At 40.3% G+C, this 72,089-nt stretch overlaps 1 protein-coding gene across 1 annotated transcript; it reads right to left on the bottom strand.

Moving 5' to 3' along the window:
• Positions 1-58,421: 58,421 nt before the first annotated feature.
• LOC149214308 (uncharacterized) lies at positions 58,422-66,904 on the bottom strand. Its single transcript, XM_089392270.1, has 2 exons — positions 65,698-66,904; positions 58,422-59,506 (listed from the first exon to the last, which is right to left on the bottom strand). The coding sequence occupies exons 1-2, from the start codon at positions 66,444-66,446 to the stop codon at positions 58,864-58,866; spliced, it is 1,392 nt and encodes a 463-aa protein (XP_089248396.1). The 5' UTR covers positions 66,447-66,904; the 3' UTR covers positions 58,422-58,863.
• Positions 66,905-72,089: the final 5,185 nt, after the last annotated feature.

Here is a 72,089-nt window from a genome sequence, read left to right as displayed (position 1 = left end):
AGCCACATATTCCGCTTCAGCTGTAGATAAAGCAATCGAACTTTGTTTCTTGCTGAACCAAGATACTAATCCGGAACCCATAAAGAATGCACCACCACTTGTGCTCTTCCTGTCATCCACGCTTCCAGCCCAATCTGCATCTGTATAAGCATGAAGTGTGGGATCTGTATCTCTAGGATACCATAAGCCATAGTTTTGAGTTCCTTGAAGGTACTTAAAAATTCTCTTCACTGCCTGAAGATGAGTTTCCTTTGGATTTGCCTAAAATCTTCCAACTATTCCCACTGCTCTTGAGATACTTGGTTTGAGACAAGAAAATCCCGCCTTCATTTTGTTGGATTTGCAATCCAAGAAAATATGTCAGTTCTCCAAGCAAAGACATTTCGAATTCTTTCTGCATCAACAAGGCAAATCTTTGACTCATAGCTTCTTCATTGCTTCCAAAGATAATATCATCTACATACACAACAAGTATTAGTAATTTGTCATTTTCAATTTTTATCTAAAGATTGCTATCTATTGATCCCTTTGAAAAACCTTGTTGATGAAGATATTTGTCCAAACGGTAGTACCAAGCCCTTGGAGCCTTTTTAAGATGATAGAGAGCCTTCTTTAGTCTTCATACGAGATTTGGATCATTCCCAAGGATGAACCCATCTGGTTTCTCAATGTACACTTCTTCTTCTAAGTCCCCATTCAGAAAGGTTGATTTCACGTCCATTTGAAAAACTTTGAACTTCTGAAAGCTTGAGAGAGCAAGGAACATTCGGATGGCCTCAAGTCTAGCAACGGGAGCAAAAGTTTCTTCGAAGTCTATTCCTTCTTGTTGAGCATACCCTTTACACACAAGTCTGGCCTTGTTTCTAATTACTTCTCCATTTTCATTCAACTTATTTTTGAAGATCCATTTTGTCCCTATGACATTCTTATCTTTTGGTCTAGGAAAAAATTCCCAAGTGTTGTTCTTTTCGATCTGCTCAAGTTCTTCATCCATCGCCTTGACCCAGCATTCATCTTTGCATGCCTCTCTTACATTTTGTGGTTCAGTGGAGGAGAGCAATTCCAAATAGCTTGAGGCTTCTGCAATTGTTCTTCTTGTTTGTACACCTGCTTCTTTCTACCCCAAAATCTGAGATTCTAGATGATTCTTTTGAACGTACCTGGTGGAGTCTTCTCTTCTATCCTTATTTGCTCCTCAGATGCCTCTTGAGGTTCATCTTCATCATTTGTCTGATTTGGAGAGTAGTCTTCATCCTCTTCGATATTTTTATGATTTACTTGCCTAGGGATGTATCCTTTTTCATCAACCACTACATCAATGTTGTCAAAAATTCTTCCAAGTCTTTTATTGTAACACTTATATGCTTTGTTGTGGGGAGAATAACCAAGGATAATTGTTACACAGTAATTTCTCACTATCTCCCTGTCAGTCAACCTACTGTGTCAGGAGTTCACAATAATCAAGTTCATGCCCTCTAAACTGGCCAAAACCCACTTTTTCCAAAGTTTTCCTCATCAGCGCGACTATTATTAAAATAACCGCGCTGACTGGCGCTTCATAACAGACCGCATGCGCTGCCAGCACGGAAGCACACGAGTTTTCCGCGCTGGTCAAATTACATGACCAGCGCAGCCTCTGCTTGTATTAAGTCGCGTTGACATGGGCTTGACTGTTATTACTTTGCGATGTCAGCGCTCCAGTCCAGTTTTGCACCCGTGCTGATCCAGTTTGGGCAAGTTTGTTCCAACAGCCAGCCTTCCAAATAACTACAGACTTGGTTGTTGGCCTTGTGAGTATCGCCTCCCTTCTATGGCATGTATGTTCGACCATTTGGAACCACCTCCCTTGAAGATAAGCTCATCCTTCCACCATTCAAGGAGACTCCTTCTCCTATTTAAACCTCTACCATTACCATGAGTAGCTAGTTTTGGAGTGTGTATTTTGGACTGTGTGGAGTTTATTGTGCTCAGATTGCTGCTACTATAGGTAGTTGGTGTGATAAGTGTGGAATTGCTAGATAGCTTAAGGGAGGTTGTGTTCCTTGTGTGAGAGAGAGAGCTCTTGTCTTGGGAAATCTATCTCTAAGGGTGAATGCTTAAGAGACTTGCTGTCTGGACCCTCTTGAGAAGGATATCGACGTCAGAACATTTGGTTGTACTCTTCTCTGTTACTGATTAATAATAGATGACTACTATTATGGTTCCATTCTCATTTGTCTCTGCAATGGTTAATGTGAATTACATCTTTTCTGACTGATGTATAGTTGCTTTTATTAGATTTCACGCTTGTGTTTGTCTTTCTCTTCGTGTGTGCAGGTATCTGTTCACGGAGATCGCGGAGGATCGTGACCGGCCAGAGCGAAGGAGCGAGAGCGGCATCTCTTCATCAAACTATAGCGTTGGAATCCAAGTAGGTGTCCATTGCCTACTTTTTAATTGCAATTAGGAACTTGCATAGTAGCATTGATCGATTGTTGCTAGACCCGTTCTGGGCTAGTAGGGATCGCCTCTACCCGTAGAGGGGATTTACCTCTCCAACAATTTGGCGACTCCGCTGGGGAGCTGGCCTCTGTCCCTTTTCATTCATCCTTGTTTTGAGCTTGCTTGAGTGCTCTCTCTTTGAAGATTAGGGGTTAGTCTTTTACTTCTGGATTTCCTGGTTCAGTCTGGGAAGTGCTTTAATTGTTTGAAGAACCCTTGCCTTGGTTTGGGAGCTTTTTGTTTGATTCTACTTGTTTTTTTAGCCTCAGCGCGTTTTTAATTGAAACAGTCGCGCTGACATCGCTTGCCTGTTTCTTGAGTCTCGCGATCATCGCGCTTTATCATCGAACAGTCGCGACGGTTCTGAAATCGAACCAGCGCGGATAACATGTGTCCTTCCGCGCTGACAGCGCATTTTTGCTACGCGTTACCTCTGGTCAGCGCATTGTTGCTGAGTTCTACCCGCGCTGATCCTGTAGAATTCATTTTGATTCAAATTTGCCTCCTAAGCCTGTTGGTTTGACTGTCCCTTACTCTTTCCACTTGGTTTGTGGCTTGTTTTTCATTGTTTGAACTGTGAGACACTTGCTTGCGAAGTCTTGTCGGGCGGATTTTGTTTTGTGTCCGGTGACCTAGTCTTGTCATCCCGTTTTCGCTGGATTGATTTTGTTTTATCGCTTATTCACGAAGATCTGTTGCTACTTGCCTTCGCTTTTTGCGAAAACCTTCCTCTTTTGCTTTCTTTGCTTGGTTGTTTAGGTGATTGTCCTCGAACCAGTCCTTCGATTGTTTCGATTACTCCTCGCCACCCAGACATAGATTATAATTGCTTGGGTTCAACCATCTCTTTTCACGCTTGTTGTGTTTTTCATTGAGTGATTTTGTTTCTCCTTACTCAGTGTTGTTGTCTCTCAAAATTCATTGTAAGTGCATTGTGCCATTGAAAAAGAAATCGAACTAATATCTTATGCATTCAATTGTTAATCAAAGGAAGAGCATTTTATTGATTTATATTCTCAAAAGAAAAGTCTCATTTCTTTGTCATTAGCTGCATTAGATTGTTTGGTTGTTTGAGTTCGTTTTGTTTGATTGAAGACTCTTGACCTTCTCATAGTTAGAATTCATCGAACGAAATGGTGTTCTTTGGCATATAGCTTGCATCTAGGTAATTGTGAGAGATCACACGATAAGACCTGAAATCGAAACTAAATTTAAGATCAACCATAAAATAAACTTAATAAACCTAAAAACGCATGGGAACTTAACGCAAACATCTAGAGGTCTAGGTTAGAGACGTGTTCCAGCGTCTTTAAACATAGTCACTATTGTTTCACATTACGGTTGGGTGATTCCTCCTTCTGTGACTCGATAGTGGTCTAACACGGACTGTGCTCCCACGTACTGTCGCGTATATAGGGAGACCCCACTAGGCTTTTATCCTTGATCCATAGGAAGCCAAGTCTGTCGCCTTGTGAACCGTAACGCACCGAACACAGCATTCGGGAAGATTGACTGCAGTACGGAAATTCCTTGGTTCTCATATGATTGCCAAGGTGTATAAGCAGTTTTACGGATTGCTTGGTAAACCCTTTACCTAGAGTCTCCAGAGCAGTCACTTTTGATCCTTTTCGGACTCCCTAAAAGAAAAGGTGCCTGTGAGTGTCTTGTCACTTCGTGCTCGTTAAACATTCGAAGGAGACTGGAGTCATCTTTTCATCCTTTTCTTGACTCTTGAAACATGAAAAGGTCAAGTTTGGTTCCTGTGTCTTAAAAATTTATTCGGCCACGATAACATTACCTGGTTAGATCTTGTGTGCATTAGCTTGAGTAGGGTCTTTATCGTTAGTTTCCTTTAGGTTTTCTGTGGGGTCTTGTCATCCTGGCTAACCCGTCAACTCCCGGTCCAAGTGATCAAGGTTCTCCATCTTCCGTTGCTCCTTAGGTACCTGTTGTAAGAAATACTCTTCTTGTTATCCCGAGTATCCAGCCTATCAACGTACGTGCCCCGGGCGACGAGGATTACGAAGAAGATTGGAATCCTATCTGGGAGCCTGACAAAGACGATATCCCTCTTACTCCTCCCGGTATGTCGTCTCCGATGTCCACTTCCCACATGGATGAGACATCTCCCAGCATAGGTGGGACGCCCGTGGTGTCAAATATTGAAACCCCCATTCCAGCTACTTCTCCACTCCCTCCGCGATATCAGTCAATGAGGGATAGAATAGCTGCCAGAAGACCGTCTACGACTATATGGGATCCTAGTCTTATTGCCACCACGGGACCCTTTGTTTCACAACCCCTTAATACGCCTGTTACCTCGGTTCCCACCAATCCAACCGTTTGTGTAGCGCACTCGACTCCGGTCGTTAGTGCCGTGACAGCGTCTTCATCTACGAACGATGGTGCTGGTCCTTCTCACAGTCAGGGCCAGCCGGAACTTTCGTCTGGAGTCGTTGATCCTGCACAGAGTGCTCAACCCTCTTCTGGTGCTGTTCCAGGAGGGGGGCCCTATGATAGCCAGGGGCAGCCCATTGTGGACCCGAATTACCAAGGTCCCCTCTTTTATTATGACTCTACTGGTCAGTACCTTCAGTTCGCTCAATCCGTGCCTCTTCAACATTTCGTTGAAGTCTCGGTACCGTTGTCCATCTCTTACGACGCCAGTACTCATACTTTTCGTGGGCGCCAGGTAATCCCAGGGCAGCCTCAAGGACCGCCAAATCAAGGCCAACCACCTTATGTGCAAACCCCTCAGAGGCAACCACTTTATGGCCCGCCTTACCCAGGACAATCTGGGGGCCCGCAGGGACAACCCTACCTGGGACAACCCTCGGCCGTTGGTGGTCCATCGTTTTCCTATCAGATTCAACCTTCTGGTTACCCTGGGCAACCTGGTACCCAGCAAGGTTACCCGGCTGGACAACCAGGGCAACCTTATATCCAACAATGCCAACCTGGTCTCCAGCAGGGTTACCCAACTGGACAACCAGGGCAGCCCTACATCCAACAAGGCCAACCTGGTCTCCAGTAGGGTTACCCATCTGGACAAGCTGGGCAAGCTTATGCTCCTCAAGGTCAACCAGCAATCCAGCAGGGGTATCCTCTTGGGCAGGGGGGGCAACCCTACATACAGCAGGGACAACCTACTGCCCAGTTTGGTCATCTTTTTGGGCAAGGGGGGCAACCCTACGTACAGCAGGGCCAACCCGCTGCTCAATCCATGCATCCTTCTGGGCAATGGGGGCAGCCTTCTATACAGCAAGGCCAACCCACTGCTCAGCTCGTGCACCCCTCAGGGCAGACGGGCCAACCTTCTATACAGCAAGGTCAACCCGTTGTCCGCCCTAATCATCCATCTGGACAGGCTGGCCAACCTCAGGGTCAACCAGCCGTCCAGCCGGCTCAGCCATCTGTTCCGCAAGGACAACCCTTGGTGGCTCACGGACAACCTGGCACCCAGCAAATTCATCCTTCTGGGCAGGCAGGTCCATCCCAAGCCCACCCAGGTCAACCTTCCGGACAGATGATCCAAACCCAACCGGTTCAAGGACATTATTCTGGGCCCCAAACTCAAATGGGTTATCAAATGCAAGGTGGGCCACAGCCTCAACCTTCTTACCAAACGCAACCTCCTTATCAGGCTTAGTATGGAGCTCAGCAAGTGTATGGCTACCAGCAACCCCAGGGGCAAACTCAGTTTACTCCTTATCAAAATTACCAACAGATGCAGGTCACTCCTTACCAAAATTATCAGTATGCTTCACCTGTAGGGCAAGTTGCTAATACATGGGGTGTTGGGGGGCAGACACAGGGACAACTGTCCGCATATGGTCAAAATCCGTATGGACAGAACTCCTATGGGCAAGGTCCCTATGCACCAGGCCCTTTTGGGCCGGGTCCATCTGGACAAGGCCCGTGGGGGCAACCACCATCTGGTTGGAACCCTAATACTGCCTCGAATCCGCAGCCACAAATGTCCTTTAACCCTCAGTTGCCTTTCTTAGCGACGTTGGAACTTCCTGATGTGTCCAAGTTGACAAATGATCCTATTTTGCATAATCCGTATTGGCCACCAGTTCCAACTAAAATACCAGGTGATTGTCCAAAATTTGATGGCAAAGCTGGTGAAGATCCTCAGGCCCATGTCATGACCTATCACCTTTGGTGTTCATCGAACTCATGGCTTGATGACTCTATCCGGCTCCGCCTCTTTCAGAGAACTCTCACTGGTTCAGCCGCTAAGTGGTATATTGAGCTGAATCGCGGCATGTTTCAAGATTTCAACTCGTTGGCTATGGCCTTCTTGACTCATTTTCAGTTACCCATTCAGTACGAGACAGGGACACATCTCCTCACGCCTCTCAAACAGGATACGGCTACGCACATATCTGATCATATACATGAATGGAGAAGGCGTCGTCGCTTGATTAAATTTTGGATTCCTGATCAACTCCTGACCGATTGGTTCACGACTTCCTTTGTCCCTAAAATTGCAAAACACATCGCAATGGGAGCTTGTGTAACTGAAGAGCAAGCGATCACGCGGGCTCAGTACCTCGACTTAGTGTACTCTCAGTCAGGTACTTTATATGAGTATTTTCCAGATGCCCCGAGGCCTGGACAGTCCAAAGCTCCGCCGAAACCATCTGTTGATGGAGTCATTGGCTCTGTAAACTCGTCATCAAAGAAATCGGCCGCGAACCCTGGGAAGCAAAAACAGAACGTTTCTAACGAAAGTGCTTCTCAGGGCCAATCAAATTCTGGGAGTACCTCCGAGGTAAACGCCGTTCAGTCCACTGCGGTGGATAAATCCTCAAAAGGGAAAAAGAAAGGGAAAGCTAAAGATAAATCTGGACAGCCCAAGCAGGATCCCCCTAAGCCTCCCTCCGACGAAGGAGCTAAACGAAAACCTAAATATCCTTGTCTCATCTGTGATGAGGATCACTACACTAAGGACTGCCCAAGGCGGTCCGAAGTTAGTCGACTTTTGAAAGGCGCTCCTGGGCCTCCTGCTGTGCTTAAAGAGCCTTTCCCTTCCCAGCAAACTCAAATGGTGGCAGATCCGTCTCAATCCTCTTCCTCGTTCGGTTCTCGAGTGTTCATGGCTAGAACAATCCCCATCCATGTTTCAACTCGAGCGAAAGATTATCCATCTCATGCCGGGAAAGAGCCGGAGGTTCCCTCCAGTGCTCCTCCGTCCAGTTCTGGTCCCCTTCACATCGAACGGCCCAGCACTGAGACGATCCCCCGACCCCCTCCAAAAGGTGTACTCAGGAAGTCATCTTATAACCCTAATGCTCGTGCTGCCCAACATTATAGCATTGTTGAGGACTTAGCTCAGGCTCCTTCTGCTATGTCCGCATTAGAAGTCCTCCAGAGCTGCCCCTCCCAGAGGAAGTCCTTGCTATCAGCTATCGGTGGCATCAACCCGGCAGATTCGGATTTGATCTCTTTTGATCTCGAGGTTTTTACACAGAGACTGCCTCACCAAGTGGCCTTCCTTATACAGGTCATCATCAATGGCAAAACGATCCATCGTACAGTTATTGATGAAGGTGCCTCAACCTGCATCATGTCTGTTGCTTGCTGGAAGGCTATTGGTTCTCCTACTTTGAGCCAGTCTCCTACGACCCTAGAAGCCTTCGATGGAAGAGAATCTCGTCCCTATGGTATCCTCCAACGCTTGCCCATTTCTTTAGAAGGGAAGACTGTAGAGGTGGAGGTCGAAGTTCTTGACGCCAACCTCACCTACAACCTCCTCCTTGGACGGAGCTGGACATACGCCATGCAAGTGGTAGCTTCCTCCCTGTTCTGTGTCGTTCGTTTCCCTCACCAAGGGAAGATTGTCACGGTGGACCAGCTCTCCTTTTTCGCTTCTTCTTCTGAAGGTAATGTGTCGTTCGTGGAGCATACCTCTAAGTCATTAGTGAGTGTGGGTGCCGGACTTTTCAAAGATCTCGCTTTGATGGGAGTCTTTCCCCTCCGAATCTCACCCCTGTCAACATGACCTCAGTACGTTCTGATCTGTGGGCTCTTCCTCCCCGAATCAGGAAGACTATTGGGGTGATATGATGCCGTTGAGCCCTGTCGAGCTCAACTACGTCGAGATTGTCGCTGCATCGACTCCCCCTCCTGAACCTGCTTTTCCAAGCAGTGTTCCCGATTCATATGATCATTTTCCGTGGCTGGGTGATGAGGCTACTTCGGATCCACTGAAGGAAACATTTCCTTCCGATGAAGCCATCATAGAGACCATGTCTCTCGAAGAGCTCCCTTGGTCAGATCACCACCATCGCTCTTCGTTTCTCCCTCCACATTCGGAAATGGTCACATGTCTCGAGCGGTTTGCTTCATGTGTCCCATCCCCGCCCCTCCAAACACATGTTCAGTTTTATCAAGTGTCTTCTGAGGGCAATTTGGGCAACATCACGCAAACCCAGCCCATCGACATCTCTGTCAAACCAGGGGTTGTCGAGAATATTTACATTGGAGTCACATGTACTCCTGAGGAGGTTCAACTCTATACTGCTCTATTTCGCGAATTCCGTGATGCCTTCGCATGGTCCTACGAGGAAATGCCCGGCATCGACCCAAGTATCGTGGTGCACGAAATCCCTACATATCCAGGTGCTAAGCCCATTCGTCAGCGCTTACGCCCAGTGCACCCTCGAAAGGTTGCAGCCATCAAGGCCGAAGTTGAAAAGCTTCTTAGAGCTGGTTTCATCTACGCTATTCCCCTTACGGATTGGGTGTCTAACATAGTCCCTGTGAATAAGAAGCAGGGCACTATCCGGGTCTGTGTTGACTACCGCGATATCAATCGTGCCTGTCCGAAAGATAACTTCCCTACGCCCTTCATCGACCAGCTTATTGATGACTGCGCAGGAAGTGAGATTTATTCGTTTATGGACGGCTTCTCTGGCTATAACCAGATCAACATAGCTCCTGCAGACCAGCATAAGACAGCTTTCATTTGTCCTTGGGGCACCTTCGCCTATAAGAAGCTCCCTTTCGGTCTCAAAAATGCCGGTGCCACCTTCCAGCGTGCGATGTCGTATGCTTTTCATGATATTCGACACATCGTACAGCCTTACCTGGATGACCTCCCAGCTCATTCAGCTAAGCGTCAGGACCATCCATCTCATCTACGCGAAATTTTTCTCCGCTGTCGACACTACCGTATTCGACTCAATCCGCACAAGTGTGTCTTCTGCGTAGAATCTGGCCGACTGCTCGGGTTCATCGTCTCCCGAGAAGGCATCCGTCTGGATCCCCTCAAAGTCGAGGCCATCTTGAATCTTCCTCCCCCTGCCTCTTTGCAGCAATTGCAGAGCTTGCAGGGCAAAGCCAATTTTCTTAGACGATTCATTCTGAATTATGCCGAGGTGGCTAAGGGTTTTACACGGTTATTAAAGCGAGACACACCCTTTCGTTGGGATGCTATCGCCCAGGAATCTTTCGAGCGACTCAAAGACCTCCTTGTCTCAGCTCCGCTCTTAAGACCTCCGAACTACCACCGTGATTACACCCTCTATCTAGCTGCTGCTGACACCACCATCGGCATGGTTCTAGTGCAGGATGATGATGACGGCACCGAGCACGTTATCTATTACCTTAGTCGCAACCTTCTGGATACGGAAACTCGCTACGCATATGTCGAGAAGTTGGCATTGGCAGCTGTCTGCGCCGTCCAACGTTTCCGGCACTATATCCTGTTGCGCACAACGACCGTGATTTCTGACTGCAACCCAATGACCTACATTTTGTCGCGTCAACTGCTGGGGGGAAAATACTCGAAATGGATTGTAATCCTCCAAGAGTTCGACTTGGAATTTACTGCGGCCAAGTCTAAGAAGTCTCTGGTCTTTGCTGAACTGCTCTGTTCCTTGCCATCTCATTCTGCACCATCTCGTTCGGAGGAGCATATCCCGGATGAAACATTGTTTCTCATCAGCACCCTCGACCCGTGGTATGGGGACATCATAGTATATTTGCAGACGTCTTCCTTCCATCCCAATGTGTCGAAAGATGCTCGACGGCGGATTCGTCACCAATCTCAACCCTATCGCATTCTTGGCGATACCCTATACCGCCTCGGCGTTGATTCTGTTCTCCGTCGATGTTTGACTCTCGAGGAGACTGAGCGGGTGTTGAATGACTGCCACTCCAGTGCTTGTGGCGGCCACATGTCCGGATATGCTACCGCCCAGAAAATTCTCCGTGCTGGTTACTTCTGGCCTTCTATCTTCAAAGATTGCATTCTTGTCGTTCGTGCATGCCATGAATGCCAGGTGTACCACCGGAAAATGCGTGCACCTCCTGCACCACTGCACCCTGTTGTTACCGTAGGTCCATTTGCCAAATGGGGCATCGATTATACGTCCTGTAACCCTCGTTCGGCTGGGGGGCATGGGTATATCATCGTTGTCATGGATTATTTCACCAAGTGGGCCGAAGCGATGCCTACACTGAACGAAGATGGTTACACAGCGGTGCAGTTTTTGTTTAATCATGTCATTACTCATTTCGGAGTCCCTCAGGCGATCGTCACGGATCACGGAAAACATTTCTGTAATCACATGATGACGGAACTAACGACCCAACTAGGCTTGCGTCAAGATAGTTCGACACCGTACTATCCCCAATCCAACGGTCAAGTCGAGGCTGTGAACAAAGTTTTGATCACTATGCTTCAACGCACCGTCAATACGCACAAGTCTAATTGGCATCTGATGTTATTCCCCGCCTTGTGGGCCTACCGGACTTCTGTGAAGGACGCCATCGGTTTCACTCCGTTTCAGTTGGTTTATGGACTGGAGGCCACCCTTCCTGTTGATTGTGATATTCCTTCGTTGAAATTAGATGTCGAGTTGCTTCCCAACACCACTCCAGTGGAGGAACGGCTTCTTTACCTAGAACGGTTAGACGAGACCCGTCGTTTGGCTTCTCTGGCTATCGAAGCGCAAAATAAGAGAGTTAAGGCTCACTTCGACCATAACATTCAACCTCGTTCCTTCGTTGAGGGAGATCCAGTACTGCTCTATGATCAAGCTAAGGCTAAGCAGGGGGCAGGAAAACTCGAATCCATGTGGCTAGGCCCCTACATTGTGAAGAGATTTTTACAGAAGGGCGCATATGAGTTGATTGATTATGAAGGAAACCCTCTTGACAAGCCCCGCAACGGGCTTTATTTGAAGAAATATTATGCATGATTTCGTGCACCCAGCTTGTACATACGCATGTTTTAGTGTGTTATGTGTGCATGATTTCACGTTTTGCTTTGGTGTGAAGGCGCTTTTGCCTCTTATTGTGTTTTTTGCTTCTTGTGCAGATGTCTAGTGCACCTTATGTTGGTTTCGCTGATGGTGCCTGTCGTAGTACTTGCAATTTGTCTTCAGCGGCATGGGAAATCTATGATCCTCACAGAGAGTTGCTAGACCTTCAAGGAGTCTGCCTGGGTCGTACCACTAACAATGTTGCTGAATACAGTGCCGTAATCGAGTTACTGGCCGAAGCATTTGATCTCGGCATTCGTGCAATGATAGTAAACCTGGACTCTCAGCTCGTCGTCCATCAACTCAACGGGCGATATTCCGTCAGGGACCAACGCATTCTAAGGTTGTATCTACGTGTCAGATTGTTAGAAAGAAATTTTGATTATATCACATATCAACATATTCCGAGACGATTAAACACGTTGACTGATGCATTGGCAAATCGTGTGTTAGACAGGCATTTGCGAAATAGATAAACATCATACAAGAAGACATAGAAAGCATAATAAGACCATAGAGTAAAGCATATGTAAATAAAATATTTTCCCAAGCATAGTTTGCATGCGTGTTGTGTGTGCTTTTAAGCTTGCATTCAAAAATTAAAATATGTGGGTCGTGTGTTATGCAACTGATACATGAGATTACATTTGTACTGAACATTTGCATAGCATATAAAAACATCATCATATGTAACAAGATCCATCCAAAAATCGGTATGTATATATATATATCGTGTGGCGCACTAAGGCGCTCAAAAATAAGTGTATATGTCAAAAATAAGGCCGATGTCCTCAGTACATCTGAGACACGAGTCTCTCAAAAACAGCAGTGGAAATAAATCCTAGGTGACTACTGTGGTAGGTTATGCTCTCTATAGCATACTACCGCCCGTGCCACCCGCCTCAAAAGGTGGTGCATCCTGGGCTCTACTCCCACTGTGTGAATTTGGGATGCTATGGGGACCTCCTCGATCCCCTGGTAATCTGGGACTCCCTCCAGTAAGCCCTCAAGGTTCTGCAATACGATCTCGGGCGTGTTGACTCCTGGAGGAGCCAGGGCCAAGACTCCATCACCCTGTGCCTCTCTCCTCGCCTCTGGAGCCAAACCAAGGGGTCTCACAGGTCCTACATCTGCATATCATAGCATTAATCATCAAGGCATGTACATGAAAAATCAAAAAACATTACAAAACATAAAAATTAAAAAGAGATCGAGTGGCTTACCACCATCGTCCCACTGTTCCCCCGCAGGCAGTGGCATGTCTGGGTCACCTCTGAAATCAATCCCGGCATATGGCCAGTCCTCTACAAAGATCACCTGGCGATCCAGCCACTCTCGGAAATAATGCCCCCATGCCACTGGGCGGCCGCCACCTCCTCGCGGCATGATGTGGCCCCACCGACTGGCCCTCGTCTCTCGGGGACCCCTGGGTGGATCAAGGGCCATGTCCTGCAGCTGTAACGCTGGCACCCGCTCCATCATGAGTGGGACTAGAATGGACCCATAACCAAACTGCTTCGACTCCCCGCGTCAGCAGTTGCTCAACTGTCTCTTCATGCTAGTGGTTACAGCTGCCGCCCAGTTGAATATGGTGGGTTGCAGACACTCGAGAGCCAGAAGTAGGTGGGTCTTTGAGGCCTCATGATTGGCCAAAGAGCCCGCTGCCCGGGTCACCATAAACAGTATGCTCCGTAGGATGATGTCGTCCACTGACGGAATGGACACCTTTCCACTCCGTGTCTTGCGTGCCCGTGGGCACACCCGAGCCATCCATAGATCCAAGGTCTCGCCGCTAGGTCGCTGCCCCTCCAGAATGGGCATCTCACCCCGGCGGGATAATCCAGTCAAGAAATAATATATGTTGCATCGAACTCGATGTCACGGCCTCGGATTGTGAACTTGCCATCAATTGGGTTCCAGACTCTGATCAGGAACTCCAAAAGATCAAGTTGCGCCCGTAGACGCGGAGTCAAGAAGAATTTGAGAAATCTGCATGCCCGCATGGCATTGCGGCTCCCTGCATCGGCATACGCGGAAATATCCTCGTTATCATGGGCTCTCTCTTGTCATACAAATGCCATTTTGTCCTGTATGGCCATTAAAAAACATTAGAAGCTTGCCTACAAAAATTTACACGTTCAAATTTGAAAAAACAATTCTTTGCGGCGTCAGCGCGGCTGTTTTTAAAACAGTCGCGCTGACCATGGCGGACCTGTGCTTTTTCCACTGGGTCAGCGCGGAAGCACACGTGTTTTCCGCGCTGACCCGGAGGTGGCCTGTGTATTAATTTATCGATCAGCGCGGACCCGATAGGGATTTCCGCGCTGACCGAGAGCGCACCAACGCTCTAAAAATTCACCCAAATGGCCCAATTCCACCGTTAAAATGCTGAAAGAAGGAATCAAAATGGAGCATAGGGAGAGGAGAACCTACCTGGAACAAGTTGCAGGAAGAACGGTGCTCGAACGGGATGGAATTCGCTCCGTCAACTTTGCAGCTTCTCAACGTTCTCCACAACTCAAATGGTAACAATGGTAAAAATAATTCATTTACCCCCTATTTATGGTAAAAAATCTATATTTGACTATGGTAACTCATAAATGTGGGTTTTTGTTCAATTTTTGCCATATATTTCATGCTTATGTCGGTGTACTATGATTTTCTACATGTTTTACGATGTTTTTAACATGTCGAACAGGTTTTACGTGGGTAATGTTCTTGTGCAGATTTCCATCTCCGTGGAGTTATAGTAGCCCTGATCACACTTGATCTCGCAATGTCGTCTTCATGCTCTTTTCCGACATAAATCAAGAAAAGATTGTCGGGTTCCCTCTCGACTCGTTAAAAGGAACGAGGGGCGGTCGCTTTTAAAGCTCTTTTTTCGACCGTTTAACTTAAAAAGATTGTCGGGTGTTTGTCGTTTCGCACTCGCTATTGGCCCCAAAACGACGTGCTTCCGACCGCTTTTTTACTTTTTCGGGTCGAAGTCACTATTTACGAAAAGTACTCCTCGATCGTAATGGTCGGGCGGTTCTTTCGAGTATTGTTTTATACTTTTTCGGGCTCGAGAGACACAACTTTACGAAAAAGGACCCCCCTGGAGTTTTCTTTTCCGCTGTCTTTTCAGACTCTCTAAACAAGAAAAGACGCCGAGTTTTTCCTTTGTCAGACTTGTTAAAACTTGATGACATCGGGCATTGTCGAAATGACACTCTCCAAGCATATGCTATCCCCGTCAAGCTTGTCATCCAAAAATAACCGGGGTGCCTGCCAGAAATGGTGGGGAAAATGGAACTGTAATAATCGTCGCATCGGCAGTGTGTCGCTCTTGAACATGGCACTGGTCTGCATTTGTGTTGGGTGGGTTTTTCTCATTTTGTTTCACACTAGCCTCCGTGGGTTCGGGTTATCCTATTTAACCTCTCATTTGCTCATTTCCTTGTCATCATGCCCTTTGCTCATTTGATGTCAGATACTGCCAAATCCACTGTCGTGCCGCCGATATGTTCAAGAGGAGTTGACCTCTACAACAGTGCAACCTCCTCTGATGTCTCACACAAAATATTTTACCTCTGTCTCGTGTCGATGATGTGGGAAACATTATGGCCCACCTTCGATCAAGGTCACTTCCTGTCGACTTCAGCTCATTATCCAGGAAGGTGACTTAGAGACTCCCTTCAGGTGCCTTGGAGCCTGCATGCCTCAATGGCAGGTTCTTCGCGTTTGACGCGGGGTTTTCATCATTGGCCTCCGATCGAATGATTCTGCGGGTGTTCGACACCAGCTCATTGATTCACACGCCGCGGATTGTACCTATAGTACCTTGAGGACCATTGTCATTATTGGTGGTACCTCTCGCGTCTGTTAACAGTTTTCATCATTGACTGGTAATCAGACGATGTTCACGCATGTTCGACTTTAGTCCATGTACTCACATGCTTGAACTTGTACTTTGTTCGGGTCGGGACGGAGCGCACGACCCTGGATCCCTATCTGTTATGATCCAGGCTGCGATTTTGTGGATGATCATTACATGACTCATTGATGGATGGCTGCGTCCATACCTGAGTCTTCCTGGATGGCTGCGACCATACCTTACCATTACTATGGTCTCTTTAACTGGGTGGCTGCGTCCATTCCACAGACCTTTCGCATGTCTTTTGGATGGTTGCGCCCATACCTAGACTGCATGTACTTGATTATCAGAGATATTCGGTCCTTCCTGGTGGTGTTCCAGTTCGGCGAGTTTTGTAAAGCATTTCACCCCTCCCACTCTCTCGATCTTCATGCTTTAGGGGGCATCTGTTACACAGTAATTTCTCACTATCTCCCTGTCAGTCACCCTACTGTGTCAGGAGTTCACAATAATCAATTTCATGCCCTCTAAACTGGCCAAAACCCACTTTTTCCAAAGTTTTCCTCATCAGCGCGACTGTTATTAAAATAACCGCGCTGACTGGCGCTTCATAACAGACCGCATGCGCTGCCAGCGCGGAAGCACACGAGTTTTCCGCGCTGGTCAAGATAGGCTTGCGTCAAGATAGTTCGACACCGTACTATACCAATCCAACGGTCAAGTCGAGGTTGTGAACAAAGCTTTCATCATTGACTGGTAATCAGACGATGTTCACGCATGTTCGACTTCAGTCCATGTACTCACATGCTTGAACTTGTACTTTGTTCGGGTCGGGACGGAGCGCAAGACCCTGGATCCCTGTCTGTTATGATCCAGGCTGCGATTTTGTGGATGATCATTACATGACTCATTGATGGATGGCTGCGTCCATACCTGAGTCTTCCTGGATGGCTGCGACCATACCTTATCATTACTATGGTCTCTTTAACTGGGTGGCTGCGTCCATTCCACAGACCTTTCGCATGTATTTTGGATGGCTGTGCCCATACCTAGACTGCATGTACTTGATTATCAGAGATATTCGGTCCTTCCTGGTGGTGTTCCAGTTCGGCGAGTTTTGTAAAGCATTTCACCCCTCCCACTCTCTCGGTCTTCATGCTTTAGGGGGCATCTGTTACAAAGTAATTTCTCACTATCTCCCTGTCAGTCACCCTACTTTGTCAGGAGTTCACAATAATCAAGTTCATGCCCTCTAAACTGGCCAAAACCCACTTTTTCCAAAGTTTTCCTCATCAGCGCGACTGTTATTAAAATAACCGCGCTGACTGGCGCTTCATAACAGACCGCATGCGCTGCCAGCGCGGAAGCACACGAGTTTTCCGCGTTGGTCGAATTACATGACCAGCGCAGCCTCTGCTTGTATTAAGTCACGCTGACATGGGCTTGACTGTTATTACTTTGCGATGTCAGTGCTCCAGTCCAGTTTTGCAGCCGCGCTGATCCAGTTTGGGCGGGTTTTTTCCAACAGCCAGCCTTCCAGATAACTCCAGACTTGGTTGTTGGCCTTGTGAGTATTGCCTCCCTTCTATGGCATGTCTGTTCGACCATTTGGAACCACCTCCCTTGAAGATAAGCTCATCCTTCCACCATTCAAGGAGACTCCTTCTCCTATTTAAACCTCTACCATTACCATGAGCAGCTAGTTTTGGAGTGTGTAGTTTGGACTGTGTGGAGTTTATTGTGCTCAGATTGCTGCTACTATAGGTAGTTGGTGTGATAAGTGTGGAATTGCTAGATAGCTTAAGGGAGGTTGTGTTCCTTGTGTGAGAGAGAGAGCTCTTGTCTTGTGAGATCTATCTCTAAGGGTGAATGCTTAAGAGACTTGTTGTCTAGACCCTCTTGAGAAGGATATCGACGTCAGAACATTTGGTTGTACTCTTCTCTGTTACTGATTAATAATAGATGACTACTATTATGGTTCCATTCTCATTTGTCTCTGCAATGGTTAATGTGAATTACGTCTTTTCTGACTGATGTATAGTTGCTTTTATTAGATTTCACGCTTGTGTTTGTCTTTCTCTTCGTGTGTGCAGGTATCTGTTCGCGGAGATCGCGGAGGATCGTGACCAGCCAGAGTGAAGGAGCGAGAGCGGCATCTCTTCATAAAACTATAGCGTTGGAGTCCAAGTAGGTGTCCATTGCCTACCTTTTAATTGCAATTAGGAACTTGCATAGTAGCATTGATCGATTGTTGCTAGACCCATTCTGGGCTAGTAGGGATCGCCTCTACCCATAGAGGGGATTTACCTCTCCAACAATAATGCCTTCATCTGTTCTAGGTTCAAGTTTGCCAAGTTGTTCATCATTATTCTTGATATAGCATTTGCTCCCAAAAATTTTGAAATGCTTTACTGAAGGAGTCTCACCATACCAGAGCTCATCAAGAGTTTGAGTGTTGTTCACTCGGACATTTGTTTTGTTGAGGATAAAAACCGCAGCAAATGTCGCTTCACCCTAGAAGGTTACGAGAGTCCCAGACTCATCAAGCATAGCACAAGCCATTTGTTGGACCGTTCTGTTCATCCTTTCTACTACTCCATTTTGCTTAGGAGTCCTAGCTGTAGAGAATTCCCTTCTTATTCCATGTTCTTCACAAAAATTGAAAAATTCATTTGAGGTAAACTTCCCACCTCTGTCGGACCTGAGGCACTTAATTTTGTGATCTGATTCGTTTTCAGCCAAGGCTTTGAAAGATTTGAATTTTTTGAATGCTTCGTCCTTGTGTTTCATAAGTCCCAACCACACCATCCTGGAGAAGTTGTCAATGAATAATATAAAGTATTCTTCTCCTCGAGGTGACCTTGTCCTAAATGGACCACATACATCTGTATGGACTAGTTCAAGATCCCTGCTGGCTGATCCTTCCTTCTCAGGGAAGTTAGTTCTGGTTTGCTTACCAAACTGACATGATTTACATATGGTGTTGTCTAGAATTTTGATATTTGGAAGACCACGAACAGCCTGGTATTTTCATGCTTTCCTTATTTGTGAAAAGCTTAGATGCCCCAACCTCCGGTGCCATAACCAATGTTCATCATCCTTGCTCAAATAGCATTGTTTTTGTCCTTCTTCAAATATGTATAGATTATTTGGAGTTCTTCTGCCTTTGATCACTATTTTTCCTGTATCAAGATCACGAACGCTACATCCATTTGATCGAAATATTACCTCTGTTCCTTGATCGCACATCTGACTGAAACTCAGTAGATTATGCTTCAGACCATCAACATACAAAACATTTCCAGCTTTGACCTTTTCTTTCAAATGAGCAGTGCCTTTTCCTTTTATGGCTGCAGGTGTATCATTTCCAAAAGAAACTTTCTTACCCTTTTCTAAAGTAGTATATGATTCAAGTTTTTCTTTATCACCTGTCATATGCTTCGAACATCCACTGTCGATGTACCATAGATTTTCCTGTCCTTCTGCATAAAAAGTTATCCCACATCTTTCTGGTTGTGGTTCCTTTATTCTCCATGTTCTGGTGCTTGAGGCTTGTTCCTTTGTCTGTCGAAACCTGCTCATGCATTCAGAATCTTCATGACCGAAGTTATTACAAATAGAACATTCAATTTAATTTTCAAGTGTAGAAAAGTTGTTATAGGTCCTTTTCGTAATCCCAATCATACTTCTTTGTTTTTGAGCTTCAGACCATCAACATACAAAACATTTCCAGCTTTGACCTTTTCTTTCAAATGAGCAGTGCCTTTTCCTTTTATGGCTGCAGGTGTATCATTTCCAAAAGAAACTTTCTTACCCTTTTCTAAAGTAGTATATGATTCAAGTTTTTCTTTATCATCTGTCATATGCTTCGAACATCCATTGTCGATGTACCATAGATTTTCCTGTCCTTCTGCATAAAAAGCTATCCCAAATCTTTCTGGTTGTGGTTCCTTTATTCTCCATGTTCTGGTGCTTGAGGCTTGTTCCTTTGTCTGTCGAAACCTGCTCCTGCATTCAGAATCTTCATGACCGAAGTTATTACAAATAGAACATTCAATTTAATTTTCAAGTGCCGAAAAGTTTTTATAGGTCCTTTTCGTAATCCCAATCATACTTCTTTGTTTTTGAGCTTCTCTAGTCATGATTGTCTTATAAGCAACACATTGAGCTGCTTTTTGACCGAAGTTATGGCAAGAGAAACATTGGCCATTGAAGAAGCTTCTGCGATTATCAAATCTACCAGCCATATGATTGTAATTTCTATTGTCATCCATTCTTGAAGCAAATTGAGAAGTTTTTACTTGTGGCTGGTTGTAGCTTTTGTTCACCCTTAAGATGGATTGCCCCTGGTTTACCTGGTAGTTTTTGTTTGTTCTTGATGTAATTCATCCCTACCTTACCTGGTGATCTCGACTGGGTTTTTGCTCATTCCTCCTTGCTGCATCAAGATAGCTCTTTGAGGTGGATGCTTGAGATGTTTCTCCATTATAACCCAGACTTGTCTTGATTAGTGGGGAACGTTGTACATTGATAATCTCATCTAGAGTTTCAGATCCTTTAACAAACTTAAGATTAAGAACCTTTGTTTTCTCAATTTCTTTTCTAAGGCCAACAATTTCACATTCTAACTTCTCAAGAGAATTTTCTTTTTCATCAAGTTGGAATTGCAGAGTATCAATGATCATGTCTTTTTCTTCTAAACATATTTTGAGTCGAGAAATCTCTTCATAAAAACCATCTACATCTATAGCATCCATGTATTCATCATCTTCAAAGGCCATTAAAAGTTTATAATCATTACCTCGTTCATCTTCGTCACTATTTGATAGACCATCACTGTCTTCATGAGTGTAGTAACTTTTCTTAGTTGCATTTTGTTTCTTGTTCCATCTAACAGGTTCCTTCCCTTTGTCGATCTTATCCTTGTGAGGACATTTGGCAGCATAGTGACCGACTCTTCTACAAGCAAAGCATTTGAAGGGTAACTTACCTCGGAAACGACTAGTACCCCATTGAAGATTTCTGACAAAATTTGATTCTTCTTCCTCCTCTGACACGTGTCCTGACTCATAGTACTCTCCTTTGCCTGAAGCCTTGAAGGCAGCTTCTCTCCTGTCTGATGGACCTCCTTTCCTCATTTCATAAGAAGTTAGAATTCCGTGCAGTTGTGACATTTTAAGGCTTTGTAGATTCTCCTTTTCTTCTATTGCAGAAACTTTAGATTCAAACCTAGGGGACAAAGATCTTAGAACTTTTTCAACCACAACTGCCTCTTTTATTTCTTCACCCAAATTTTTCATACAATTAACAATCTCATCTACACGAAGAAAATAGTTAGCCACACTTTCATCATTATACATCCTGAGATTTTCATACTGAATTCTGAGGGTTTGAAGTTTTGCTCGTTTTACCTGATTATCTCCTTCATAGCTCAAAACAATCTTGTCCCATATCTCTTTTGCGGATTTAAACTGCATTACCTTAACAAATTCTGATTGAGATAGGCATCCTAATAGAGTATTAACCGCCTTTGCATTTGTTTCATATTTCTTCTTCTCAGCCGGATCTGTAGGAGTTGTTGATGGAAAAGTATACCCTGTATCTATGATATCCCAGACTTCTATACCAAGAGATTGAAGATAGGCAGTAACTCTTACCTTCCAATAAACGAAGTTTGTCCCATAAAAATCAGTGGCTTGATTGATGCTTCCCTCTCGTAGTTGCTCATGATGAAAGATCTCTCTTCAAGCGATCAAGCTTCTTCTGAAGAACCTGCTCTGATACCAATTGTTGGAAATAATACTGAGAGGGGGGGTGAATCAGTATTATCAAATTCTTTTCAATATGCCTTCCAAATTTATACTTTAATTTATTCTTCAGATATTGATCATTAATTTGTATGTCAGTGCCATATAATAATGAACAAGAGAAAGAAAAATAGATAAGCACACCAAATAACACTAGATATAAGGTGGAAACCTAATGTGGGTGAAAACCACCTGCTGCAATATGTCTCTATCTTCTTTCAATCAGAAACTTCTTTTACAAGGATTTTGTACTGGTGCAGTCCTTTACCAGTACGCAGGCTACAACCTGTAGAGAGCTACAACTCTCTCGTTTTCCAGTCTCTCCTGGAAGGGAGCTACAACCCCCTTTGCTCTTTTACTTCTTTAAGGACCACGTTTCATTAATTTTCAGACTGGATCCAAGAAGATCAAATAATCATCAAGTACATGCAAATCACCCAATCTCCTTATACAATCAACCAATGAATCACCCAACTTCTCAGAATGTTGTAAACAGAAAAGTAATACCAGAAATATAAACCCAGAACTCTGCAGCAATAGATAAAAGACAGCCAACAAATGTTTTAAGACAGGTCCGCAACTTCACCGATATAAACCTGCGGATATCTGCAGCCTTTCTGTGCCTGAACTGTGCAAATCCGCACCGTATCCTTCTGCTGCTCTACGTACCACCGCACTTTCTCCTTCTGCTGAACTATGTGCCTCAACTCAGATACGCATTGTACTTTATGTCTGACCGCGTACCTCCGCACTATTCCTTCTGTGCCTCTGCGTATATCCGCACCTTGTTTTCTTTTGTGCTACGTACGTCGCACTGTGCCTTCTGTTGCGCTACATACCCCCGCACTGCGTCTTCTCCTGCACGCATACCCCCGCAATTTCACCGTGTATCGTCTGCGAACCTCTGATTAGGGCCAAATTAATAGTCCTCCAATGTGCCACAGTCAGTCAAAACCACACATCTGATCATGCGCCCAAGAGATCACGACTTATCAATAGATTCGCCTTAAATTTTCTCCTTGATTTAGATCTAGCTTTTAAAACCAATCACCCAAACATTCAAATCTTAAGATATTCAAATTTCACAAGTGTCTAGCCAAGTGATCTCTTTTCCTTTTTATAGGCAAGCCCTTATTCAAACCATGGGACAAAACCATCGAAGACCAATACAAGGGATCCAAACAGGGGTTCAAATAATTTAGATCCTAAACCACGGGCAAAAACCATAGGATCATGAATGACGGTTTAAATACCAAGGGCAAAACATAAGAAACCCCACGTGAGCGTGCTTCTCTGCATTGGAGTGAGTGAACTGGGGGACCGCACCTTATGAACGGATAACCTACGGGTATGTCCGCACTTCCTGGACGACGAACCTACGGATCCGCACCTTTTGAACGATGCACCTGCGAACCTCTTATTTTCCATCATTTTGGGAGTCTGAACAGAATTTTGCCACTTGAGTGAGTTGCCATCAAGTACAACACATGTACCATAGAGCCAAACCAGAATCATAATGCCAACAAGTAGAAACTATACTGGCTTTAAATGGATGTGATAATGAACAAAAGTGTGCATACTTGGTAAGTCTGTCAACTACCACCATGATGACACTCTTTCCCTCAGACTTGGGTAAACCTGTGATAAAATCCATTGAAACCTCCTCCCAACGTTGGCTTGGAATGGATAAAGGTTGTAATAGACCCGGTGTCTTAATTGTTTCAACTTTATTTTGTTGGCAAACCAAACATTCTGCCACAAACTTTTGAATATCTGGTTTAAGGCCATCCCAAAAAAATTCCTTCTTAACCCTGTGGTAAGTTTTTAAAAATCCTGAGTGCCCTCCTAAGGGAGAAGTGTGCAATTCCATAAGAATCTTTTGTTTTAGCTGGGAATTCTTACAGAGGTATAAGCGATCTTTGTACCATAATGAATCATTTTGCCAGCTAAATGTATCAGACGTACTGGAATCTTGTTGTAGCTTTCGAATAAGTGCCCACACTTCTTCGTCATTCTTCCATTCCTCCCTTGCTTCCTTTATCCAATCTAGTTGGATAATAGAAATAGCACACAACAATGCTTCCACATCCTCATCCTTTCTTGAGAGTGCATCTGCCACCACATTTTGCTTCCCTTTTTTGTAGATGATTTCAAAGTCATAACCCAACATCTTTGTGACCCACTTTTGTTGCTCTTCAGAGGATAATCTTTGTTCTAAAAAGTATTTAAGGCTATCATGATCCGTTTTTACCTTGTAGTGTCTTCCCATTAGGTAGGGTTGCCATTTCTTAAGTGCATGGAGTATTGCCAACATTTCCTTCTCATAAATAGCTTTGCTTAAAAACTTTCCCTTGATTGGACGACTTTCAAAAGCAATGGGTCTTTCATCTTGCATTAGAACAGCACCAATTCCATTTCCTGAAGCATCACATTCCACAATAAAGGTTTTTGTGAAGTCCGGTGTAGCTAAGACCGGTGCTTGGCACATTGCCTCTTTAAGATGTTCAAAGGCCTGTGTTCTTCTGGAGTCCATGAAAATGCATCTTTCTTCAATAATGTCATTAGAGGTGTTGCTATTCTCCCATAATTCTTAACAAACTTGCGATAATACCCTGTCAACCCAAGAAATCCGCGCAGATGCTTTATGGATGTGGGGATTTTCCATTCCTTAATGGTTTTAATTTTTCTAGGGTCTACCTTAACTCCTTCATGAGATACAATATGACCCAAATATTCCACCTCCTAGACTCCAAAGAAACATTTGGATCTTTTTGCATATAATTGTTTCTCCTCCAATAGTTGTAGCACCCTGTCAACATGTTCAACATGATCCTTCCAAGACTTGTTGTAGATAAGTATATCATCAAAAAATACTAACACAAATTTTCTAAGGAATGGTTTGAAAATTGAATTCATCAAACCTTGAAATGTTGAAGGTGCATTGGTAAGGCCAAAAGGCATGACCAAAAATTCATAATGATCCTTATGAGTTCTAAATGTCGTTTTCGGAATGTCTTCAATCTTCATTCTGATTTGATGATATCCTGAACGAAGATCCAACTTGGTGAAGTAAATTGATCCATGCAATTCATCCAGTAATTCATCAATGACAGGAATGGGGAACTTATCTTTAATAGTGAGCTTGTTGAGCTCCCTATAATCTGGACACATGCGCCATGATCCATCCTTCTTGTGCACCAATACTACTGGAGCAGAGAAAGAACTTTGACTCGGTTGAATTATACCAGCCTCTAGCATTTCTGCAACCATACGTTCAATTTCACTTTTTTGGACATAGGGATATCTGTACGGCCTGATGTTTAGAGGAACACTTCCTGGAATTAGATGAATAGCATGATCATGATCATGCATAGGTGGGAGACCTTTGGGAGTCTCAAATACCTTGGAATGATTGTCCAATACTTTTTGGAGATCTGGAGAAATAGATGATTTTAATGTGGAAACATCTAGCGAACATAATTGTGCAATTACACCCCTTTGCTCCTTTTTTAGAAGCTTTGTCATACCATTAGAGCTGATTATCTTTCCTGGTTTCCCTGCCATACCCCTTAGTTCAACTTCCTTTCCTTCCGTAGAAAATTTTATGAAAAGTTGTTGAAAATTAAAAGCTATTGTACCCAAGGATTGTAGCCATTGGACTCCTAGTACAACATCAGCACCTCCCATTGGAATGGAAAGCATTGGGCTAGTCAATACATATTCTCCCATGGATAGCTTGATATTATGGCACTTTCCAGAGCAATTTATTATTCCTCCATTTGCAATCATCACTTGACACTCTGGTGTTAGATATAGGAAGCAATTCAATTCTTTTGCTACCCTACAGTGAATAAAATTGTGGGTGCTTCTTAAATCAATCAACACTATTACCTTTTTATTCTTGATTTGTCCTTCTATCTTGATGGTTTGAGGAGTGGTAATTCCTGCCAATGCATTACAAGATATCGTCGAATTTATTTGTTCTTCATCTAGGCTTTGTTCCTGGAGCATATCCTCTTCTTTTGACCTTTCTTGCTCCTTTTCTTCTTCCTCTTCACAATCTATGTAGAATAATTTCTTCTCAGCACACTTATGACCTTTAGTGTATTTGCTATCACAACTGTAACAAAGCCCTTTTTCTCTTTTTTCTTCCAATTGTTGTGATGTCAACCTTATAGGTTATGGAAGACTAGGGGCAACTGCACTTCCGTGTTTATAGTTGTGAGTGGTATGCTTCCTGGTTGCCATAATTTTGCTTTCCATTTTTCTTGCTAACCTGAATGCCTTCTCTAATGAATCAGGTTCCCAAAGGCGAACATCATGTTGGATATTATCCTTTAAAGAACCTATGAACACATCAATCCTATGCTCCTCTGGAATATCTTTTACCCTTATGTTCAATTTTTGGAACTCCTCAATGTGCTCCATTATTGAACCCTTTTGTTTGAGACTTATTAATTGGCTAAAAAAGGTGTTGCTTTTTGTATCCTCATAATGTGCTATCAATTCTTCCATAAAAATTGCCCGAGTGATAAATTGTTTTCGAGAGAAAAGCCATTGATACCATACAAACTGATTTGGTTCCAAATATAAAGTTTCCATACGTACCTTTTGTGTGTTTTGCACATTATTGAGATCGGAGAACTGCTCCATCTGTAATATCCATGTGGCGGGATCCTTGCCATCAAACTTCCTCATATCGATTTTTGGAATATGGTGGGTCTTCGATCCAACATTAGAGTCTATGGAATCATGATTAACATTTCTTTTGTTCACATCATGAGTTTCCTTTACAACCTTTTCACCATTAGTAAGTATTTCTTGTAGAAAATTTGTCAAATCTGTCTTCAAATCTGCCATGTTTGTCTTCAAATCTATCCTCAAATCTGTCTTCAAATCATCCATCTTAGCTTCCATGCCCTTTATCTTAGATTCTATGCCATTTATCTTAGCTTCTGTTAGCTTTTGTGAGCGTGACATTTGTTGCACTTGTTCTTGTAATTTTGATATATCATGTAGCATTTCTTCCTCTTCTTCATGAGTCATACTAGAGATTTCAGGTTCCTTACTAGGTGTTTGCATTTTCTTTCCTCAGGGCATCAGTTACCGATAATAATTCTTTACTATTCCCTTTGAATTCCTTCAAACCAAGCTTATGCAAAATTTTAAAAAAAAACTACACACTTTTTTCACTTTGCAGAAGCCTAATATTGAATCTGATGTATCTCTGTGATTTCGGATCATCCAGTTTTGAAATTTTGACTTGTAGTAGCCTTATGAGTCCTCTTTCCAATTCCACAATTCTGACCCAAATTGGTTTCTCCAAGGAAGAGTTATGCGAAATCTCCCACAATGACTTGCTTATAGACTAGTTCAGTAGAGAAAACTTGTACGACGTGCCACGAGTCACTGTTTCGACCTATGGATCTGAAAATGCATAAAAGAAACTAAATTCCGTCCTCTTTCTGTACCTTCTTACGAAATTTCAATCCGATCCCCAGAGAGAAAGTTATGACGATTTTCCCTAGGTCACTTGTTTGGAATGTAATTCAGGAGTCTGCAAAAATACCAACTTCCTCAGATCATATCTCCACAAATATAGCACGAAAAACTCTAAAACTCAGACCTAAGGTTCAGCGCGATTTCTTCTCAAATGGTTTTTTTTCAACTTCTGAAACGTCACAGAAAAAAAAAGTTATAGCGAAAATGCCACGATGACCTGTTTGGAGCAGCGAAACCCTAGAATCCAAAGCTCTGATACCAAATGTGATGGAACCAGCTCAAGAAAAGATAGAAAAGATAGATCAACACCTTAGAATTCAGCCTCTTCGAGGGGGCAACCTCCTTTACATTACATAAATGAACAATTCTTCGATGATTCAAATGACAAAACCTCCTTTCTATATATAGGAGTCTAAGGAGTCACAATATAATCCAGCCGACCTAACAATAATAATATAAAGCCACAAAAATAACAATAGAGGGATTCTATGGGGCACATTAATAACAATATGGGGGCAATAGGAGCAAAACAATATAACTAAGGGGTATAACTACAATAGTAATTGGGTAATCACTAGTATTATAGGGACCCAACAAAGATGCTTTCAATCTTTCATCTCTTTTTCAAAATCATCCATGTCAAAACAATGTCCTTTCATTCTTGGATGATTCTCAATCTTCTAATCTCAATAGTGAATCAAATGTAATCAATTCTTTCGATCAATATGTAGCCTCGGGCAACAATCATTTCAATGATGATGACTTAGTTGATGTATGTGATCATGATTTCCCAAGTGCATCAGTAAATATTTTAGTTTCTCGTGAATATTTTAATCTTAAATATGATTTGGTCAAAGAAGATGTTCCCATCGAAACTTCCTCTTCATCTCGATATCCCTTGTGCTCTACCGTCTTCGATGCATCTATCTGTGACAGAGATACTCCATTCTCTTTAATTTCTTCGTCATTGAGTTATCTTCTCATTTGACACAAGATAGTGAGATTATCCATGATGAAAATTAAAACAATCAAATAGTTGAGTACTCTTTCCACCCCTCATCATCTCTTCTCTTTCATCAAGATCACTCTTCAAATCATCTTGCTCGTGAAATTTCCCCAATTCATTCATATTCTAATCTGCGATTAGAAGAACCTTTCAACTCTAGTAATATGATTGTTGAAGTTTAAAAATCTCGTGAAATTAGTGACAGAGATGGATGTCATTTAGTGAGCATTGATTTTATTGAAACCAGTGGTAGCAACTATCCTCAACCATGCATGATTTGGTTCAATCTTCAAAATATGATTTTACAATCCTGGAAAGTTACGGGACCTGCCAGGCAGTCGAGGCACTTCAACTTCTGTTGATGGTTATGTTAGGATCTCGCAACTCTAGTAAGCCCCCCGAACTAAGTGAGATTTGGTTTTTCCTCCATAATCCTTCCCTTTGCATGGTATGAAAATTTCTTTTTGAAAAATGTTTGGTATTTCGGGTATGATCTTTCAAATTTTCAGTATTATACTTCTGACTATATTCAATATTTTTTTTTGTTTATTCATCTTCATGCAAATCTCTGGCACCAAGTTGGGTTTGGAATGTGTGTCTCTCATAAAGTCATGGAATTATGAATTTGATCATTTCAAAGACTATCATCGGTTGAAGGAGTCATGCCTATCAGATTCATTTCTTAATAATCAACTCATGGTTTTTCTCACAGATGTTATGTTTTAAATCTTCCCCTTCATCACACCTAAAGTCCTCTTGAGAAATAATGAATGCATGGTTTATCACAGGAATCAATTTTTTCTTTTTTCACCATGCCCTGACTAGTCTCATGTATTTTTTGTGTTGGCATCCCTTTTAAATTCTTTTCATGATTACGATGCTTGCAAAGTTTGTCACTAGTTACAGGAAAATAGTTTGTCACATTTGGCTTGTGAGGAACTTGGTTCAATTGTTCAGAGCATTTGCAGAATTGTTCAAATTGTTTTATCTTTGTTAATTACAAACTGGGAATATGATTATTTAATCAACCCATCTAATCATTATTCTGTCTCCGGTGACTATCATTCAACTTATCATTTTTCCATCAGCACATCCAATGAAAATTATTTTACATCCTTCGATCTTCATTGTTCAATATCTCACTATTCATATTTTTGTCAAGCAGTTGAGGCACTCCAGCCTTCGTTGATGGTTATGTCAGGTCCTCTCTGTCTCAACATGGCTACTAAATATGATCAGATCTATTTTACCTCACAAGATTCCCATCGTAATCCCCTACCCCTAATTAAAAATTCATCTTTTCAAATATTTCAGATTTTTCAAGAGGATCATCATGAATTTTGTGATCCAATCGATAAAGGGTTGGAACAGCCTTACCTAGCAAGCTTTGTCATAAATAACAAGTTTCGACCTTCCCTCTCACTTGTTGAGGAGCTCGGTGTAGATGGAGACACATCCGTGAGAATCTTCTGAGGTTTGTTGAAAGATGGTATTCATCAAAAAGGTAAGAATTTCAATTGGATAAAAGTAGTGGTTGTGACACACCTTTGTTCCCAAAAGCAAGACCTTCCTTTTGTTGTGAAAATTATTCAAGATATCATCTTTTCTCTCGGACATCAATTTATATTTTTTTTAATCAGCTATATCTTTGTGATTTCCGGTTGGGAACAATTACGGTGGCTACATTGGAAATTCCATTATATGTGACCCTGACCTTCTAGTTGTTAGGTTAGGAGTAGGATTAGCTACATATTAGTTTTCCTTCTCTTGCACCCATCTTTCCCTTTTCTCTTTAGTCTCTCTTGTCTTTTCTAACTTTACTCTTTCATTATGCTTTGGTTTAGCTTCTATTGCTTGTATTTTGGATTTTATTCCTTGTTGTGTGTTGTCCTTCCTTTCATTTTGTTTCTTTTGTTTTTATTTCTTGTGATTGTCTCCTTTTGTTTTCATCATGTAAATAAGTGTATACCTGTTTTGGATTCTTAGTATGTGGGTGGCTGAAGTCTAAAGAGTCTTGTGACATTTCAACATTTGGCTAACCTCCAGTAAGCTTTCCTTTTGTCGATTATATTTTTTGGTTGATGAAGTTTCGATGGAAAATATGATCCGTCTATAAGGAGAGTTTTGATCCAACCATGAACCTGTGTCTACTCAGGAAACATTATGCCTATAGTTGGTTTTCTGTTTAATTTTTTTCATGCTTATCCGATCAGTAGAAGAGGAGAAGGGGAAAATCTAAACGAGAAAACCTAAATTAGAGGTCTCTATATGCTTCTTTGAAGGAACAACCTCTTTTTCTCTCAATAATTCATGATCCCTCTTCCGCCCAAAAATGAATGTGTCAATGGACAACCCTCTTTAAAATAAATAAGTAAAGGTGAAAGAAGAGAAAGGATTTTTGCGCAAAGAGGTGAAGGAAGCAACTATGTCGGGGTACTTTCCAGGCTTATTGGCAACAAATTAACGTTTGTGTTCCTGCGTGACCCTGTTGTGGTATTGTCCAGGCTTTCTAGCAGTGAAGCAACACCAAAGATGAAAAATATACTCTAATAATCTTAAGCTCGTGAGCTACACTACCCTTCCCAACTCAAAACATTGTGATATCATTTAATCTTATGTTGTGCTCAACCGAGAAGGAATAAAGAGGACTGTGTCTATTCATGGGGTAAGTAGGGAGACCAAATTAATTTGCAGGATGAATCAATACTCCCTGAAGAACCAAGGCCCTGCACAGATAAATTAAACCGAGGTAGAGAATAAGGAATTCTACCAGTGTGTCGCCAAGTGTTGTAGATGCTACAAAACCCACCAAAATTTTGGCTTACACTCAATTTCGAAGCCTTCCTTGGTCTTGCACATTATTGTCGCAAACACTAAAAACCAATTCATGAGCTTTCTTGAAGAATTTTTCTCCCCTTTGCAAGTTGGGTTACTTGTCGTCTTTCATCATGATTGGTTGTCGCACAATGTGTAGAAACCTGTTCTGATAGTTTCAAGGGTCTATATTGGTGTATATGAGTTTTTCTAACAATGTAAACATTTATCACGCTCATTCACCAAGTTTTGAGCATTATCACACAAGTGTCGTGTCGGTCGTCCCAGAGTCTATCTTAAGTGTCACACTTGTCGTAAAGTGGTCACATAGAGGGAAATGAATTTTTCATGTGTCCTAGGTGATGTATGTTGTTATGTTGTCAAGTATTCCAAGTGTGAGATCACAGCCAAAATCTTATCACTGTTCACATTAGTCTAACCGGTCTTACACTTAGCCATTTCTGAGAAGGCTTCCCCATTAAGAAACTTGGCATCACCCAGCCTCCCTGAACTATGCACTATGTAGTTATAACCCTCTAGCTAATACATTTCCCCTTGACACTACGCAATGCACAATTCCTATCTCTCGGGACTGTTGCATTGTGCAATTCCTGTGCTCAAGCTTCAGCCTTGGCCTCCATAATTGTGCAATCATTCCTCCTAGTCCAGCTTTCAATATGCACTACACAATCAAAAGCCTCAATTTCATCCCCTAATCCTCTAAACTACACAATTGCACAATATTCCTTCCTTCCTTACCTCCCAAAATTGCATTGTGTGTCCTCTCAAGCTCATCCCTCAGCCTGTCCCACTAGCTCTCAAAATTGCACAGTCTTGTCCTTCAGTCCTACCTAAACTGCGCATTGTGTAGTATTAGAGGTTAAGCCTCACCCTTAGTTGCTGGAACTATACACTACACAGTCATTGATCCCTCTTCCCCAATGAGTCACCTGGTTCAGGCTCAGATAATGGATCAAAATGCATTATCTTAGACTAGGGGGTTTTTAGACTGATGTCGTCTTGTCATGAGTGAATTACAGACTCAAGTACTCCATCACACCACAAAAAGATTATCAAGAAGGAAATGAAGGAGGGGATCTTGCTGAAATATACACTTGTAGCTAAATACATAAGCTAATCAATCAAGAGAAGCATAAGGGACATCAATTTCTGGTTGCAACTCAATACTTAAGATCAATGAAGATTCCTTATCACTAAGTCATACGGAGGTGAAAAGAAGAAGCTGACACTCAGCACTCAACAGCATCAGTGGCTTGACATTTCCACAACATTATGCAATCCATGTCATCAGTGTCATGTCATGTCATGTCATGAGTAGTCACATGCCGCACCTTGTGGCCAATGATGTAACATATGTTTCATAAATGTATTGTAAAGTTAAATTCCAAAGGACATGTGTCCAATACAAAGAGTCAAGTAAAGTTGAAAAGTCACAGGAAGTCAAACATTCATGAGGATAGTCAAAGAGTCACAAGGAAGGGGAAGCATCACCCCTTGGTTATATATACTCCCTCATTGTATGAGAAAAGGACTTTTCACCTTGTCTCCTCTCGCAAGGCATTAGAAAGACAAACCAGTTCTTTTGAGGAGCAAGGAGTAGCTCCAATGCTCCACTATTAGAGCTAGTGATGTTCATTGTATAAATGTGTCTTGGAAATTTTATTTAATATAATAAGCCTTATGGGCCTTCATGTTCTTCATGCATGGATTATGGATATTTGTAATACTATTTTGTGAATCCTTGTAATTCGTGTTTTCTTTCATCTGTGCTAAAGTAGTTGAACTATTTTGGTTATTTTGGTACTTATCATATTAAGAATGTGTTGTAATTGCTATGGTCGTTGTCGCATCCTCATGGACTATTCCACTGGATATTAGATAGATCGTCCTCATTACATTGGTTGCAATGGTCGTCACATCTCTATGGACTATTCCACTTGATGTTGTATGGTTCCTTCTTGTTCATGTGTGTCTCTACTAGGGTGGTACTACTACCTCTCACATAGAGGCTCACTTCTCCTCCCCTCTGTAGTGAAAGAAATTTGCCACACATATGATCGAACACTCACCAAGCACACCCCCTTTCTTTTATAAGGTGCATTAGCACTCTTCTCTCTTGTTGATAGCCAGAGCCAAGGCATATCTTTAATAATACATGGAAATCAGACTGATATTCCAAATGGGGCTCCTACTCCAAACAGTTTGAGGTCTAATTGTGACTTCACATCGAGGAGACCCCTTGGTTAACAGATTCCCATCACCATCAACACCTACATAACAATAATAATGTAAGGGCAAAACAACAACAATAGTGGGCTTATATGGGGCACAACAATAACAATAACAATAAGGGGGCTACACTAATAATAACAATAAGGGGGATACTCTACTATTATAGGGACCTAACATGCCCCTCTCCTTATAGGGATTTAGTATTATAGGGGTTACACTAATATTATAGAAGAGAAATATTGATTCACCCCACTCTCAGTATTTCCAACATATTATTTTTGAGATTGGATACATGGCTTATGAGTTAGAGTTTCCCTCTTCTCACATTGATAATTCCTTTCACCTATCTTTTCTAAAAAAAATTAATACAAACTATACCAATGTAAATGAAGATTCCAGAATTAGATGAAGGGAAGTTAATTCTTGAACTGCAAAGGTTATAAATTGCAATTCTCTTTATCTCTAGAACATGACTATTATGCAGTATATAATCAAGTGGAAGAATATGCCTCAAGAAGAAGCTACATGAAGAAATGAGTAGGTCATGAATAAATAACATCAGTTACAAGCTTTATGGCCAAAACTTTTCTAAGTGGGGAGCATTATTATGTCCCTAATCCTAATTCATCATTGGTATATTAGTTATGGTTAGAGTATATTAATGTTAGGTTACATCATACTCACTCTATATCCTATTTATAATAAAGGAGATCCGTACAAATTTTATGTCAATTTGAATGCATATTATAGAATATTGTGAAAAAATGTTGAGATCTTAAAAATCCCTAATCTATTGAATTTTAAAAGTGATTTAAAAATCTATTTTTTAAATGAATCTCATGAACTTGGAATCACTCTCAAATATGTGGAAAAAAAATGTGAAAATATAAAAATCTAACAAACTAACATAGTCAAATAGACAAGTGGGATAGTTTATAGCAGTATAGTCCCTACCTTGTTTGGTAGTTATTGGTATGCTAGCACAACTAGGGCAGTGCAGGACCTACATTTTTTCCTTATTTGAAATTGGTATTGTGTATATGGTGGCACCTCCCATCTCTACAATTTCCTATGACAGATACTGGTTATAAATCCCTCTACACATTCTTGATTTGTTTACCCATGCACTTCAAAATTTATTCATGGTTTCATAACCTGCAATCATTGCACAATGCTTCAAAGTAAATTCTATTAAGCACCCAAACGATGTCCTAATTACATGTCGATTCACCCAATAAGTGCTGAAAATACTTACATTTACTAGTAGGGGATCTTTTGTAAATTATATGATTAAGCATTAATTAATTTTTTAATATATGTTAAAGCTTAATTCATTTTAATATACACCATGAGAGGTTGATTTAGTTTATGTGACATTTCATGAAAACTTTGCAGCAAAGTGAGAAAATATGTGTCACAAAGAACATGAAAATTGATGGTTTTCACCTTTTAATCAACCTGAGTTGGAAGTAGCCATTGTCCCAAGCATAGTGTGCAGAGTGATGACATCTCACTCAAAAACAGGGACATGTTGCAGTTTCAATATGTGATTTATGCATGCTGATTTGGCGAAAATAGGTGACACGTGGTAGTACAAAACCTGATGTGCCACGTGAAGTATAGAAGCCATGTCAAACTTAAGCCACATCATGCCAAGATTCATTTCTCATTGTAAATTCATAGTGTATTGCTTAGAGTTGGTAGGTAAAGCGCCCTAACAGAAGCCATGAGATGGGCATCTGGCTGAAAATGTGACGGGGTTTGGTCTTCATTTAATGTATTTGAGTCATCTTGTAATATATTTGTCAAAAGAAAAGCAAAAAAAAAAATGACTTATTAAAGCATGGGTTTCATGCTTGGTTCAAATGTATAGGTCAAGCCTCCATTGTAGGATTTAGGTTAATTTCAAAGTCAATTTGTGAACACTCCTCCATCAAGTCAAGTCTCCTTGTTGTTAAAAGAATTCTCTTCAAGTTGACCTCAAAATTATACATCAACATGTCGGATCAATTCAATGACACTGCTCTTCAAAAGTATCATGTCGGCTCATTTAAATGGAAAAACAACTATATATATAAGGATGAGTACTTCGCATTACTAACACAGAAATTCTGAAAAGAATTCAGAGGAACATGTTTCGGTATCTTTACAGGAAAGAGGCTCAGGTTAATCAACATAATTTTCGGTCTATTACAATGATCACAATTTCGATGCCATTACAGTCTCAAGATTATCACAGGTCTCTATGTAATTACAGTGGTAAAAGATCTTGGTACTTCTGCAGTGATGAAATTGTGATGAGATGGAATCTCGGTGCAACTACAGTGGTGATCTCTCAATACAGTGATGAGATCTCAGCTCTATCTCAGTAAATTATTTTTTGGTACAAGGTCTAGATGCAGTGAAGAAGTTTTTGGTGTTGCCAAAGTAATAAGGTCTCAAAATGAGATGTTTTCGTTGTTATCACAGAGATAAGGACTTGGTGCTCTTAGAGTTACAAGGATGACTTGATGGAGAATGTATTGGGTCTATGTTGTAAGGGTCTTAATCGTCGAATATTGAATCTATTGAAGGAATAATTTTGACTGGGTTTTACCCTAGAGTGGGGTTTTTCCCTAGCAACACGCCTACATCTTTTGTACTCTTTTATTTGTTGCTTGGAATTAGTCTTGATGATAAGAAAAGATAAATCAAAATAACCAATAATAATAATAACATCACAAGGTAATGTCATTAATAAGGGAAATCATTTAACTGCCACCTTTATGGATTTCCCAACAAGATATTTATGTCAATTAACAGGAGAAATCGTAGTTCCGCTCTGCCCCCAAAACTCTATCTTCTGAGAGAAATTCCACCATGAAATATTGGAAATTTGATTTTGTGAACCGACAGAAATTATCCAAAGGGGATATCTTATCCATAATACTCTCCCTTCCAAAGTTTTCAGTCTATGTGATATTAGCACCTTTATTAGCAAAATTCACCTATTGTTCTAGTTCTGTAAAGCTCCACCTGAGTCTTCATGTTTCGTAAATAAATCCCTTTGTATCTGGAAGTTTGTTATCTGGCATATATCACAACTGGCTTGAACCCATTGAGACATCAATCTTTCCACCCTAGTTATCAAAACCAAATATTGTTCCATCCACAAAATGGTTTGGTGCAACTTCTTCAGAACCTATCAGTCTACGCATTGGTAACTTTTAATGAATTGTTGATATTTGCATTAGGATATTATTGATATATACATTGAAGGGAGACACTTGGAATTAAAATTGCAGTGCCTCTTCACCTTCCTTCTTTTCCTATTTACAGTATTTACATAAATTTCATAATCCAAAAGATTAGGTGTCAACATTCCTCCTCCTTAATCTAAAGGGAGGTTGGCGAGTCCAAGCATCATTCTGAATATTTCAAACTTTTCTCTTCCAAGTGACTTGGTGAAGTTATTTTCAATCTACTTATTTGTGGAACAATGTCATAGATCGATAATCTTGGTGTTGGCTTAAGGGGGCTTGGACCCAGGTTCAGAGTTAGCTACGCTAACCAACAAAACCCTACACTACTGACCCTTTCGGAAACAACCCATGTAGCACAGGCTGCAGTCTCACCTGTGGCAGTATTAGGGGATGTTATAACTAGGTTCTACATCCAAAGGACTATGCGATGTGTTTTTGTTAGATTTAGGGCTTTATCCCAACCTTCGTGGACCCTAACCCTTAAAACCCATAAATTACAATAACTAATAGTTAATATATTTAAACCCTTCTCTGATTGCGCTAAACATTCATATCATCATGTAAATAAATATATCTACTCCTTTCGTGCATATATTAAGTGTTTTTCATGATAAATTACAATAAACAAAGCAAACGTACAGTAAATTCAAAAGTAAACAATAGCACACATATACACAGATAATGCTCCAAAACAGCCTTTTATTATGCTTAGACATTCAATTATAGACTCTTCCAACCTTGCGCATCCTTAAGGTTATGATGGATCCTTAAGGTTATGATGGATGCCTTCTGATGCAGCTCATCAATCTGGGTCTAGATTAACTTTCCCTCCTGTAGTTTGGTGAACCTTTGCATGGGTGCTAAGGCTCGCGTTGTTGCCCTGATCTCGTCAAACTCCACCTTTTTTTCTCGGATATCTGTTTCAATTTTCTACAAGTGTGGATCCTCCTACAGCGAGGTCCACATCTCCATGGTTTGCTCAAAACTTTGGCTGAAATCCTTAAATGCAACTTCCAGAGTAGTCATATTTTCCTTAACATCAGCGTCGTGCTATTCTCTGACTTCCACAGGAGTGGTGGGCTGCCGCTTAAATTGAAGCTCAGATATCTGCAATTGCAGTTCAAAGTGGACCTTGCCAATTTCCTCCTTTGACTCCTTCACCACAGTAGCTAACTTATGGATTTTCACTACAGAGGTTGCATCTGCTAGAATTTGGAGCTCGGGAAGCTCACTTCAAGACTGTGATATTGTTGTTGACTACGTGCAACGACCTCTTCTCGTTCTTTGAGTGCCTGTGTCTTTTCCTTGAACATTTGTTGGTTTTTCATTTTGACTTCATTGATAACCAGTAATTCTTATTGTTTTCAGACTCTAAGCTCATCTAAGATGCCTTGATGCATCTCATGCAATGTCTAAATTGGGAGCGCTTCAAGGTCTAGGCTCAAATTCTTCAGATGTAATAGGCGCCCCTTATCCTCTAAAGTCTCCACATGCAATGATCTCTCTGATAATTGTACTGCACGGAGGTCTGTGGTGATCTCTGTTATTGAGGTTGTCACGCTCGCTTTCTTCAGGCTCGCTTGTCCTACACTCACTTGAATTACCCCTATCTAGACCGGAAAATGTCTTAAGCCCTGTTGCACCTTATCCAATGCTTGATGGTATTATTCCTTAATGTGTCCCCAAATAGTTTTTGTAGCGTTGCGGGCCACATCACCGATATCGCCCAGGTCCCCCTCCGTGAGGACCAATAGTGTCCCGCTCGCAGACTTGTTGAATTTCTGCTTCTTGCGAGGTCCCATGGAACTCCACTTCTGCCTCCTCTTGAGTATGAAGGGGGACTCCAAGTTTGTTCCCTGTTCCTCTTCATCCTGAGTCTCGACTTCCACATATGCACGCTCTGGTTCTTCAAGGTCAATAGTGGCCTACGAAGTTGCTTATTTTTCCTTTGACGCATCCATATCTTTTGTAGAGACCTTTTCTTCCGGTGCTTCCCTCTCCTTTGTAGAGGTCCCTTTTTGTTGCACGGCCTTTTCCTTCACAAAAACCTTATGTGCTTCTTTCTTCTTGTCTTTCTCTGTTGTTGTCATAGTTGTGCCTTCTGCAGCCTTATTGGTTCTTGTGCCTGCGTCAAAAGGGGTGATCAATTCGCTTGGTCATTTACCGATGACCCCCAATATGTCATCTTCTGAGACCAAATATGGAAACTTATTCCATGTTCCTATGGCATCCTTCTTTGCGCGGATAGACAGATTATGAAAATCTGCCTTGAAATCAGCAATATTAGCATATTGCACATGTAAACTTGGTGATAAACATGGTCATTGGTTGATCACCATCCACAATTCTGACTCGAATAGGGCCCAAAATATATTTGTTTACATGACACATTCAGGATCCTTGGTCACCCACAGCGAGGTGAATTTTGTGGCCTCGCATAAGTCTGGATCATGCTACGGGAACTGGCTCTCCTCAGGCGTCCTCCATGCTACTAGTGTGATCAATAGAAGTAGTCGCGCCTATTGGAATGCCTTGTCGTCGTCCTGGTCTTCATGGAAATACTCTAAGAACTCATGACATAGATACTAAGCCCAATTTTATTGGACTCCTTTGGCACACTACGTAGCCAAAAATACTACTAGCACCGACACTTCATCAACATGGCACTTCCTCATAATATTTCCAACCAATATTTGTGCAGCAAATTGCACAGTGCCATCCGAGATGGAACTAATCGCATAGCCATGCGACTTCTTCACCAGCCCGAAGTCGCTTTTCATCTAGTCTGCTAGCTTCTTGTCCTGCGATTTCCCCACAAAATCATCGGTAGGGTATACTCCTTGATCAGATAACAAAGTGATTCGTTGGATCAACATATCGGTGATGGGAATGGGCCCTCCCAACCAAAGGCACCCATCGTGAACCAGTGTCAATAATTGGCGCACAAAAACAATGTCAATGGTGTTGCGGCTAAAATGTGGCACCCATAACATGTTGAGAAACCCCACGCGCTCAACTCTGGATGCCCACTTCATTAGCTCAAGTTGTGTAACATATGACTCCTTATAATATACCTTCTTCAGATATTTTCTTGGTTCCAACTGCAGGAACTTTGCTTGATCACCCAGGTCCCATTCCTCCATCTTCAAAAATGGTATTCGAGCCAACAGATTTCCCTCAAAAGATACCTCCCCTGATAGCAATGGTGTAGAGACCTAGAATTTTGTTGAATTTGGGTCTTTAGTTACTTTGGCTATGGATTTCCTAGGTGGTACATAAGGTGGTAGTCGAGTAATCAGCACCACCTCATCTACATCAATATATTTGTTCCCCATGGTCAACTCTTCCTCATCTAAGTCCAAGGGTTCTGTTGGCTTCTTTCTCTTATCCATTTCCCCCCTCTAAGTGATCTCTGTGGGGTTCTTGCGTGGCATTTACTGGTGTTTTTTAATTTCTTCTCTCCTATCACAAAGGCAGTGGTTTAAGCCTTAGTGACCTAGGCATTGTGTTAGGCACAGGTTGCATTGCAGTCATTCTTTCCCAAAATCTTTGCTTCTTCCACTTAGTTAAATTCGCCTCCCACCCAAGTCCTTGTTGTGCGAACTTCTCTCGAGTCTCCCTCCAATTCCCTCCAGAAATGTAGCAATTTTCTTGGTGCAAAAGCTCAAAGCAATTTCTCAAGAAGCAAAGTGTTCGAATGTGGAGTGGGCTGTTGTATTTATAAAAAAATTTGAATTCAAATCCATCCATTCCCTCCAAATCTCCATCATTAATGATCTTTTGGCAGCATATTTCCAAAGATATTCTCCTTGAATGCTCTCCCCCTGCTCCCTTTAACAGAAAAATCATCATCCAATCATCTGCGATGCTTCCAACGGTTACTTTTTGGCTAAGCTGTGTGGGACCCACCATGCTAGCACATCTCCTTTGTCGCATCTCCCTTTTGCGCCTTTCCTATATTCGTCGCACAGCCCATTCACTTTGCAAAATTGTCCTTCTGACAGCGTAGTTTATAGTCCTGCACTTCCTTGCAACTGCCTCAAGTACTAAGACTGTCCTGCATCCATATAGTCTTTTTGCAGGAGTGGGATCTACCTTGTACAACCTTAACTAGATCATATTGATTTTCCCTAGAAACATTTCCCCGTTAAGCTTCACGAACTAAACTGCACCTCCATCCATAATCTCCTTGATGATATATGGCCCCATCCAATGCATTTGAAATTTTCCTGGAAACTTTGTGAACTTACTATCATATAGCAGTACTAAATCTCCACTTTTAAAGGTGCGTTGCTTAATTTGGCGATCATGCCACAACTTTTCTCGAGCCTTCTACACCTACTGATTAAAACTTGCCAGGAAGAGATCTTCTTCAAACTGAACTATATGCACGAGGCATTCTTCCATGGTATCCCAATCTGCCATTTCTACGACTGTAGAAAGGCACGATGTACTCCATCGGCATCCCAGCCTCCTGTCCATAAACCAGCCTAAATGGTGTTTGTCCAGTCAACTTCTTATAGGTAGTTCTATACACCCAAAGAAAAATTGGTATGCACACATCCCAATCATTTTGATTTGCATTACAAATCTTTGTTAAATCATTCTCCTGGATTTTATTAAAGGATTCCACTGTTCTACTTGCTTGAGGATGGTACAACGTTCTTTTCTTATGATACATCTGGAACTCTTCAAGTAAAGAAACAATCCTTTCATACAAGAATTATGAACCCCTATCGCTCATCAAAAACTTAGGACAACCAAACCGAGACAAAATGTATTCAAATATGAACATCGCAGTTGTAGTCGCACTGCAATCCTTCATAGGCTGCGCCTCAGCCCATCTGGTCAAATATTTGGTCTTTGTGATGATGTATCTTGCTCCTGTCCTCTTTCCTGGTGGTCAAATCGGTCCCACAAATTCTATTACCCACTTATCGAATGCTTGTAATGACACTTGCAGGTTCATAGGCAATTCATCCCTTCGCGACAACCTCCCCGTCCTCTGACAGACATCCCACACTCTACAATATTCCTTATAATATTTATGCACATTTGGCCACCATAGCCCCGCTCATAGGATCTTCTACGCAGTTTCTCTTCCCGCATAATGTCCTCTAGCAACTCCTCTATGGGCTTCACCAAGCATACTTTGGCATTCATAATATGGGACATACCTACATAGAACTTCATTCGAGATCATTTTATATAAGTGCCCTACAATAACAGAAAAATCTGCAGCCCTGACCACCAATTATTTCTTATGTTGTGTTGTATACCCTTCAGGAGTTGTACCTGTAGATAGAAATTGGATTATTGTTGAGTCTTGAAAATGTCATTCATTTACATTACACTTTCACTATTATGTCCATTATATCACCTCCATTTCACTACTATGTCACCACATTCATTCCACTTTCATTATCATTGGGCCACCTTTATGTTTTTCCAATCTTTATTATTTCTAAGCCTTTTAAGTGAATTTGTGGTTAAACATTAGAAAATAACGTGCATATGCTTATACCTAACAAATGGGTTGAGATTGTTGACATGTGTAGGTTGAAAGGAGGCTTCTAGAAGACCCTTATGTGGCACCCCAAGGCCAAATTCGAATTTGAGTGGAAAGAATCATGGGATCATGAGGATATGTGTCACATCTCCTAATTGTATTGTAACTCTAAGAAGACATGTGTCTTATCAGTTCCTATTTTGATTAGGACTCTAGAGGTAGAGGGAGAGATTCATGGATTCTCATTAATGAGATGGCTCTCATCTTTTTGTATAAATAGGAGATCTCTCTCCTTCATTAGTTAGTCCTCTTTAGCTTAGATTTTGGAGTTCTTAAGTCTTTTTAGCTTGTGAGTTTGTAGTTCTTCCTTGATGGATTTTGAAAGCTTTGGAGAGTTTTGTTGTACTTTCTAATTTTGAAGAATTTGAATAAAGCTTTGATGTTCTCAACATGGAAGGAGATGTGAAGTAGATGTCATGGAGCACATTAGAATGTAAGGTAGAGTAGATTTCATTTTGTAATTTTGCTTTGATTTCATTATGTCATTTAATTGCTTTCAAGTTTGATAGATTAGATTTTTCATTCATGCAATTTTAATTCATGCAAGTGTGTTCAACCGGTTGATTGTAGATTAATAATGCACATAGCTTTTTAATGACTAATGACATGATAGAATCATCTTGTCCTTCTGCTGATTTATTTTTTGAGTTCTAATTCCAACATTGTTATTTCTTTTAGTTTTGTTTTGCTCATTTACTTTCCTGCAAGTTAGTGATTAGATTACTTATGTCATTTTCAGGGATTGAAGTATGAATGAGTAGTTTAATCTTAGTTTCATTTTATGAAATTTAGATATCATATTACTCCATTTGTTTATGATTACCTTCCTATAGCCAAGAGACTCAAATAGTAAGGAATCGGAATATTATTTGATGTAGTATGATTTAGTTTACTTTCCTGCAATTTAGATATCATATTGCTTAACTTGTTCATGATTGCTTCCCAGAAGATTGAGCTGAAGGGTAAAAGATCAGAAGAGTTGAAGTAGTGTGATGAATTAGTTGCTTTGCTTTCAGTCTTTGAGTTGCTTTAAGTTCAGTTTTTACTTCTTTTTTTTTTATACAGCAGCAAGGATATTGGGTCTCATAGTCACTAGTTCATTGTTTGGTTGTTGCATTCTATTTTGATTGAAGTAGCTGCATATTTACACTTTAGTTTAAGTACTAATTCCATCAATAACATGTTTTAAGTTCTTTTGAAGTGCTAAGTTTTGGAAGTTACCATTAGGTACATAGGCCTTGTCTTGAAATCTTTATCCATACTTGTCCTTTAAAAGTATTCTTAAGACCTTAGAATAGGATTTCCATTTGTATTAAACACTTTAGAAAATTAACAAGAACAAAACCCCAAAAACAACATAAACTATAAAACAACGAAGTAAGAGAAAGGTTAACTAAGCACATATGGTGCACCACACTTCATCAGTTTACGATCCCCGGATTGATAATTTACGTAGAGAAATTTAAGACGTTAAATTGACTAGACAATTATGTCTGCAAAGTGTTCATCTGCAATGCACACAGCAAAGAGCTGCACATCAAGGAACCCTTCATCAAGACTTGTAGGCTTGTCACCATTCTCAACCCGCGAGAGGTGATCTGGTCCAGCATTTAATCTCCCTAGATTCACAACTACTTCGAAGTCATATTCCTGAAAGAGCGACAACCATCTACAAATTTTCCCCCCAACATAGGCTTATTGACCAGGTACTTCAAAGAGGAATGGTCTGTGTACATTTTGAAGTGCACACCCAATAAATAATGTCTGAACTTCTAGAGCGCATATACCATCGTCAATCTTTCACACTCTATGGTCGAATAATTCTTTTCTTCCTTAGACAACTTCTTGCTTGCAAAAGCAATCGGATTGTCAATATCACATGCTCCTGGTTGGATTAACATTGCTCCTAATGCTATGCAAGATGCATCTACATGTACATGTAATTCCTTCTTCCAATCGAGGAACACTAGAATAGGCGTTGTAACTATTTTTTCCTTCAACACATCCAAGTTTTTCTGGCAGTCATCATCCCAACAAAATGTCGCATCCTTCTTCAGTAGTCTCTCCATGGGCACAGTGATCTGTGCATATGCCTTGATGAACTTCCTATAAAATCATGTATGGCCTAATGTTTCACGCAGCTGTTTTACATTCCTTGGGGGCTCCAGATTGATAATCATTGCAATTTCGGCAGGGTCGACCATCAACCCCTGCTTACAAACAATGTGGCCCAAAAGTATCCCATATGGTACGCAAAATAGGCATTTATTTAGATTAAGGGATATCTGATACTTCCTGCAAGTATCCAGCGTTAGAAGAAGACTGGAAACATGTTTTTTCACTAACCCAAATACTCCCATCATCGAAGTATACTTCCAAAAACTTATGAATAAATTATTTAGAAGTTGTGACTACCACCCTAGAAAAGATCGTAGGGGCATTCTTAAGGCCAAACGACATAACTGTATACTGAAAACATCCCCATTGTGTGGCGAAGGTAGTCTTACTTCGATCTTTTGGCGCGATCTTGATTTGGTGATATCCTGAGAAACCATTTGTGAACGAATATGCTTCTTGACCTCCAACATTCTCCAATACTTCGTCTATGAATTGTGTAGGGAATGAATCATGTATGCAAGCATCGTTTAATTTTCTTAGATCTACGTAGATTTATATTTCACCCTTTGTCTTCTTCCCCTAAACTACCATATGTCTAACCCGGTCTGATTCTTCTAAGGGCTCAATAATCCCTTCTGCAAGCATATTATCCAGTTTTACATGCACTTTTTCCTTATACTTAGGATTCAACTGGTATGGGCATTGCTTCACCAGATTCGTATCTCACTTTAGATTGATCTTCATAACGACTAAATCACCTACGATCCCCTTCAAATCAGAGAACTTCGTTGGAAACAAGTCTTGATATTATCATAATAACTTCGCAACTTTGTCAATTTTGTCCTCATCCCAGTAGTTGCCTATATTTGCAAAATTCAGCTACGCTTATGATCCAATGTATACTTGCTTGGTTTTCAATGGCTTTGAGATGTTAGGAACTTCTGCCTTAGGCCTCGCGACTTCGCACTGTCCCTCTGGCTTAGGGATATTCATATTTTTTGGATCTTCCTCACCTGCCTCGGCGATCACATTGTAGCATTCCAGAGCATGGCGTAGTTGGTAGTCCAATTTGGTTGTACCCATGTGACAGCTTCTATAGGCATTCTGAATATTGCAGTTTTGATCTCATGTAATGCTTCCTCAATACACTTGAATCCATCCTCAAAACTGAACGTTAACAGAAATCTCTCCTTCAGAACATCCCATTCTGCGGTTTTGTGTCGTAGTTCTGTTTCTAGATACCAGTTCATCGGAATAGTATCCAAAGTGTGGCATAATATGTTTACCCATTCAGGTTATGGTTCCTCTCCCCATGCTCTCATCCAACGAACCAAATGCTCGCGCGGATCATCCTTCCCTATATATTTTTCAGTCATGCAAGTATTGGCATATCTGAACCGTAGCTTCATCATCCTATGGTATTCCTTCCAGTATGTAAAGTTTTTCTTATGTGTACCCAACCATCTGGAAGGAATAGCTCTCAGTGCAATGTCTAACGCCTAGAACCAATGTTCCTCCGCTACATCCCTTTCAAATTTATCGATAAATAAATTTACATCATCTAAACCATCATAATACGGTAAATTGCGTACCTCCGTGGATATACATCGGAGTGACTTAGTAAGATTGTTGCATCGCAGCATTGGTACTTCATAAAATTGATTCTACCAATGCTCAAGCTCCTCATCTGAATATGAGTTGCAAGAGTTGTCCTTTTCCCAAGTAATTCGCCCATCCGTAGTAGGGTTGATCCAATCCTCATCTTGTGTAGTAAGCTTATAGATATGTTCAATATCGTCCTCCTCATTGTAATCGTGGACTGGTTCAGTATACCACGCTGATCCAAGTGGATATTGGTGGCCACTCGCAAATTCCACTTGGACCCCTACCATTGTCTCTTTCAGTTTTTCAGTTTCCTTAATTGTAGCATAGTTTACTTTTTTAGCAGTTTTTCAGGTCCTGAACTTCCAGAGCTGTTTTTAGGCCCTAAACGACATCTTTTGTGAAAATTGGGAGCAACATGGGTTCACGGACCAATTTTACTCATCCAAAAGTTGTATTCCTTGAATAGATCTTTCTAATGAGGTATTGTGCGCGTCAAATGGAGATCGTATGCCAAATTTACGACCCCGGGAAGTTGATGTACCAATTTACCCAAACGGGGCCCATAGTTTGGCGCTTCATCTCCTAGGGTTAGGTTTTTGGATGTTTAGGGTTTTCCATTGTTTCTCAACAATAAATAGGCCTTCGAGCCTCATTGTAAGAGAGTTCAGAGGCATGTAGCCACCACATCTCTCCTCAAAGATAAGCTACCATCGCTCGAGCTAGTTTATTTCCATTTCTGTTAGTAAGCATAATTTAGTATTTTACATTAACGAAATGAAGTATTATTTCTGCAGCATCTCCGTATTTATGGTTATCTCTGTAATTTCTTGCGTTCCTATTTAAATCTGGTTCAGTGGTATCAGAGCGGGTCTGATATTTCTCTCTTTTTCTTTGCATGTCCCTAATGAGGTCGGGATATAAGGAGTTAGGGCTTGAATTGGTCAAACCTTTGCAAGACCAGCGTCACAAATCTCGACAGCCTCCCATGGCAGATGAAAAGAAACATGAGGGGCCAAGAGATCCTATCAAAATGTGGCTCGAAGAGGCCCTCAAGCGACAAAGGAACGCGATGATGGACAACTTTGCCCAGATCCTTCAGCGGGTGCCTAGGGGCGACACATCTACTTCCAGCAGCTACTCTAGAAGCGCCACACCCTTTAAGGTACAAGTTAACTTTAACATTCCCTTATTTGAGGGTCAGATAGATGTAGACGCTTTAGATAAATGGTTAAATATGCTAGAAGGGTATTTTTTTGTTCATGATTTTTCCAGCCGGGAAAATATTACTTTTGCTCTTCTCAAAGTTGCCCCCCACGTGGAGGACTGGTGGGCAACCTACTACGAGCAGAAGGATGAAAGTACGACCTCATTGTTTTTAGTCGCACCCACTTGGAATTCATTATGGAATGCCATCAAGGAGCAGTACTACCTTGTCAAGAGCTATGAGGATAAATACATAAAGTGATCCACGTTGCGGCAGGGAAGGGACCAAGACGTGTCGGAGTTTACCAATATTTTTCATACCCTTCGCACAAAGTTGGGTATCAAGGATTCTAAGCTGCATTTGGTACTCAAATACTGAGGATACCTACATAGGTACATCGAGGACGAGTTGGAGTTCCTGGACATCTCCTTGCTCGACATAGCGTACAGATACCCTCTCAAGATCGAGAAGAAGTTTAAACAGAAGAAGCGAGACTTTGGATCTGCAAATCCGAAGCAAGGGAAAGGTGCCCCCAAACCATTGAACAAAAGACAAAGCCAAGGCGGGGTGGCCCAGGACAACCCAACAAAGCCACAAGAAAAGAACAACACTGCGAAGCCGAAGAAGGACACGGGAAAGTGGTGTGAGTTCCATAAGAGCTCCACTCACAAAACAAGTGAGTGTCGAACCAAGCAGTCACTGGTAGCCGAGCTAAAGTCTTTGGAATCAGATGCATGTTCCAACTCTGAGTTAGAACCCAATAAGGGGAATGAAAAATGGAAGCAAATTATTGATGCGGAGCCCAATGCAACCATTTCCACCACGAATATCCAGAAGGAGGAACCCGAAGATCCAGAGGAGGAGGAGCGCCTCTTCCACTCCCAGATGTGGGTAAAGAGCTCCCCGCTACAATTCATTGTCAACAGTGGGAGCCAAAAGAACCTCATTTCGGCATAGGTCGTGAAGTGGTTGGGCTTACCGACCACACCACATCCACAACCGTACACCATCGGGTGGCTTCACCAAGGACGGGATCTTCGCATGAACCAGCAGTGTCACCTTCCATACAACATCAAGCCCTTCACGAATGAGGTATTGTGTGACGTTGCTCCCCTTGATGTCTATGATGTATTATTAGGCCAACCATACTTGTGCAAGCGACATGTTGTGTATAAGTCAAGGCCTCATGCTGTTATTGTTACTTTGGGAAATAAGTTGTATAGAATATCGGAGGTAGCACCGCCTAACGCCATATATTTGGTTACTGCAAAACAATGCAGTAAGCTCATTTCCAAAACCAGGAAATTTGTTTTCCTGATGATACGCCCTCAAGAAAAGAAGAAGATGGTGGCCACGACCTCTAGACAGGGCCCCTTTGCATGACAACTACAGATGGACAAGGTCGTGGAGGAGTACGAGGACATCTTCACCTCCCTCGCAAGGGTTCCTCTGCACTGTCAAGTCAAGCACTCCATCGATATGACCCTAGGTGCGTCGTTGCCCAATGGACCAATGTATCGATGCTTTGTTCTAGAGAACAATGAAATCAAGAGGCAGATTTAGGGGCTACTGCAGAAAGGTCACATCTGACCGAGTTCATCGCCCTGTGGAAGCCCGATCGTGTTGGTACAGAACAAGGATAGGACTTGGAGACTCTGTATTGACTATCGGGAGTTGAACAAGATCACTGTCTGGAATAGGGACCCGATCCCACGGATTGGTGACCTTCTGGACCAACTAAAGGGGGGAAAATATTTCAGCAAGATTGATTTGAAGTCGGGATATCACCAGGTACCAATCAAACCCTCCGATGTGTGGAAGACTGCCTTCAAAGCCAAGAAGGGTCTTTTCGAATGGTTGGTTATGCCTTTCGGGTTAACAAATGCTCCTGCAACCTTCATGAGGCTAATGGATGACATCTTGCGGCCATTCACCAACTCATTTGTAGTGGTATACTTGGATGACATCCTGATCTTCAGCCAAAGTTGGGAAGAGCACCTCCACCACATTCGACAGGTTCTCCAAACACTGCGGCAACACAAGTTATGCGCCAATTTGGAGAAATGGACTTTTGGCATGACCCAAGTTCAGTATCTGGGATACATTATTGATGAACGAGGGGTGCATGTGGATCCAGCCAAGATCCAAGTCATTCAGGATTGGCCATCTCCAACCACTCTGATAGAGCTCCACAGCTTTCTAGGAATTGCCAACTTCTACCGTAGGTTCCTGTTGAGATTTTCTCATATCACCTAGCCCTTGAAACAAGTCACCAAGGAGGAGAGAAAGCAAAATTATTTTGGTCTGAATCTCAACGGAAAGCATTCACAGAGATGAAACATTGCCTCTGCTCGGCACCAGTGCTCACATTACCAGACTTGCAACAACCATTTGAGATTGAGACAGATGCCTTAACTACTAAAGGAGCTTACAAAGCAATATCAGCATAACATCAAACTTTATATTAATATGGAAAATGATTACAACATTACAGAAGTTTGATACATCCGGCATCCCCATACAAATCAAATGTAATTGTCTTTATACAAGTGCATGGGCAGAGACTTTGCCCAAATTAAGAAAAAACTAAAATATTACAACTGTTTGCTAAAATAAAATAGAAAATATAGTAAATCGACATCCTGGATTTGATCCATGAATGAAAGCATGGATCAAACTAACTTTGTTTGATCGTTGGAGTTGTTTTCCTAATTCAGCCAGAGATGAAAGGAATAACGATCTAGGTAGTTTCAAAGGCTATTCTGGAGCAGTCAATAGGATAGCATCCATGTAGATGGATTTTCTAACAAAACCCATGTTCCTGTTCCTTTTATGGCTGACCGGAACATACCTAACCGTCGGGGTCTCTGCAAGAAATCAACACTTCTGCAGGAAATCGTTGATCTTTTGCAGGAAATTGTGGAACTGCCCCAAAAGACGGTTGGTCTGCATGAAATTTGATTAGTACCCTCAAAGTTGTAGATAAGTTAATTAGGTAGCATTTAACCTCAAAATACTTAAGAATAAAATGAAATGATACATTTGGAGTCATTTGCATACCTTAGAGTCCACAACACCCTTCTAGTCTAAATGACATATTAAATGGCAAAAAGAGGGTAATTGGAGGTCAAAAAGAGTTCTGAAGGGGAAATCAAAGCCTTAGAAGTGTTGTCAAAAATGGCCAAAATCTAGGCTCAATAGTACATATAGTACTTGTCGAAGGAGGGGGACCTATCTCGTATATGAGGCACTTATTTATGAAAGCATTAAAATGTTATATGCTTAGCACACCACTGATTAAACAAGAGTGGAATGGAACTTTATATTGTAGAAAACTAGAAATGTGATTACAATAAATGACTAATTAGTCAACGGGCTAGTTATAATTACCCAGCTCAACAAGAGAAGGGGTTTTTTATAGATAACGCATTCTATCTAAATTAATCAAGGAATTTGATGAACACCCATGAGAATAAGGAAGTTCCATCTTATCACATCAATATTCCAAAAGATATCAAAAATCAGGCATAAGTTGACTTAATAAGTTGTGTGACAAATGGCAGTTGAGTAATCATCCTTGTCTAAGCACTTATTTTCCTTTGTCACTTTTGAGTGTGAGAAAAATAAGTTGTTGACTACATAGATAATCCATAGGCAACAATTAGTTAGTTGACTATTTCACTAGCACAATTGTCACAAAGTTGCAACATCCTTTCTCTAAAGTTGTAACAATGGGCCTAAGTGAGAGATGCAACAATAACCATGGTAAGAGTTGCAACAATTTTACTAAGGCGAGATTCACAACATATGTCAAGTAAGAGTCATGCCATAGAATTGTGAGTCATAGCATGCAGATTTGCAACAATGGTGGTAGCAATTCATATTTGCAACACTTGTGACCGCAACTTAGAGTTGTAACATTTGTGCTTAGACAAAGTTGCAACAACTACACTCAGGAGTTGCAACACCTTCATCTTCACAAGGATTGCAGTAGTTATTAAAGTTGCAACAACTACACTCAGGAGTTCAACACCTTCATCTTCACAAGGATCACAGTAGTTATTAATAGAGTTGTAGCACCTGCACTTGCAACGTATAAGTGCAGTCTTCTTTCATGTATACCATTGTTAATACGAAAAGGTGATCATTTCTTGAAAATGCATAAGAATAAGCACTAAAATAAAATATTAGGAGGATAATCATACCTTGACCAAAAATGCATCATTATGGATGGAAAAGGTATTAAGATGAAATGGAAACAAGAAAAAGATGGAGGAAAAGTTATTGGACTAGCGCTAAAAAAATGTTAATTTGGACCCCTGTCACTTGTTTCCTTCTAGGTTTACTCAAATTTCAAGTGCAAGCACTTGTTGGATGTGAAATTAAATTACACATCTTATGAGTACCCATTCTATATACTTTTGATTAGACCCACATTGAAAAAAATTGAAAATACATGAAGAAAACATGTTTCTTTCAATAAACAATTTTCCTTCATTTTCTTTTCCAATTTCTTCAATGTGGATTTACTCAAAAATATGTAGAGTGGGCATTCATTGAATATGGAATTTAATTCCACATCCAATAAGTGTCTACACTTGACATTTGAGTAAACTTGTAAGCATATAAGCTGAAATACACTTGAGAAAAAAGTAGTTTTCTTTCTTTTCCTTTAAAATTTCATAACTCTTACTTTATTATTTTAACTATTTTTATTATTTTTCATAGGAGACCCATTTAGACCTCAAATTTCCCTAAATTTTCTTTGAAACTTCTAAGCTTGACGATGTTATCATAATATATTTTTCTCTATTGTTGAACCACTGTGTGGAACAAGGCTTTTTTCTTGTAGTCATTTAAGGAATCATTTGTTTCAATGTGTCTTCTTGGCTTGATGATATATCTAAGTTGAGGTTGGATGATGTTCTAAGTATGGAAATTTCAAATTCAATAAGGAGCATATATCTCCTTTTGTAAAATAATTTATATGCGGTGAATCCCATGGTGGTCTTTCAAGCAATGTTATATGTGCACATAGATTCAATTATCCTATTTTCCCAATCCCCTTAATGCATGTTTATTGTCTTAGTGAGGATGTTTTCCAACCCCTTGATTATCACCTCTACTGGTCCTTTTTTTCATGGGTGGCATGCATTACATGTTCTATGTCATGCCTTGTTCAATTGCATGATAAGTTCAATGAGATTTGAGGTGAAATTTGGTCCTTAATATGTGGTTAATTCCTTTGGGACCCAAATATTCAAAAAATGGTTTCATGTAAAAATTTAGCTACATTTTCTTCAAAGAAATCTTCATTTCAACCCATTCTAAAGTAATAAGATCGAACCAAGATACGCCTATTATGGTATGAAGGTGGGTCATTTTTTCCTACAACATCTAAGCCCCACTTATCAAAATATTCTAATAAAATATTAGGTTGCAAAAACATGCCAACATTTTTGGTAGGTTTTCCTATCTTTTGGAATTCATTATGGTGATATACATATTGTTGAGCATCTCTATGGAGGGTAAGCCATTAATATTGGAGTTGAAATATCTTATAAGCTATCCCTTTGCTACATAGTGACCACCACAAGACTCATCATGGCATGCATAGAGAATTTCATGAACTTAATCTTGTCTCACACATCTTCAATATGTTGATTTGGGGTAGCATCGGATGTGCTCTAGCCATGAAAATTGGTGGAGAGGCTAAAGCACATAAGATCTCCAAGACCCGGAAATGGTTTGGGTAGATTTTAACCGATTTGGGAGATATTAAAATAATTAATATTTTTAATGGAGTTCCTAAATCTAAACTTAGGAAAAATAAAATATTAATGGATATTAATATAAAACTGGGTTAGAAGGGTCCAAAAGTCATGGATCAAGCCAAATCTAATCTTAGTCGTTGATTAAAGATTTAATCTCAGTTGTTGATGGACCTATGAGAAAAGTATAAGAGACTTGAGGGTCAGTTGGAGAACACACTGAGGGAGACCAGTCAGTGAGATTTATGGAGCGGGGTTAGCTGAGAAATTCAAACTAGTGGTCTAGAGAGCAGCAGGAGGCATCAAGTACGAAACAGAGAGTCGGGAGCAGCACCAAAAGACCAACGCAAAGGTTGGAGAGGCAGACGCAGAGGCAACAGCAGACTGCGCAGTCAGTGGAGGGCTTGCGTGGGTGACGCAGAGAAGCTCAGAGCTGACGCAGAGTGTCTGGGAGCCACGCAGAGGTCAGCCAGGCTGACGCTGAGACTGGGAGAAGTGTTGGAGAATTTTCTCTCTGTTGGGTAAGCCAGTTTGGCACCTTGTTGTACTGAAGAATTGTTGAATAATAAAATCCTCCCTTGCTGCACCAATTTTCCCACATTGGGTTTTTCTGGGGACTGTTGTCCAAAATATCTGTGTCGATGTGTTGATTCTTGCGCATGTGTTTGTTTATGTATTATGGTGCGATATTTGCAGTAGAATTTATTTTAATGTCTATTGAAGGAATTTCATAAATAACTTATTGGAAAATAAGTAGGTAAAGTAAATCAGTTGTTGCAGTGATAGAATTTTCACACAATATCTACTCAAGCCCATGTTTAGACAAGTAGTCCTTGATCCAAGTGTAGGTGCCACTTTTCCTAATGATTTTGTAATGTTCCTTGTAGAAGAAGTGTTGAGTGAACCTCCTATTGTTATATAGTTGGCTATGTTAGGAAACTAGGGGGTTTCTAAGGATATTGCAAAGGGAAACTCATCTAGATTTTCTGTCTACCGCCTCATGCATTAACTAGGTGGAAAATTTATTACTTTAAGTCTTGAGAAGTAACCACAGGTAACTCAATGGGATACATTCAAGAACCTCAATAAGCCAGTGTTGCCCCATTTGATATGAAGAAGAGTAAAAGATACATTGGCACTTATGCAAGGGTTCATCATTGAATTTCAAAAATAGGAAATTTAGTTGAGGATATATCCCAAATAACTTTAGTTGGGGATATCTCCCAATAACCCAAATATGTTCATGAAGTACTAGGAAGTTTATGTAGCCACATCAAACGAGTAATGTTTTTCATACCAAATACAATTGATGAAGCTCATTTCCAAGCATGGTTTGTAGACATACCTAAGAAGAAAGGACATTGCATTGCACCAACATACACATTGCCACAAAATGGTGTAAAGAAGTATAAACATAAAAAACAAAGGCAGCAATTATAGTTGCACATGAATGACAACAACTAAACAACCACTATAAGCAATATGAAGAAGCTTGGATTCAAAGTACGTGATCATTATTGTCCATATCCTATACAATGTGAGTTGAGAGTCACATAACAATGTAAATTTATATTCACCAATGATGCAAACTTTTTTGATTTAAAGGAAGATGTTATATTGTTGGATGTGTGGAGTGTGATATTGGGAAGTCCTTCCATGTATGAGAGAAACTATGTTTAGAGCAAACCAATGTTGTCTATTGAAAAACATTTCTCTATAATGCTCATAAACGTAAATTGAAACTATCACTAAGAATTAACACAAGAACTTGATTCAAAAGTGCTAAAAGTTGTCATTCTTGTTCTTGATAGAATAAAGAGAGACAAGAAGATGGGTAAGAGAGCACATTTGGAAGGATGTGACAGACCAAAAAGAACAATTGATTCAAGGCTATAAAGAAGTGCTTCAAGAACCCAAAGAATTATCACTAAACCTAGAAGTTGTAGATGTGATTCATTGGTTACCAAAGTCTCCTTTGCGTAGTTACAATTGATTACATTTCTATAGTTATGAATCAATTTAGCAACATTTTTGTCTTTGCATCTTGTAAGAAGACAATACAAGGTCATGAAGCAAATAAATTAGTACTCTAAAATGTATGGACATTTTGGATTGCCTCATTTGTTTGTGTTAAGTTGAAATTCAAGGTTTCCGAGCAAGTTTTGGACAATGTATTGACATATTTTGGATTGCCTCATTTGCTCGTGTCAAGTTGAAATTCAAGGTTTATGAGCAAGTTTTGGACAATGTTATGGAAAAGAATGAATAATGCTAAGGACTTCTAGCTTTTCATCGACATACCAACAAACAAACTAACATTATTACGTAACGTTGGTACAACTATAAAGAAGTTATGGCCAAAAGCATAGTCTTGGGGAACAAAAAAATTGTGTAAATTCAATAGTCTTATGATAGGAAAGTTATTGTTCCACCCAAAAATTCTCCTTTTGAAACTGATTTTGATTATTCGCCACCATCATCTGTGGATCTTGTGCCTAAGCAATGTGTGGAGGCTAAGCAGGAAATATATGAAGAGACAAATAGAGAAAATTCAGCTTCAAGTGTGGGATCAGTGAAAGCAAGGTCAAGAGAAACACGGGTGTCAACATGACCAAGATAGAACAATAATAAATTCTATGTTAGAGACCAAGTATGGATCTAACTCTCAAAAAGGTACGACCAAGAAGATGAAGATCATTGAACATGTCAATAATAATGCATTCAAATTGAATTTACCTTTGTATATTAAAGAGGTAAATGTAAAGAACTTGCAATTGTGTGAATTGTCCATGTATATTAAAGAGGTAAATGTAAAGAACTTGCAATTGTGTGAATTGTCCATGCTAGACAAGGACAAGGAAGGAAAAGTACTATCGACAACAAAATAATTTGCCCCAAATGCACTCAAAGAATTGGGGAAGGATACAGTGACATGAAAGGTCCAAAATACTTCCAAACTAATAGTGAACTTTTGGGGGTCAACAATCTTCTATTGAGGAAGTACAATCTAAAAGGATCATATTAATAAATTGAACAGCTTTTAAAGTGTTCAACATTAATTCTGTGGTCAAGGCAATAAGGCTCAAGGGCTAAACTCATGGGAGTAGTCCTAGGTTTGAGATTGAAGTTACCCTTTCAAACAATGGGTAGCTCGAGAAAACATGGTCTTGTGAACAATCCTTACAAAGGCCATAACAATAGTTTGATGTTAAAGGAGACAATCATGTTGACATCTTTCCCACAAGCATTGGGAGAGTTTTACAAAGTGATCTTGCAAAAGCCCATATAAAAGTTCTTCCAATGACCAGCAATGGAGGTGGTGGGGTGGCACATGTAGTATTATGTGATTTGTTGTAGAAGTAATACAAGGTGAAGTTCATGGATCCATCATCCTCTATTTCTGGATGGCTAATTATAGAACAAATCAATGTTATGAGCAATGCACTCCTTCACAAACTACTCAAAACTTCACTCTCCACACATAATGTATCATGTGGCATGTGAAAATGGGCTCGTACACTACAAGAGATTCACTTGATCAATGCATGCACACTTCCTAATTGAATTTGGGGGTGTCAAGTCTCACGCTACACCCATTGTCTAATCATGCAAATATTAGATGGCCCATGGACAAATTTAGGGCTAAAAGTAGGGTTTCCATCAAACATCCTACAATAATATCAAAATTAAACCAAAAGGTGAAGTGGCATGAAAGGAAGACACCAAATTTGTAAGATAGGTAAGATTGGTTGGGACAAAAATACATTTGGTTATGAGAAACAAGTGGAGTCTTAACAAAAGGTGTGGCATGTGATGCATGTCAATAGAAACCACCCATTATGGGGAGCCTTGTGCATCCCATGTACATGACATGAATGCATGACAATCTCCACTTCATTAACAAAAGCATTAACAAAAGCATAGGGCACTTGTAGTTGCCAGCACAAATATTTCTTATTGACAGTTAGCTTTCCAATAAAGATATCTTTGAAGAAATATAAATCCATGGGGATTTGTACAAAAACAGAATTAGGGAGCACTAAGAGTGGAAAACATTTAAAATGAAAAGCAGTAAACCAAGGCTCTAATAGCACTTTTATCTATTCGGACCTTATTATCTATTTGCCCTAAAATTCAATAGAGTCAAGAAAGCAATTTTCATGGTAAAGTTATCATGTATGGTTGGTCTATCATGTCAACCATACACTAAGTGATGTTGATCACAGATCACAGTCGATACTAGATTCTATAGGTGGGGATCAAAGCATGCACTGAAGGGTGGTGATCACCACATTTTACTGTATTAACCCAATGCTACAATAGACAATGAAACCAACATTCTTAGCGAAACACTCTAACTAAAGATGCCAGGAAGTAGTAGAACATTTTAGCACACAAATATAATTAAATCATAAACCATAACATATATGCATACCAAGTCAAAACAATAATCAAATAATTATATTGATTACTTAGTACAATGCTCTCACCCAATCTCCCCATTTGGGTTCAATGCATAAATATAATAGACATCAAAATATATGAATGCATGACAATATCCATAAATTAGACTAGACATGTTACTTCAAAATCTCTATGTAGACAATGTACCATTCCAAATGGAGATTTAACACAAAACAAATTGACCCACATTACTTCTCCAAAGAAAAATCCTTCCTCTTGAACCCATCAACCCTCTCAACAACTACCAATATTCGACTATGCAGCAGGACTGCCTTTTGTGACTAATTCTCAACTACCACTCCAAATATTACACTTTAAAAAACTTCAGATATGCAATCTGATAGGAGAAACACCGGCTCAGTTTTGAAATGTCGAGCTAAGCCCAACGGGGGTTGGAATGATAAAAAATATTGGATTACGTGGCAGGCAAATTGAGCAACTCGTAATGCATGTGCAAAGAATGGACCAATGACAATTCTAACGCATCAGATGAAATGTCAAACAATCGTATTCAAGCCGAAGTATTTGTCAACCTGAGTTTAGAGACGGATTTATCAATTGCAATTTGCTAACGCTGGAGTCAATGCACTCCTCAGAAGGGTAATGGATTTGGCCAGAATCCTGCTAACATTCAAGGTAAGCATTTTTTTCCTACACTTAATCATCAAGTCTAACAAAGTCGATGTATCGGCTTATTATTTATTAAGAAACTTTGGAGACTGCATATTGCAGATTAAGATAAAAAAGAAACAGAATGACTGATACTTCAAAAGTGGACATGAAGTAGCTAAGCAAGGCCTGAGAAACTGTAAGTCATAAATTGAGAAGATGAATTGTTATTGCAAGCCCTCCTGCCGTCTGATATGAGGAAGGTGAGCCAAATCAAAGCAGCAAAGAGGAATACAGGAGCACTATTGGGAAGTAGCCAGCTTCGCAAACCCCTTGGAGTTTTGGTACTGTATACATATTATGGAGTGTATATAAAATAGGTTGGATGCATGGATAATAGGATGTACAGAAATAGTGAAAGTTCAAATGCTGCTAACATTTTTCTATATTTAAAAAAATCATATTCAACCACACAATACGATCTTTCATTTTCCTAGTCAATCAAATAACAAAAGTTTATCTTAGATGTTACCCAAAATGAAGAATAAACCTTGTTCCAAAATGATTTTTCATAAATAGTTATAGGTCTTAAAACAAAGAATCTGAGTCCAACAATGGGGAAGCTTACAGAAGTTGATAACACATCTGCCCTTATACCAATCTAAATAACAAACAGATCGTCCTCAACCACACAATTTTATTATTTTGGCTCCACTATGTAATAATAGCAGTGAATAGTATAACCTTTCATTGCTGAGAAGTCCAAGGCCCATTTAGACATTGAAGATGAAATTTACACCCATTCATAAGCATATCAATGCTTCAGAGAATGCTAAAGCAAATATGGATGACAGTAGATTATTCTAGTTTTCAATATTAATGTAGAAATAAATCCCCATGTATAGGACCTTTGGTTTTCACACAACAATAACAGTTGGAGATGTTCGTTGAAGCGCATGAATGAACTGTTAAATATATAAGAGAATACCAGAATACTTTTCGGAAGTTCAAAAGGATTATTTGTACGCAATAATTTAACTAAGCAACCCAATCTGGAGCATTATCAAGTACCATGGAAAAAAACAGGCCTGCAACTTCTATCTCAAAACAACATCTTCATAAGGTAGCTGTACAATTTTCTAAACATTACCACTACTTGCTCACAAGTAGATCAGTAAAACACCTGATCTTGTACTTTCCTCCGTTTATCTGATATTTATGTTGCTTGTTCTGAATACAGAATTATACTTTTTGTTGGCAAAACGTAAAATTCTAGGAAAACAATTACTCGTCCATTTTGTCTTCATCCCTCTCATCAGGCACCTCATTAAACATGAATTGCTCCTGATATTCCATAAGGAATTGGGTTGACCTCTTAACATCCATAAATAATTGGTAAACTCTGCTAACATCCTCAACCTCAACACATTTCGCCTTTCGCTTCTGGCAAGCTAGAGCAGCTGCTGTGATTAAGTGAATGGCATAGCGCAATGAAGTATTAACTGCTATCTTTGTTAGAAGTTCCTTGGCATCCTCTGACAATGCAATGTCTTCTTCTTCAGATCTTATCTCAAGAATTTTGTGCATATCATCTTCTGTATATGGCTCTGTCGAAATAATGAGCAGACGATCCAAGAAATCAATGGGTATACCATGTGGGGACTTGTAATTTGTTCCACGGATTTTTGTGATACCACGATTTGTTGCAACAACCAATATTGGTGACATCTCATTCTCTAGAGCACGATTCAAAAAAGAGAAGCATTCAATGTCAAGCATATGGACTTCATCAATAAAAAGAACTCCTGGTACAATGTCAGCTTTGCCCTCTTCCCTCCATTCAGCAACTTTACCGTCAATCTGATCCCTGACTTCAGAACGGATTTCTCCAGTATCACCTGTAAAGAGGGCCAAAAACCCTTGGGTCCTGATATCATAGAGTGAAAGTATTATTAGAGTTTCCATATATTCAAACAAGCACAACAACATCTATGCATCCTGCCAATTAAAATCTGCACTCCCCCTACAAATTTGATATTGATTTGTTAAATGGAAATTCAAACAGATGAGATCAGATCATAATAGTGGAGATTAGGCAGTCTTGAATTTACAGCCATGCAATGAATAGCACTGCAAACCAACTCCTTCGTGGTTGATTTCTGACATATACAAATCTTCTATTGTCACTCTTCAAGTGTACTGTCTATATTTTGTTGGAAGAACATGTACTTCATCTATCTTTGAATATCCAACTATGAACTAGCATGCCCTCTAAACTAGAATGGGAATGCCAAAGTGAAACATATGGGCACATAGAATGAAACAAGGAGATTGCACTATCTTTGCTGCAGAGTTGTGAATGAACTAGATGCTCATCATCGAACCAAGTGGGGAATCTTTTTAGTTTTGACAATGGTGGTTAATATTGTCAAGTGAGATGGATTGGTAATGCCCTGAAAGACCATGTGATATAAGGAAATAGAGAGACTGGCATGTTTGCAATATGTGTGAAGAACATGCAGAACTATCATTGAGTTCCACTGATACCAGTAGGAAACCAACCCACTGCCTTTGACCTTTGCATTTCTCAAGGTACAAAAATTATTTGTGCTGACCATGATCTTCACGTCAAGAAATTTGCAAGCTCACTGAAACGAAAATTGTGCCTGTAATTCAACCACTGCATGGTTCATCATAAGGAGAAGTGAACAATATTCTTTTTCATATAGATAGAGAGGATGAGCATTGATTGGAAAAGCAAACCACAGAAGGAGAGTGGGCTTGATTAATTAGAATATTACGTGGGCTTGGAAGGAGAGTGGGCTTGGAAGTCAACATCTGTCATTATGTTAATGGTTGGTTGAAGGGCTACAGAAGAAGATTAGCACAATGTATCAATGAAAATCTGCTGCTGCATTTATCACATATAAAATCACGAGTAAAATAAATGGCAGGGAGCTTGCTGGTCAGGGGTGAGGTTTTATATTCAACATTATTATGCAACCTAAAAAGTAGATTATATTTACTGATCACATTGATCTTGTCTCTCTAAATCACGTGATTTAGGTCAGTTCTGTGAACAAGGAGTCAAACACATAACAATATTGAATAATGTTATGAATACCACGTAATAATAATGCTAAAAAAACCTTCTTCTCATTCCCCATTAACACACACTTGTACTAACTAGCATCCTTTCAAATCAGTTTTCCATTTCAAAAAATATCGCAAAAAACAACACACAGTACATTTGCAACATAAAACCCTAAGAATCAATGAATGTAAAGAACAAATCCCTGGTAAACCAAATATATGTAATAAAAAATTATTTTCCATGAAATGTATTGTGATATACTGATATACTTTATAAGCGCATGATAATAATGCTAAATTTCCCTTATTCTCATCCCCATTATTATGTGGTATGTTATGAATACCACATAATAATAATAATGCTAAAAAGGTCTTTCTTCTCATTCCCCATTACCACATACATTACCACATACTTTTCCTGCCTAGCATCCTTCCAAGTCAATTTTCACTTTCGAAATTGCTGAGTTGGTGCTCAGCTGAAGAGGTTGGAGTCTCATGTGGGTCAGTGCCTACAAAGTTGTTGAGTTGAAGCTCAGCTAGGAGACTGAAATCTTCTGTAGGTTGGTGCTTAGCAGAAGTTGTTAGTTAGTAATTATTGAGGATTGGTGTCCTCATCTTCTTGATAGCTTGGTGCTTACAACTTTTGTGTGTTGGTGCTTACAGAGGATTGGTGTCCTCATAAATAGATGTAATGAATTGAAGATTGTTTACAAACATTTCTTCTTCAAAATTTGACTCGTACTTTGATCTCTGTGTTCATATATTGTGAATGATAATGTGATATGAATTTAATTTCAAGATTAACTAGGTGAAAATTTGTTGAAAGTAACAAAATATTGATTCACCCCCCCCCTCCTCAGTGTTTCCAACATGACAACCATGCCAATGATACCAAGGGCGTAACAGGTACATCCCAAAAGTACCCAATAGGTTGGGTGTGCTCAGGGATGTAGCAGGGACATACCTGTCACCTGCAATACAGTGCACAAACATTTCTACAGTCCTCCCACCAACATTCCTACACTCCTCTGTAGCACGGGTTCTCGTCCCGGTGCTGGAGCAGGTACTTCCCAGATGCACCCATACAAACAAACCAGGTTCTTCCCATAAGAACTCAGTACTCAATACTTGTGGCACGAGTTCGTTTTCTTAAACGAGTTCGCCAAAAACTGAAAATGGGTGTGTGAACCCTGAAAATGGGTGTGTTACAGGTTCCTATGTAGCATCGGGCAAGAAAAGAAATTCCTATATTAGTTAAACATTTCAAATTTAAATTTCTTTGCCCTGAATTAGTTCCTGTATTTTATTTCTTAATGATATAATCACTAATTAGTAATGCATGCCTCTAACAGAAATACAACATCCAATACCATTAAGTACAAGTCATCTAAAGAAGGATATATGCATTTAAAAGAACGTAGAAATACCATTAAGTACAAGTCATCTGAAACCTGAAGGATATATGCACTTAAATATGTTTTGCTATGTCAATACCCATATAATATAAATGTTTCATTGCACTCAACACAACATACTATCGGATATATTTCACAAAATATCACAAATATCCACATACCCTGTTTCAAAAAGTCACGCACCTATCCCAATACCCATGTTTCCTAGCAACATAACTACACTCTATAAACCAGTGTTGATAATATCACAAATAATATAATCACCTAACCCAAAACCCATGTTTCCTAGCAACATAACTACACTATAAACCAGTGTTGATAATATCGGATATATTTTGAGGCAAACAATATTTCAGCAAGTATATCACAATATTTTCATATCTGAAAAGATAACAATATTTACATATTTTAAAATATCACAATATTTTAAAATCTCGGCTAAAATATAGCCAAAAAGGTGTTTTCAAGACCCTGGCCGATATTTTACCGAGAATGATATTATCAACACTGCTGGTATAAACCCTTAAAAAGCCCCATGGGCCATCTCAAACAAAATGATCATTTTGAAGGGTGATTGTTGGTGTTAACAATAGTTTGGAACTTGGAATCTGACAAACAAAATGATCATTTTGAAGGGTGATTGTTGATATTAATAATAGTTTGGAACTTGGTATCTGAAAACTCATAACGCAGGATTTGGATTATTTTCTCCATTGGATTGGACACAAGAATTTAGAGACACCCAAGTACCCCAGGGATACCAAAAAGGATTCCAAGATTATCCTTTTTGGAACACATTGCATGGTTGTTGTTCTAAAATTACATTCTAATTACATATCACACACCATCTGCATTGCTTATTCTGTCAAAGATTGCTTTAATCCAATGTTACACGATGACACATCTCACAAGGTTGAAGGCACCCCCTCACTCCCCACGCCTAGAAGATGAGAGAGAGCTTGACAAAATGTTTCACCACAACCCCGTTTTTGTAGAGCTCCATGTCTGAAACATCTCTTCGAGTTAGAAGACACATTTCACCAAAAGGAGGGGGCTTATGTCCACCCATTTTTGAAAAATGAGGCATGTTTCAAAAAAGGAGGGCTTGCCCCTAGAAATTTGGCCGGATCTCTCCAATCACACTATATACACCTCTATATTTGGGCAATCCACCACCCATTTTGTGCCCCCAATTGTATCATCTGATCCATCGAAATTTGGAGATTCCTGCCAAATGCAGTAGGCCAATGTTTTACAACTCGGACTCGGACTCGGACTCGGCCGAGGATCGACTCCGACTCCGACTCCGACTCGGTAATGACTCGGCCGGCTCGATTTCAATGACTCGGTCGTTGTAAAAAATACATTAAATATTTATTTTTTTTATAAAAAAACATAATTTTAAATATTGATGGGGATGGACAATTATTCTGGTGCTGGGCAAGCAGCAAGCAGGAAGGGGATGAGTCATTAGGAAATTAATATAATTGTATATATGGATTGTCGATGAAGTTAAGAGGAAGAGGACTGATACTTTTAGTCTTCATTAATATCTTGATAGTGTAATCAGGCCTTGGTCTCCAATAAATGGGTGTGAACTATAAAGATAAACTTCAGTTCTTTATCAGTGTCTCCCTGAACCTTGGAATTCTAATCCAAATTGCATCAATATCATTTGTTGCAGAGTGCATGGAAAGATGCATCAAGGCAGTATTTGAGTGCAGCATGTAATTGAAATGGTTCCTTCGATATTTACCAAAATTTATTGAACGATAAAAGAATTCCAATCTCTTGAGGTGACATATAGATAAAAGTTTCAAACAGACTTTTCCTAGTGCTCACTATTGAAATATGAGTCAAATAGGCAAGAAATACACTTCACTGTCATCATGCTGAGCCAAGCAGTGAACAGAGTCACAGGCATTGATAGTATCCACTCATTTCTTAAAGGGAGGCAATTAGAAAACGAGTAATCAAATCACCTTAAGGAATAATGAGGATCTGAATTTCAATATGTAATTGTAGTGGTTCTTATTGCCCTCAATATAATATTGGTGGTAATACAAACATTTTATGTACAGACTTTAAGCTTCTTTCAAATCTGAGGTGTAATTTATCAAGATCTTATGTCTCAACTCTCATAATCCTGAAATATTGTCTCAAAAAGAACTTGTAGTTCTTTAACTTTACCAAAAATCACAAAAAAATGAATAAATTTCATGTTTTACGCTGCCCAGCTGTAGTTTCATTGACTCGGCCGAGTCAATACATGACCCGGCCGGGTTGACCGAGTCAACTATGACTCGGCCGAGTCATTGGATGACTCGGCCGAGTCATAGTTGACTCGGTCAACCGAGCCGGGTTGCTAGGTCAAAGATTTTGGTAATGGCTTGGTTCGAAACGGCCGTTTCGGAGTTGACTCGGCCGGGTTGTAAAACAATGCAGTAGGCACACATCCCCGTATACCTGCACATATGCCAAAAATTTGGGGAGTCTCGCCAAATGCACTAAGCATGTATCTCCATGTACCTACCTACACACATATACCAAACTTGGTGTAGCATTGGCTAGAACCATTTCCAAACACTGAAAACCATTTCAGTAGAAAATATAACAAATCTGACAACTTCTAGTACAAATCAATGTTTTTCCACATTTCCAATCCACATTGGGTATTGAATTTCCACCCTAGAGTGGCAAACCCAGTAACACAACTTGAAACACTATCCAATGTTCCAATCTAAAGGAGTGTCCTCCCGCTACTGACGTCACAATTGAGGCCAAGCAAGTCTTCGGTGATTTTGGTTGCATAGATAACAATACCACACTCTTGTAGAATATTAGCCGAATGTATTGATTCTTTAATGAGGATGATGTTGGTTCTCTAATGACGTACATGGCTTGTTATGCCATCCACTTGCTCCAATCTAATTAAGATCTACACCCTGTTACAGAATCTTAGCCAAATGTACGACACAAAAGGAGCCAAGTGCAAGTACTAGTCACTTTTGCCGTAACAAATACCACTATAGTATAGCAGGTTAGCAAAATGTAAGTATGATCTCTTCGAGCGATTGAACCTTCATTGGTGGCTCAGTCCTCATTTACAGTTCATGGAAGTCAGAATTTTGTTCATTAATCCACTTCAATCATTACCAGGGGCTGTGCTGGTGAGGTTGTCTAATTGGGTCATGGTTCAGTATCAAAGGCAATAGCATGTTAGGCCACCAACCAAGGCGGTCGTGGGTTACAGGTGAAGGCAATAGCATTGTAGGCCACCCTACAAAGTTCAATTTTCTATAGCATTAATAAGCAATTGGATGGAAGTACTTTGTGATTTTGATGGTAAATTATCCGCTCTCACCCCACCTTAGTCAAAGAAAAGTGCTTGTGATTAATGATTCACTCAATCTTTGAAGGTTGTTTCACTTATAAGAACAGACCGTTTGCGCTGTCTAACGTATTCAGGCTAATGCTACTGCTTCTAGAGTTAATGTGAAGCAATTTCACAATATAACAACTAGGGGGCATTAACATAAATTTGTTCTTGTATTAACAAACTAGAGCCTAAAACATGTCAAACTCCAGCAAAATGAAGCAAAATACAGACCTGCTGTTGATGACGTCGATCTCATGTAGCGTAACGCAATGTACTACCTCCTTGCGCTTCTGCAGCTCTCCATCTGGACACTGAACGAACTTGGTCTGCGGCCCCATCGCATCATAATCCTTGGCCCTCGCACGAGACCGCCCCAACTTCGTAATCTTCCCAGAAGCTTTGTCGATCGCGATCACATCCCCACTCTGGACCTTCTCCTTGCTCAATCCCTCGATCATTTTGGTCCCCAAATCATGCACAGTCTCCATCTCTGTCGTCTTCAATGTCAATTTCCCGGTCTTTGCGGCGGCGCCCGATGTGGCAGGCCGATCAATCTGTATCTCGACAACTTCGCCTTCAATAACTTCAGTCTCTTCCTTAATTTTAACCCCTATTGCCTTCCTGAACGCCTGTGTCAAAGCCTCCGTCTTGCTCATGTCTAATGAAAAAATTTCACTGCCTGACATCATTGCAAAGGGAGTTTCTTCGCCTAGGGATTTAGCCATGCCCATGGCTATGGCGGTCTTACCTGTCCCAGGCTGGCCTGCCAACAGAACAGCGCGGCCTGCTATTTTCCCTTCCTTTATCATTTCCAAAATAATTCCTGCGGCTTTTCTAGCGGATTTCTGCCCGACCATACCCTGTGAAGCATTGCGGGCTTCTAATGCATCATCGAGCCCTAAGCCTCTGATGTGCGAATGGGCGCCTATTCGTTCTAGGCGCGTTAAATCCCTAGTCTCCGACATCCTTAGTTCCGTCATGGCTCTTTCTTAAAAAATCACCGTTCGAAACCTGCTAAGTTTCAAAAAGCTCGACAAAAAACGCAACTATGCAGAGATCGGTGTCGAAGGCTATAATGTAGACGAAAACCCTGAATAAAACTGCCAAGCTTTTTTACGTAGCTGCTGGGGTTTGAAATGGACAGAACACCTCGATATTGTTTAAATTGGGAAGAGATTCGAGTGGAGTGGAACAGAGGAGAAAACTTCAAGGTATATAGTGAATCCTGGATATTGTTTTCCATGGGTTGTCGGCGAAGAGACTGATTTTCGGGTTTTAAGGGTTTTGCTGGTTCAAAATGGGCCGCAATGTATGGCAGGAGTAGGGTTTTGGTGAGTTTTTCGGTTGTGTTCGTTAGGTTTCTCAACTGGTGCGGTGCTAACTTCTTTTTCTTCTTCCAGCGGAGAAAGAGAGGAGGGGTATGGGTTGTCCATTTGTCGAGTTAAATTTGAATTTTTAATTATTAAGAGGGATGAAATTTTTTAATAAATAAATTTGTAAAGGTCTGTAGTATTAAAGTTAGTTTTCATTATTCAATTTTATGTATTAAGAAATTTGCATATTGAAAAAAAACAGATGGTGATAGTTAAACAGATGGTGGATTAAGATGCATTTATGTTGATTTTATTTTTTTAAGATATTGTTTTATAATTATTTATAATTTTTTAAAATATTATAGTTATTTAATTTTTTTAATGTGTTTAATGTAATATTATAGTTTTACATTATAGTTATTTAATTTTTTTAATGTAACATTATGTTATAGTGTTTTTTTGGTTAGATTGTAAGGCATTTTGTGATGGTGTAATCATAATCTGTTTAAAAACAATTCTTAATAAATTTTATATGATATAGTTAATATAAAATTTTGAAAATGTATTTAATATAACATATGATGGAGTAAAAAGGAAATTTAGAGGAACAATTATATGAACACAAGTGGTAGAATCTCACCCAAGTTGGAGGCATCTTACTAGTAAGGTGGGAAAAGGTGGCATTCCTTAAGAAATTTGGAGGGTTGGACCTAACAAAAATCTTCCTCTTCAATAAAGCCTTAGCAACGCGAACTTGTGGAGATTAGCACAAAACACCTCTTTATAGGGTCATGTCCTAAAAGTAAAATATTTACGTAATCAGACTATTGAAGATTGGTTTGGAAAGCCAAAAAAATCATCAAAGGGCGTTATAGTCTTCAAGGCTTTGGTGTCAACTTTTCCCATGGTCGGAAATTAAACGATATAGTGAGTAGGGAACAACAAGAAAGTTAAGTTGGGTGAAGACCCTTAGCATGGTGTGAGTGGAGATTTCCACTTATATAGACCTCTTATAAACTCAATCCATAGGATGGGTCATCTCTTGCTTCTTGATGTCAAAGCACAGTCCCCACAAGTCAATGACAAGATTGGTTGGAAATCATTAGCCAATCTGGAATTGTAGAGCTCAATGCTCTAAAATTAAACCAATTCTATAAAGTCCCTGACACTTAACCCCATTGATCTTGTATGTGTAATTAATTATATCATTAACCCCTATATACTCGTGTAATTATAAATGGGCAAAAGACCATGAAAAATTGTAATTACAATTAATACTAGTTGATGAAGAGGTGAATCCTTGATACAAACCATGAGAAGCCATGGGATGAGGTAAGCCAACAAAGGGGGATTTGGAGAATTAATATTTGCCAAATGATTGTTGGTTGTGCTAAAAGATCGTGAGATCTAAGATTGACAACTTTCCTAAGAAAATATCAAATGGGAAGGTTTTGTATTAACTACTAGCAGTTATGAGAGGATTGAGGTTATACCCCATCTATCTTATCCAAGACATGGGACAGTGATACCAAACTACCTTGAGATATGGGTTACATACCATCCTTCTAGAGATTTATGGTGCTCACGTAATACCATCTGGGGAGAGACCTAAGGATAGAGAGAAACACGCGGAGGAATCATAGCTAAGGAGGCATTATCTTAGATGAAGAGAGCATTCTCAAAGAGCAAGTAAAGGCACTCTCATGCGCAAGAGCAGAGAAGAGAAAAGCAAAGTGAAATGCAATGTGCGAGTAGAGACAAAGTATTAGCACTCGTGGGAATGCAAGAATAAAGCGAAAAAATATGTAGGTGGGAAGAAGATTGATGAGATGATTGGATGAAGGAGAATTGACTTCAAAACTCCACCATGTATTAATGAGAAAACTCCCTGCTTCATGGCTTCCATCTTGAGGGTGGAAAACTGCAAGAAATATTGTAGTGTAGTTGAGCCAATGGTGGGGTGGAAGGTGGTTCACCATTGATTGGTTGCAGACAACAATTGTTGTAATAAGATAAGTGTCCTTGTGGACCTAAGTATATAAAGTAAACCATAATGAATGGAATGGAAATTATGCTAGAGACTATGCATTTATGAGTTGCTTACTAAATGGATACCATAGCATGTGTGTTTCCTATGGTAGAGTAAATATGGTTTTAATGGTTCTAATAATTATGTAATGTTGAAAAAATGTGCCCAAAAAAGATCCAAAAAATTTACATGTTTAGACTGTTATATTTTAAACAAGCCTTTGGAAGACTAATAGTGGAAGTGCTTCTTTTAAAAGCCCTTTTATCAAGAAATAAAAAAATATCTCCATGGACTAGTGCAACCTTGGTCTTAGAACTTCCTTGACCCTTTTATTAGAATAAAAAAAAAATCCATGCAGTAAGCTCACCCTAGGAAATTGAGCTTTGTGTCCACTTTTGACTTGGTTGAAGTAATAAAACCTCTAATATGCCCTAGGAAGAAGTGCATTGTCTTCACATAACAACCACCATCTCTTAGAAATATCCATGCATGCATATGTCCTTGAAGTGAGACAGTGTTCACTGTAAAAATTATGTTGTAGATTTGCAATTTCTCGTGAAGTTTTAATCAAGATCACAAGACACAAACCTACTATACTATTCTGTGGATATAAAATAAAAATTTCAAACATACAATAAGAAATCACACACATGCAACAAGTATTTTTATCTGGGGAAAGCAATCTACCAAAACCCCAATGCCTCTTGCACTAATCAAAAGAATAGAGATGGATTACAATTGCTTTGCTCAATTGAGCTCACCCTGCAAGTGCTCAACCTATCTCTCTGCTCACTGAAGGCCTCTAACCCAGACTTAGTCAATTTCTTCCTTGGATTGAGCTCCTATTTTCTTGTGTTGTTCCTGGTGGAATTGACCCTAATTTCCAAGGAAATTCCCTCAATTGAATTGTGCAATTCCTCTAGGTCCTTCCTCTGACTGCATGCAACACCTGTACACTCAGAACTAGTCTACAACTGATGTTACACTTCCTTGGAATCTCCATCTCAACTGGGTAACTCAAATTCTCTACATGCACTAGCTATTTTGGGTTGATTGATCAGTTAACTAGATGATCGTTGAATTTGACTGAAGTCTCACTGTGCAACTTGACCCTCCACTAGTTCTTCTAATAATTGGAACTAGTTTAACTGAAAACAACCTTAGATAACTGACCTTGATTGCTACAAATTAGCAATCACACATGCTAAACTGAACTCTAACTCCTCCAAATTGAATTTACTGAGTAAACTGGGTGACACAAGCCATGTCACTCAAGTTAACATCATCCACGTTGTCTGTTGATGTGGAAATTCGAATTTTCTCAATTTAATCAAGGAAAAATCAAATTGAGAATTTCTTGTTGCATTTTTCAACACTCCCTCTCAATAAGAAAGGGATTATCAACCACCTCTATTATGAACCTGTGGAACTCAAACTTCCCTCTTGAAAAATCCTTTGTTAAAATATCGGCATCTTGTTCCTTTGTCTGAATGTACTGCAACAACATTATCTGCCTCTACACACAGTCCTGTAGATGGTGGTATCAAATATCAATATGATTGGATCAATCATGAAAAATAGATTCTAAGAGAGTTTGATGCAAATATGATTATCACATTTGGATCCATCATATGACCAAATAATCCAACAAATGTCTTTCTCATCCAGATAGCCTCACAAGTTGCTTGACTAGCAACCATGTATTCTGCTTCTGCTGAGTTGAATGCCACTGATCTTTGCTTCCTGTTGTACCAAGAAATTGTTGCAGACCCAACACTGAAAATTCTACTTGATGTACTCATCTGGTATGATGGACTTCTCGCCCAATTTGTATCCGTGAAGCCATGCAACTTCACTTCATTTGTACCATAGTCCAAACTGGGTAGTGCCTATGAGGTACCATATAACATGCTTAGTTTCCCTCCAAAATAATTTGGTCGGTTGATCCGAACTTAAACAAGAACCCAACAAGATACAGATATAACCACAAAGACAGAGATGTGGCATACTTAACACTTCATTGCATTAATATTAAAGAATTGAAATATGCTTACAAACATAATGGAAATAAACTAGCTCAAGTTATGGTAGCTTATCTCTTAGAAGAGATGTGGCGGCTACATGCCTCTAAACTATGTTACAATGAGGCTCAAGGGCCTTTTTATTATTGAACAATAAGGGAAAACCCTAAGCAACCAAAATGCTAACCCCAGGAGATGGAACGCCAAGAGTAGTGGGCCCCATTGGGGCTAGTTGGGCATCCAACTTCTCGGGATCGTAACTTGGTCATATTATCTTCATTTGGCACGTACGATACCTCGTTGGAAATATCCCTTTGAGTATTGGGGGATTTGTCGTAAGCCTCCACCTATGGCTATGGAGTTGTTGTAGACCTAAAAAAACGTCGTTTAGGGGGTTAAAATTGCTCCAGAAGTTTGGGACTCGAAAAACTGCTAAAACTAGTAAATGCTGCTATAAACAAGGAAACTGATGAAATTGACTAGAGATCTAGGCGGAATAGTGGGTGGCCACCAATATCCACTTGGATCATCGGTTGAACCATGGCTTGGCTCAACTAGTTGACTGCATAACACATATCTATCTGTGTGTTCACAAGGTACATGGGTGAACCCACAAATTGCCGATAAATGGTAGCATCCACTTCCTCACCTGAAGTGGCATCCTCTTTCCTCCAGTTGGTCGCTAGAGGAGTCTCCATGGGTTTGCATCTATCCATGTGGAACTTCTGAAGTATCTTGTTGGCATACTTTCCCTGAGAGACAAACAGTTCCCCATCTCCTTGCCATACTTCCAATCCGAGGAAATAGTGCATGAGGCCCATGTCCTTCATATCAAACTCTCTTGCAAGGTCCTCCTTGCAAGATCTAATCAGTTGTTCATCACCAGTTAAAATAAAATCATCAACATATAAGACAATAATAAACAATTTACCTTCTACCAAAATATGATAGAGGTTTGCATCCGCTTCACTTTTGGTGAAGCCCAACCGATGAGATAGCTATCAATCCTGGTGTACCAAGCACAGGGTGATTTCTTTAGACCATACAACACTCACTTGAGTCTGCATATATTAGACTCTCGATCAAAATATCTTGAAGCCTTTTGGTTTCTCGATATACACCTCCTCCTCAATAACTCCACTGAGGAATGTTTTTTTCACATCCATCTCGTGGAACTTCCACCCAATCTATGAAACTAGAGCAAGGATTGATCTGATGGATGAGTACCTTACTATAGGAGAAAAGGTATCCTCATATTCA

Source organism: Pinus tabuliformis, chromosome 1_1 (assembly GCF_031772625.1).
Source record: "Pinus tabuliformis cultivar Carrire ecotype Pingquan chromosome 1_1, CPIR1, whole genome shotgun sequence".
In the NCBI taxonomy this organism is placed as follows: domain Eukaryota; kingdom Viridiplantae; phylum Streptophyta; class Pinopsida; order Pinales; family Pinaceae; genus Pinus; species Pinus tabuliformis.
This window is presented reverse-complemented; position numbering and strand designations above follow the sequence as displayed.

What these genes read in the sequence shown, in the direction of transcription:
- LOC149214308 (XM_089392270.1), bottom strand. Translation starts at nt 66,446, where the DNA reads ATGACGGAACTAAGGATGTCGGAGACTAGGGATTTAACGCGCCTAGAA. An exon ending in ATCGACGTCATCAACAGCAG is followed by an intron (nt 59,507 to 65,697) that starts GTCTGTATTTTG and finishes CTATGATATCAG; the next exon opens with GACCCAAGGGTTTTTGGCCC.